This window comes from Nycticebus coucang, chromosome X (assembly GCF_027406575.1).
Source record: "Nycticebus coucang isolate mNycCou1 chromosome X, mNycCou1.pri, whole genome shotgun sequence".
In the NCBI taxonomy this organism is placed as follows: domain Eukaryota; kingdom Metazoa; phylum Chordata; class Mammalia; order Primates; family Lorisidae; genus Nycticebus; species Nycticebus coucang.
This window is the reverse complement of record NC_069804.1, coordinates 106446599-106518687: the sequence shown is the minus strand read 5'-3', so window position 1 is coordinate 106518687 and position 72089 is coordinate 106446599. Positions and strand designations below refer to the sequence as shown.

General features: G+C 38.0%; 1 pseudogene; it reads right to left on the bottom strand.

The window, feature by feature from the left end:
• Positions 1–24299: 24299 nt before the first annotated feature.
• Positions 24300–68143, bottom strand: LOC128576927 (signal peptide peptidase-like 2A; annotated as a pseudogene).
• Between the last annotated feature and the right edge of the window lie 3946 nt (positions 68144–72089).

Below are 72089 nucleotides of genomic sequence, written 5' to 3'. Positions count from 1 at the left end.
CAAAAAAAAGCCGGGCATTGTGGCGGGCGCTTGTAGTTCCAGCTACTCTGGAGGCTCAGGCAAGAGAATGGCCTAAGCCCAGGAGCTGGAATTTGCTGTGAGCTGTGACGCTAAGCACTCTACCGAGGGCAACAAAGTGAAACTCTGTCTCTTAAAAAAAAAACAAAAACAAAAGCATGTATATTTAAAGCTGATCACTTGATAGGTGATTAAAATATTAAAAATAAAGTTATCGACACAAATACAGTATATCTTTTTTGCTTTGACCATTTGACTATAATCTAGTGACAAGTTAGACAATGAAACAACATAATATCTGATCTCTTCCTCCATTTTCAACAGCAAGCTACTGAACTGTTCATCTGTCCCCACCACATATATTAGGTTCTGTTGCTTTTTAGCAAATTGTTCATTCTCAACCCTATGAAACTTCAACCCAGGCATTAATCTCTGCCCTTGCTCCTCTACTATCCTCAGTGAAATTGTCTTCCCTACATAACTCAAATAAACTTGCATGGCCTTCTTCCATTTCTGTTCTAGGTAGTGGAATTTACATAAAAGAAGCCTACAGGTCTTTGCCCCTAGGTGGGAAAAACACAGGCAAAGAATATAAAAGCTTTTGTGTTCTACATGGCAGACATGATATTAACGGATAGATATTAATTCCATCCTTAAAAACAAATAGCATTGTTAGCACCATTTTACAAATAAGGAAAATGAAGTCCGTTTTACTATACTGCAAATCCCATACAATATGCTGCTTGAAAATACTCACTTGACTGATAGAATTGAAAACATACTGAGTAGGTTGTGAAAAGTAAAAAGTTGGATAGGATTCTAAAGAAAAACAAAGTACAAAATGAGAACTAGTTAATACTGAAAATAGAATAAAATTTAACAGGATTTCTTTTTTCTTTTTACATGAAACATTATAGAAGCTGTCTCTTACAGGTACCTTGTGGCTTGATCACTTGGAAGACCTTGACTAGTCAATGTAATCAGTTTGCAAGATTTCTACTTTATTTAAAAATCCAACCAGTGGTTTTGTAATCATGCAAATTTACTCTGAGAGGCCAAATGAAAAATACAAGACAATAAATGAAGGGTGAATCAACTAGGCTCCAACCAGCAAAGCTAAATCTAATTGTCCTAGTGATTCATAAGTTGAATATAAGTGAATAAGTTAATGATGTGGTAAAGACCAGAACTTGAAATTCTGTAACAAGGAATAGTATAAGGGATGACAAAAAAAATGCTCATATTCTCATTTCGTGACGTTCTTATATAATTATTGCATTTAGTCTTGAGTTTCACATGTTGAAAAATTGGCGACATTGCAGAGAAGAATAACAGGAAGCCTGGTGTTATGAATACAGGCTAAAGAAATTGAGTTTGAGATTTATTCTTATTAAATATCATGCCATATTTTTTTACAAGGTTCAAAGTACTTAATTAGGAACATCTCATATTATAACATTGGGAATAAGGGAAATATAAATATTAAGAAAATAAAATTGCAAGAAAAGGTCAAAAACACTAGATATTATTCTAGGTCATTTACTTATGTTATTTTTTTTAATCTGTGAGTTTCCCTGTACTAAAAATGAGAAAATTAAGTCCTCGAGAAGTTAAATGATTTGCCCCAAGTCACACATCTGAAAAACTGGCTGAATAGAGGCTCAAGCCCTGAAATTTATAAATACTTCAATAACACTGGAATATGAAGAAGGCATAGGTGCAGATGTAAAAGAGTAAGTGACTGGTAGGAAATAAGCCTGGAGAAATAGGATGGAATGAATTAAAAGAGTTTTATACATAGAAATTTGATTGCACCCAAATCACCAGTCACTGAAGAGTTTTATGTTGGGAGGAGAATGTTTAGATTCATGTGAGAAAGATAACCTTGGTAGTATTATAAAAGCCATAAAAGTGTAAAGAGTCATGACTGGAGAAGAAGTGCTTTAGTATAGTAAAAACTTATGAGGACCTGAACTAAGGCAGTAGCTGTAAAAAAGTAGAACAAATCAGGACTCTACTGCAAATGTATTTAACTAAGTAGAATTAATAGAGCTAACTGACTGCTTAGATGTAGGCAGTAAGAGAGTGGGAGAAGTCTATGAAAACTTGGAGCTCCTAACTTCAATTATATTAGGGGACTTTAGATACATAGGTATTAATAAAAGAAGAGTTTGCAAAGGTCCATACTGAGCATACAATCAGACATGTTTTGTCTTAAGTTAGTACTAGAAAATTCAGGTGACGGTTTCTAGCAAGTTGGATATACAGGTTCACAGGTCAAGAAAGAGATAAAAACTTGCTGTATAAATTTGAAGTCAAGGACTTTGAGATAGTCGTTAAAATTGTAAGAGAGGGTGATATTGCTCATGGAAAGCACACAAGGGGAAAAGAGGACTGACAACAACATCCTGCAACATTAAAGTTTAGGACAGGCATTGAGGCTCACTATTGTAATCCCAGCACTGAGGTAGAGATAGGTGGATTGTTTGAGTTAAAGAGTTTGAGACCAGCCTAAGCAAGAGCAGGACCAGGTGTTGGGTGCCTGTAGTCCCAGCTACTTGCCTGTAGTCCCAGCTACTTGTGTAACTGAGGGAGGACGATAGCTTGAGCCCAGGAGTTTGAAGTTGCTGTGAGCTATAATGATGCCATAGCACTCAACCCCATGGCAAATGGGGAATGAGTAAGACTGTCTCTCTCCCCCCCACCAAAAAAAAAAGACACTGAAGTTTAAATGGCAGGTGGAGTGAGGACAAAGGACACTGATCTGGCATCTTTTATGTGATAATCACTTTGCCACGCGTTTTATACCTAGGCATCAGTAAGGTGGGAAAAAAGGTTGAATACAAACTCTGGAAAACAGAGCTTCAAGACAAAGGCAATTGTCAACAAAGGCAAACCTCAAAGATCGATTAAGATAAATGTTCACTACATTTGGCAGTTAGGAGACTATTGGTGGCCATCCAAAGCAATAGTGTCAAAGAAGTCAGAAATATGAGTCAGGAATTGAAGATGTGTAGGAACATTTTTTATTTCCAAGAAGCTTGGCAATAAGGGAGTGTCTGGAGGAAGAGACAGCAGGATACATTATATTAGCCTTTAGATAAAAAAAATACAAATGTTGAATGTCAACATATAAATTCCTCTCTTTTGTTACTGTACTACTGGCCACACAAAGATGTATTGATATCCTTTTAGGTCCCCTCTAAGCTATAAATTGACTTTAATAATTTGATCAGCTCTGTGACAATGACCATGAGTCAACCTATTATCTTCAAATCAATCTTTCCTGAATGTCCCTATTTATTCATATTTACTTTCTTGCTGGAGTTAATTGGCTTCTGGTTCCTATAATTTGTATAGGTTCTATTTTGTGTCATTATACACAAGACTGCAAATGCAGGGATTCTCTGCACTATTTGGCATTTTCTGTCTTACTCCATGAGGTTTCACAATGACCTGTCACTGCTAAATAGCACCATTTGATTCAGTTTATACTAAATCCATATTATAAAACAATGAAAAAAGATATTGGTTCACTCAATTATTTCTTTAGTTGGGTTTAGAAATTTGATTTATGATAAAACATCATTTAAAATAAAAGCATCCCTTTTTCTCCCATCTTCATTTCTTTCTGTCTTCTCTCCCTTAATTTCCCCGTTCTTCACAACTACTGGCAATATGACAAAATTTGTGCATTTCACAAACTGCCATTTTGCTCTCTGCTTGTTCTTCCCTGTTCTACTGAATTTAGAATAACCAAAGAAGATGGAAAACAAATGTTCTGCACTTTTTCTTTTGTCATTATAAAAAATACTAACTATTGTGTGAAAGTCACTTTTCTCCTCAAAATCCTAATATGCTGACTCTAGATGTACTGATCTCCCTAAAGCTTATATTTTTTTACCCCATCCATCATCTCATAATGCTATTGTTTTAGTATCTGGAGTCACACATAGGAATCTAAGAATAGGGTTTTGTGAAATAGTAATCAATGTGTGTTTTTTACACTTGACAAACAAAGAAATTTGGTAGTCAGCATGCCAATTGGTAATGAAAATATGAAAGTACTAAATATACAAATAGATGTAATGGTTATCACCAACTTTTCCATAGTCTAATTCATTATTTTTGGCTTCCTAGAACAAACCAGTTAAAACTGGAATGCTAAAAGTAGGGGAGGTAGAAAAAGAGTCCTCTTGCTCATATTGTCCATTATAAAGAACAGTTATTTTCAACCATTGTCTGTAACATGTCAGCATGAATTTTGAACTTATAATTATCTCAATAGTTACCAACATACTTAAGTTTTTCCAAAACAAATATATGGCTAATTTACTTTACTTTACACTGTATGTTGTTTATACCACTTAGAATGGCACACAAGTTTCACAAAAATCAAATTACTGGCAGGATGTTGCCATTACAAAAATGGAAACCACTGGGCAAAGGCTTGGCGTACACAAATTTCTGCTTTGAAACCTTACATAATTCTCTCAGTGGTGGTCCAAATCCGAATCTGATCACATTATACAAGAGTAATTTTGTATTCTCTGTGCTGGTTTCAAACTACCCACCATTATTTCATCAGCCAATAAGTGAATGAAAGTAACACAATATACATGTTTATAAAATGAACAAGATTAGCAAGGTAATGTGATTGGTGAATGGTATTTGAAAACCATATATATAAATCTTTAAGACCACATAACCAGAAATTGCTTAGCCACATTACCATTTCTCATTTTACCACAGCTATGAAATCTCTACCAGCTGCCCCCTCACTATTTGCCTTAACCCTTTAGGGCTAGCAGATAGCTGGAGGAGTTTTATTTCAAGAAAAACAGGAAAGCCATACTTTCAGGGCATAAAAAAAGAAACATTTTCTACTGTTCAGAGCAAAGTTGTAAGTCTTTTGCCCTTGGCTCAAATCTGGAAGAAAATACACACATACACATTCCCAAGCAAGCTTTTAACTGGAAGGTTAGCTTTTCTGCAATGTCTGAATTCTACCTGAATCACAGAAACATCAAACAGTCTACAGGCAGTCTTTAGAGATGTGGATAAAGTTGCAAGGCTATTAAAAAATGCCATGGGCTTTAGATTTTGACAAGGTTCAAAAGCTGATACTTTTATTTGAAAGTATAATTTTCAAAGGAGAAAAAGAGATGGCTATAAGCATATAAACAATTTTATTTCTATTGAGGGATTTTACTGAAAGATATTGGCTATATTTAAGAACAAGAATATCCATGAGATGATAAAAACATTCTTTTAAATAGTGCATAATTACATGGCTACAAAAAAAATGAAGGGTGACTAAAACAGTGTATACACCAGCCAATATCTTACATTAACATATTTGAACATCAGTTGTGAGATGATGGCCCAACAGTTTCCTTTCTTATGAGCTTCCTCTTCAACATAGCCATTGGGGACCAATTAAAAACTGGAGAAAAGGAACTGAGTTATTCTGCTTTTGTTCTTTATCTGAAGAGACAGAGTGCAAAACGTGTTGACTAAGGTATAGACCTAAAAAAGAATTCCCATCAACTTCTTCCCAGGTTGTGCAGTAAGATCCAGTTTTGTGCTTCATTATTCTGATTACTGTTGTTTCCTTAAGAAAAAGAGCAAGACTTTTTTACGCCTTTATGAAACCCTAATAAATGATTGCACCCTACGTGGCACACACTATGAATGCAATTGCACTTAAAAGAATGATAAATTCTGGGCGGCGCCTGTGGCTCAGTGAGTAGGGCACCGGCCCCACATGCCAAGGGTGGCGGGTTCAAACCCAGCCCCGGCCAAACTGCAACAAAAAAATAGCCGGGCATTGTGGCAGGTGCCTGTAGTCCCAGCTGCTCAGGAGGCTGAGGCAAGAGAATCGCGTAAGCCCAAGAGTTAGAGGTTGCTGTGAGCCGTGTGACGCCATGGCACTCTACCCGAGGGCGGTACAGTGAGACTCTGTCTCTACAAAAAAAAAAAAGAATGATAAATTCTTAAAGGCCCAGGCTGGCCCAGAAGGCTTAACAGAAACGTACTGTATACATATTCCTCTGTCCTCAAAGTTCATTAGCATAAAAACTTCCCAGCCACTTCTCACCTTCTAAGTTCTTTTACTGCCACAATGCTCTCTCTGTTCCCTCCTTCCTTCCTTGTCCCCTGGCACACACCCCAGCCCTCTGAGGAGAAGTTGTCTCTAGTAAATTGCTTCCCATCTACAGGCCACTTGGGAAAGACTAGCAATATAGAATGTCCATTCTCTCCTTTTCCCCACTTTGGAAAAGTCTCTAAATTCCAGAGCTCTTCAGTGCCATGGTTCTTCTTATTCTAACTACTCACTTGCAAAGACTTACCAGGAAGCATCTCTCATTGTATTTTTAATCCCCAGTGGTACCTAGCACATTACTAGCATTTAAAACCCATGTGCTAGGGGCCGGGAGAGGCGGCTCACGACTATAATCCTAGCATGTGACTATAATCCTAGCATGTGGGGAAGCCAAGGGGAGTGGACTGCCTGACTTCCAGACCAGCCTGAACAAAAGTGAGACCCCATCTCTAAAAATAGCCAGGCTTTGTGGGGGATACCTATAGCCCCAGCTACTGGGGAGGCTGAAGCAAGAGAATCACTTGAGCCCAAGAACTTGAGGTTGCCATGAGCTATGACACCACGGCATTATATCAAGAGTGACTAAGTGAGACTCTGTCTCAAAATAAATAAATAATAAAACCATTTGCTGGTGGGAAGAATGTGCAATTTTTACTGGTTTTCTTATTCAAGAAATACTTTCTCCAGGTCTTCATTTTCCCCATCCATATTAGCAAAAAAAGCTTCACAATGCACTCCCTTCTGCATGTGAAATGTTAGAACAAGTTCAAATCCTAAGGTACCAAAAATGTAATCCATGAGCTCAACACTGCAGGGATTTAAAAACACCATGGAGGCTTACATAAATATTGTTCTGCATATCAAACTGACAATGGTGTCATCCACACTAACCTGTGTAGCACCCTCTGACACAGAATCCTGTCCCACTCTCTGATATCCCTGAGGCAAGACAACATTCACAAATGAATGAATAATTTTCCCATCCACCCCAAAACACACACACCACGCCTAACAAAAAGTTAACCGAACATTAAGACAAAGAAAGTACTATAAGGTCAACTCTTAAACTTGCACATGGATAGAGAAGAACAATGGCCTTAAAAAAACAAACATCAAGGTATTATGATGTATTTGTTGTTATTGTACATGTTCCTTTAATAATGCAAGGGTTTGTGCTAGTCAAACATGATGCAAGCAAGAGTGAGGAAAAGTAGACTAGTAACAGTTGTAATGCGTGCTTAGAAAAGAATTCTGAAACCAAGTTGAGTGGGCCCAGTTCAAACCCCTATAGTCTAAGCTTAGCTGGTCCTCCTCTGCTAGTCAGCAGTCCTTTCATTCCTTTTGATTTACTGATTTATTTCCTATTGTCTTTTTTGTTTTGTTTTGTTTTGTTTTAAGATACAGCCTCAAGCCGTCTCCCTGGGTAGAGTGCCATGGCATCACAGCTCACAGAAACCTCCAACTCCTGGGCTCAAGCGATTCTTCTGCCTCTGCCTCCCAAAGAGCTGGGACTATAGGCGCCTGCCACAATGCCCAGCTATCCTTTGATTGCAGCCATCATTGCTGTTTGGCGAACCCGGGCTAGATTCGAACCCATCAGCTCAGGTGTATGTGACTGGCGCCTTCGCGGCTGGAGCTACAGGCGCCAAGCCCACTGTGTTTCTTACAGTGATTTTTCTGGAGAGGCCTTCTCCAAATTCCCAAGCACAAAGGTCCTATTCTGTCTTCAAAAACGCCCCTAAGAGATATCTGACTTTTTAATCTTATGAGAAGATTGAGGGGCATGAACTTCTGCATTCTTTCTCATCTCCATAGGAAAATATTTACTATTATATTTTCCCCAACTTTTGTGTAACCTCAAGGAAGATATACCCTTCTCCCTTTGTTAATCACCTCACCTTTGCTCTTGATCCTATCTTGTCCCATTTCCCTTAAAACCTGGCCCCATCATTTATTCCAGGCATCATTAGCTAATGGTTTGAGATTAGCCTACACACTTGTATTTGTTCTGCAGGGTTTCTCTTTTTCCCCTCTGTGATACTTTTAGATGGGACACACTCTTGACTTTGACTCATCCCTGGCTCTTTTCCACTGTACTTCATTCACTGGCTTTAGTCAGTTACTTAACCTGTGCAGACTCTGAAGACCTTTGAGCTTCTGACCCCTGTCTTACATCTTCAGGCCTTTTCACTAGCTCCTTTGCTTCTGAATACCATTCTCAGATTCTAATATTCTACAAATATAAGCTACCTCTTCTCTGGGCCTCTTGGCTTTTATTTACATTCTCAGATTCTGCACATTCTAGAAATATAAGTTATCTCTTCTCAGGACCTGGCCATCCCCTAGAACTACTATCTGATTCCAACACTTCTTTGCACCACTTTATGTCCTCACTTTGTGGCATACTCTTCTGATTCTGTGCCAAGGAAACTCACACATGCACACAAGAATACATAAATGTATTTTATTCACATTCTAGACTTTATATATCAAAAATTAAATTCTAAAAGTAACAATAACAAATATTCATCACCGGAAGCTTCCACTATACCAACTTTAAACAAATAATTTAACACCTGAGACTCCGTTTCTCCATTTATGACACAAGTAATATCTTCTCTATCTACTCTACAAGGTTTTTTGAACAAAATAGAGAAATAGTAAGAGATTCTACTATTTAATGTCAGCTATGAGCCAGGCTTTGTGTCGAGTGATTTACATACATTATCTCCTTTATTTCTCACAGTAATCTAATGCAGAATATGTCATTATCATCAATAGTTCCTAAGAATAAAACTGAACCTTACTGAGTTTGGGTAGCTGGCCTGAGGTTGCAAAGTTACAAAGTATAACTCACATAAAAATATTTGTGTTAAAAAAAAAAAAAGGTCAACCGCGGTGACTCATGCCTGTAATCCCAGCACTCTGGGAAGCACAGCCGGGTGGATCCATTGAGTTGAGAATTTAGAGACGAGCCTGAGACGGCCATCTCTAAAAAATAGCCAGGCGTTGTGGTGGGCCCCTGTAGTCCCAGCTACTTGGGAGGCTGAAGTAAGATAATAGCTAGAGCCCGTGAGTTTGAGGTTGCTATGAGCTGTGACACCACAGTCCTCTACCAAGTGCAACAAAATGAGAGTCTGTCTCAAAAAATATATATATTTGTGTTATTTCATTTAAGCCTTGGTTTTAAGATCAGTCCTGTGTAGAAACAAATTAAAACAGCTACTAGCATATTCTGTCTCCTAAAGCAATTTAATTTTATCTTGGTGCAAACCTTTAAATACATAACTCAGTATTCTAAAACACATAAAACTTTTTATCTAGTCATGTGTCATCTTCTTACTCATTCACATTGGCCTCATTCCCAAGGGCAGACAGATCAAAGAGGACATCTCTTTTACCCATAAGAACAGCCTCTTGCAAGTACAGTAGATGAATTACCAACTGAGATCAGTGTTCTTGCGATTTAACCACAGAGATATAAGCTTCAATTTTTCTTTGTTCCTCTTTCAGTAAGGTCTAAGAATTACAACTGATAAGAAAATTGCAGTTATCTGACAATTCTGAATCACCTTAATTATGAACACTAGCCAGGGCAGGAAACTTACCAATGAAACTGCTGTGCTCATATATAGCTGCATTAACTGCAAAAGTCAACGTTGTTTTGCTATCTTCTAATTTTTCAAATATCCGCACTGACAATTACAAAGAGAAGCACGAAAGATTTCCAACTAGAAATGAAATAAGTCACCAAAATATGTAAGACCTTCAGGTATTCTCAATGGCTATATGATTGAGATTGGCAAGGCAGACCTAAAGCATGAGCGAAGTGGCTCAGTATCAGGACCGCTAAGACCTTCTGCTACAGTCTCTAAATCTGCTTCCATATTTTGTCCTGAGCTAGAAATCCCTCTAAATCAAGATCAAGATTTTCATTCTACATTGAAAGCCAAAGCTGAAAATGTAAACTCTTCCTGGAGAAGCAACACATAACTTACCTTATTCACGCTTAGATAAAAATGACTGATAATAGATCTTTCCCTGAAAGTGAATTTTTCGAGGAAATGGTAAGTTTCAAGAACTGCCTTTGTATCAGGTTTCTTATTTTCCAGTCTTGCCAAAAAATGATGGATATCTTCACTTGCATCCCAAGACTACCCAAACTTAGTGCTTGGCTGCTTTAATAGGAAACCTCTGAAAGCTCCAAACATTAGGAAAAAGGTTGGTTTCATATAAAGATGCTTCTTGCTCCTCGTAACTCATATATACTGCTACCATTCTCTACTTTAATCCTGATCTTCTGTGATACAGTGTGTTGCCTGCGGTTCTGACTCTCTAATTAATGTGTAAATTCGTTTCCTAGGTTCTAATCTTATTGTTCATTTTGCTCTTCAATATTTGTAGGATATTAAATATCTAACCACCTGGTTGCCTAGTTTTCACCCCGGGTCCTCTCTCCTGGAATTAATCTCTCCCCTGGATTTATTTCCCAATCCTTCTCCAAACACACTTCAACCCTAAATTAGAGCATCACTACCATCCAAGCCTATTCCCAGTCTATTTCTCTAAGTTGCCTCAGGTATCCAACAAAAACGTGGCTCTTGCACTCTATAAGAAATAGAGACTCACGATAGAGCAAAGAGGTGGATGTGTATCTGAATGTGTTCTGTCTTGCTTAAAAAAGAGTTTAATCATGATAGTGAAAAGGAGCAGGGAAGCATGACTAGGCAGCAGTTCAGTGTGTGGAACCTGGAATCAATCCTGCTTTCAACTTCAAACTGTTCCCCTCACTAGTTTTCTGACATTAGCCAAGTTCTTTAGCTACTTGGTGTTAGTTTTTTGTTGTATAAAATGATAACAATACAATCTGTCTCATAAAGCTATTTTCAACATTACCTATTGATTAAAAGTATAATTAATCATATAAATACAATTATGACTATAATTATAGGCAAAGCATGTAAAAAGCACATCAGGGTGCTAAATAAATGTCAGGTGTTAATATTATGTGGCAAATCTCTTTGATTTCGGTTGAGAAGAAAAATAAATCACAGTTCTAAGGAATGGTCAAAAAGGTCTGATGTTGCTTCCCCAACACCAGTGTTTCAATTGCAATTGAGGGCACCAAATATAAAAGAGTATCAACTACTGAGGACAATGCCTCTATGGTTGATATCGGCACAATCATTTAAATTTCTTTATGTTTATTGAGATGTCTTTGCCTAGTTGTTAGAGATTATTTTATTTCCTTTCCATTCCTATCTTCATTCTATCACTCTAATGGTATTTTACAAAGGGGCAGCTTTGCTTTAAAGGCCTAGTAATGTTATCATAAAATTTTCCCAGAATAAAGAATGCTTGGAGGTAAGCTCACATTATCTTTAATAATATTTGGTATGCAAGGGAATTCAATAGGATGTATATTTTGCTTTTCCGGGAACAGAGAAGTCAGATTTCAAAGGCCTCCATGAACCCACATATTTTGGCTGTTGAAATAAGCTTGAAACAGTGAGACTAGCAGGGGGTCAGTGAAGAAGAACACTCTTCTCATGCAGTCTGACCTTAGAAAAACAAACACAAATCAGTAGGCTTTCTGGGCCAATGACAATCTCTTTCATCTGGGCAACCTGACACACATGTATCTCTATAAACAGATTGTCCTCCTGGGGAATATGAGTGCAAACTCAGCTAATAAATAAAAAGAAAACATTCTGACCAAAGGGCAACATGAGGGCAAGAAGAATCATGTGACCCTGATACTGTATTTGGGAAAGAAAAACCAAACAAAGCAACAACAACAATGAAAAATAAGCTCAGTCTGGTAAAGGGCAAACCATAGACTGATTCAGAGTATTTAAACTTTCCTCATACCCTGATACAGCCTGGAAGAATCAAGAAAGCACATATTCAACAAATATTATATTAGGAGTTTTCAACTTGTAACAAAGCAGCTAGCCTAGACAGAAAACACAGGGATACACAATTAGAGACGAAGTGTCTCCAATTGACCTAGAAGGTTAAACTTCTATAAAATATAACTCTAGCTCCTATCAGTGACAAGTCCTTCAAGCAACTGTGGGTATTCAGCGAAGGACACATGGAGAGATCAAGAGAGGAAGGAACACAGACATTGTAATTTTCTTACCAATAACATACATTGCAGGAAGAAACCATGTCAGCAGTATTATATTTTAACATGAAGGACAATGAGTTACTTAACAGCTGTTTCACATTTTTAAAGCCATTCCAAACTAGATGAAACATGCTTGATAAGAATTTGGAAAACAAACCTTCCCCACACCCTGTTATAATGAGGCAAATACCATTAGAAACAAATTGGCTATTTGTTGCTTGCTCCCACCTCTTGGAGGTAGGAAAAGGCCCTGGAATCACAAACATTGATATCAATGAACTTTTGATCTCAAAACATGATGTGAATTTATATCAGAGGCCCAAAAAAAAAAAAAAGAAAGAAAGAAAAGAAAAAAGGAAGGCTGAAATTAATATGGACTTTTTAAATTTTTGGTAAAAAACACAGAACATGAGAGCTGCCCACTTAACAAATTTTTAAAAATACATTAGAGTTCTGCTAACTTCAAGCACAATGTTGTACGGAAGATTTTTAGAACTTTCTCACCTTGCATGACTGAAAGTCTATACCCATTGAACAGCAACTCCCCATTTCTTCCTCCCCTCAGTCCCTGGCAACCACCATTCTGTGTCCGAGTTTGAGTATTTTAGGTACCTTATGTAAGTAGAATCAAGTAAGATTAATCGTTTTGTGACTGACATGTTTCACTTTACATAATACCCTCAAGATTCATTCATGTTGGAAGCCAAAGGTAGGGAGCTAAGCCAAGAAAGAAGTTCCGCAAGCTGTGACCCCAAGGAAGAGAATTCAAGAAAACAAATTACAGGTACAAAGCCTATCTACTAGAGGACAGGAGACAGCTCCCCCAAGCAGGAGGCCCACCCCCCATCTGCCAGCAAGCAGGGAAGAAAAGACCTCTCAGGTCTCTTTCTCCAGGGAGGTCTAACTTATGAACCTAGACACCACCCCAGCAGGCATAAAATTGAACAGATGTTTTCCCCCACAGGTTCAAACTCCCAGTCCACCCTTCCCCCCCTTGCATGGTGGTCTGAACTTCTGCCCCCTACAAAGCGCAGTGTTTGGGCTTTTCCTGAGAGATCTGGGCAAAGTGTGAACCACCAATCATCTGTGACTAAAGGGGAAAAAAAGAGGGTATGGGAAGAAAGGGACACTAGGTGAGAGGAGGAGCAGTACCCTGGTTATGACTATGCCGGGCCAGTGGTGGTGGTGACCCTCGGTTCAGGCTGTATCTGACTGTACGGGGTGCACCCCTGCTCTGACAGCACCCACAGGGGGAAAGTGGTTACCACGTGTGGACTGAGTTCTGCAGGCAGGGCTCGTCCCCAGCCCCTGCTGGGTCTGCCAGCAGAAGCTTGGCAAGGGCGTGGTCCCCTGTCTCCAGCAGGGTGGTGAGCAGAGGCTTACCAGGTGAGGACTGAGACCTGTGGGTGGGGGCGAGGCCCCTGGCTCCAACTGGGCCTGTGAGCAGAGAAGCTGACAACAGTGTGGACTGAGTCTGCCAGGCGGGGGTGTGGATCCCTGACTCCAACTGTGCTGTTGGAGACCCTTGAATCCCTCTCTGCTCAGCAGGGTTTGCACTCCCTAAGACAATTTAATTGGAACTTGGTCTGGGGCTGTCCACTCTGGGACATTCTGAGGTTCACCCTTGAAGTTTGGTAGCAGAAAAGAACTAAAGGGTGGGGGCTGGGTGCCCCAGCTGTTTGTATCTCTTCACAATCGAGATTTAAACCTAATATTGTGGCTTCTTAGAAAAGGGTAGAGGTTGGCTGATATCAAAACAGCTAGCTTGCACTATCTCACCAAGTAGGTCCTCAGAGTCTCGGGCCAAAACTCTGAAAGAAGCCTTTGTAAGGTTGTACAAGATAAACCACAATCACAAAGCCTAGTGCTTTGGTAAGGGGCTACCTCTATTACCTGGGAACCCCAATTCAATCTCACCCTACCAGATCTAATAACCAAACAGTGGAAAATATACATGGTACAGACCCAAAAGAAGAACTCTGGCAACATGAATCACCAGAGTAGATCAACCTCCACAAGAAATGACAAAGGAGATAAAACTGAAGATGCCATGCATAGACAAATGGCTGCAATGTCAGTAAAGCAAGAGGAATCTTCATACTCAAACAAACTCATGGAAACTAAATAATCTTAGGCTGAATGATAGCTGGGTCAAAGATGAGATTGAGAAGGAAATCACCAAATTTTTGGAACAAAATGATAATGAGGACACAAATTATCAAAACCTGTGGGATACTGCAAAGGGAATCCTAAGAGGGAAATGTATAGCATTGGAAGCCTTCATGAAGAAAACAGAAAGAGAGGAAGCCAACAACTTAATGGATCATCTCAAGCAACTGGAAAAGGAAGAACATTCCAACCCCTAACCCAGCAGAAAAAAAGAAATAACCAAAATTAGGGCAGAATTAAATGAAATTGAAAACAAAAGAATCATTCAGAAGATCAATGAAACAAAAAGTTGTTTTTTTTTTAAAAAAAGATTAATAAAACTGATAATTCTTTGGCCAATCTAACCAAAAACAGAAAAGTAAAATTTCTAATATCGTCTATCAGAAACCTCAGAAATTAAAAAAAAATCATCAATGATTACCACAAAAATCTCTATTCCCAGAAATATGAAAATTTGAAGGAAATGGACCAACACCTGGAAGCATGACACATTCCTACACTCAACCAGAAAGAATTAAAAATCTTGAACAGACCTATATCAATCACTGAAATAACATCAACAATATGAAATCTCCAAAAAAATAAAAGTCCAGGACCAAATGGCTTCACATCCGAATTCTATCAAACCTTTCAAGAGGAACTACTACCTATATTATACAACCTTTTCCAAAGCATAGAAAAAGAAGGAATACTTCCCAACACATTCTATGAAGCAGATATCACCCTGATCCCCAAACCAGGAAAGGATCCAACAAAGAAAGAAAATGATAAACCAATATCATTAATGAATATTGACGAAAAAATATTAAGTAAAATCCTAGCAAACAGAATTCAACAACACATCAAAAAAATTATACACCATGATGAAGTTGGTTTTATTCCAGGGTTACAGGGTTTGTTCAATATATGCAAATCTATAAATATGATAATCACATCAATAACATAAAAAACAAAGACCATATGATTCTTTCAATCGATGCAGAAAAAACCCTTGATAATATCAAGCATCCTTTCATGATCAGAACACTTAAGCAAATAGGCAGAGAAGGGACATTTCTTTCTTTCTTTTTTTTTTTTTGAGACAGAGTCTTACAATGTCACCCTCTATAGGGTACTGTAGTGTCACAGCTCACAGCAACCTCACACTCTTGGGCTTAAGTGATTCTCTTGCCTCAGCCTCCCAGGTAGCTGGGACTACAGACGCCTACCACAATGCCAGGCTAATTTTTTGTTCTACTTGTTTAGCTGGCCTGGCCACCTTCAGTGTTATATGGCTGGTGCTGTAACCACTGTGTAACAGTTGCTGAGCCAGAAGGCACCTTTCCTAAACTGATAGAGGCCATCACACCCACAGCCAATATCATACTGAATGCTATAAAATTGAAAACATTTCCACTCAAATCAGGAACAAGGCAAGGATGCCCCTATCTCCACTGCTATTCAACATAGCAAAGGAAGTCTTAGCCATTGCAATCAAGCAAAAGAAGGCTATCAAGAGTATTCAAATAGGGTCAGAGGGGATCAAACTCTCACTCTTCCATTGATGATATGATACTATACCTGGAAAATCCCAGGGACTCAACTTCAAAACTCTTAGAAGTAATGAAGGAATACAGCAGCATCTCGGGATACAAAATCAATATTTACAAATCAGTAGTTTTTATATATGCCACAAAAGTTGAGGTGAAAATATAGTCAAGGACTCTATTTCACAGTAGTGCCAAAGAAGATGAAGTATCTGGGAATTTACCTAACAAAGGATGTGAAAGATCTCTATAAAGAGAACTATGAAACTCTGAGAAAAGAAATAGCTAAAGATAGTTCATATTTGGGCAAACATTTTATTAAAATTATAAATGAAAATATAGTTGGAATTTTAAAATGGCATTTAATCCCTTCTGCCTAATAGAGTCTGACAAATAAATTAGATTCCTTGGAGAAAATTCAAACTTGATATAATGGGGCAAACTTCAGATTAACCTTTACTTGTCAGTTAAGTCATTTGCTATAAATAAATGTACCCATTACCAAAAATGGAAATGTCCCCTAAAAAAACCCCCAAAGACAAAAAACAAACAAACCAAAAACCTCAAATGGACCTTTAACTGTATTAAGCAGAAAGGGTGGCTGTCAATGGACCCTCTGTATTTGCAATTTACTCAGCAAAAGTTAAGAATTTCAAAAAGCATTTAGTTCTAAATTTCACTCAAACATCAAAAGTCTGATGCATGTTAAACAGCATTAAAATTATGTTTTTAATAAGTTGACCTGGTCTTAGAATGAAAGATAATAGATCTGTTCACATATTTTGTACATTTTTTGCAGAGAAATACAACATCTTGCTGTCTTTGCAATCACCTGTTATTTGAGAATTTTTAGAGAAAACTAAGGAAAATGGCAGGGCATGTCTGCACATGCCTATGATCTCAAGTACTTGGGAGGCTGAGGCAAGAGGATTGCTTGAGCCTAGAGTTTGGGATCACCCTGGGCAACAGAGTATGACCTCGGCATCTTGAAAGGGAAGAATGGAAAAAAGGAAGAAAGAAAGTAGAGAAGAAAAGACATAGAAGAAGGAAAAACAAATAATAGAAAGATAATTTGACCTGATCATTGACTCCAAGGAGAATATTTAAGGCCCTATCTGAGATTTACCAAAGAATGAGAGGAATGTTATTGTGTTAAGACATTTATATTCCACATTTACTAAGTTACACACGTACCCTCATAAGATGCACCCTAAGTATAATCCCACCAATCAACCTCCCTCCTTCCCCTCCCTCTTCCCCCTATTCTTAGGTTATAACTAGGTTATAGCTTTCATATGAAAGCCATAAATGAGTTTCATGGTAGGGCTGAGTACATTGGATACTTTTTCTTCCATTCTTGAGATACTTTACTACGAAGAATATGTTCCAGCTCCATCCATGTAAACATGAAAGAAGCAAACTCTCCATCTTTGAAGGCTCTGTTAACCAGTGTGATGAAAATACGTCAAATGGTCTATAAAACCAGTATATGGTGCCCCATGATCACATTAATGTACACAGCTATGATTTAATAATAATTAAAAAAAAGAATGAGAGGAATGCTTTTCAAGTTGGAAAGTACCAGTGATTAACAGATCTAACCTATTCATTCTGCAGATGAGAAAATTGAGATACAAGTGTCTTGGGCTGAGACAAATTACTCAGACTCTTATAATTAAACACAGACTAAGATCCAGTCTCTTGCTTTTTGTCTCCAATTCTTTCCTCTGAACCATACTTTGTACATTAATGCTATCCTCCACCAAGGTTAATAGTGATTACCCATGGGGACAGAAGTAGGAGTCAGGCCCCCAAAAAAGGTGGTGATAGGAATAGTTATGTATGTTGTACTCAAACCATAAGTCATTTGTACTGGGAAATAATTTTCTTTTTTTGAGACAGTCTCAAGCTGTTGCCCTGGGTAGAATGCCATGGCGTCATAGCGATTCTCTTGCCTCAGCTTTTCTATTTTTAGTAGAGACGTGGTCTCGTTTTTTTGACTCAGGCTGGTCTCGAACCCGTGAGCTCAACCTATGCACCCACCTTGGCCTCCCAGGATTACAGACCTGAGCCACTGTGCCTGGCCGGGAAATAATTTCATAAGAAAAAACTTTCTAAAAGATCAAACTTTACCATCAACACAACTGAATTTCAAAGATGAGAAATACTAAAGTGAAACTGAATATTAGTACAGAAATCTAAGCTACATCCTCAGGGAAACAGCAGACCACTGAAAACTGGATTTCAGTTTTAGTGGCTAGTTCTATATATCATGTTTGTCTATACCTAGAAAAATATTCTAATATAATACATATGCAGTCTGAAGTGACTAAAGTTCTCAAGTTTAAAAAAGATATTTTTTAAAACTTATACTGTAAAAATATGCATTTATATTTATTCTAAAATTATATATGCCTAACCTCTGCAGTGATTAAAGTCCAAATTTTCGCTGTTGACCTGCCATCTTGCATGGTCTTAAAATGTAATTTCTACAAAGCAGATAAAATCTGCATGATTCTTTAACAGTAAAATTTGTTCAGAAACTCTCTTTGACAGTAATACGTTTATCTGTCAGAGTTGGAAAAAACTCAGATTTCAGTAAGAAAAAGTACAAGGGTGGGTCAAAGCATTTTTTCCAAAAAATATACTGTACATATCTCAGTAACTACACAGACAATATGCTTTTATTTAATGTGAAAGCACAACTTTAACAATATTAAAAGGGAAAGTATTTTAGTTATATATGATGCAATTTTCAGTACCAGATCATAAAAATATATGCTTGCAAGCATGTCATTGATGATTCACTCAGATTATAGATTCAAAAGTTGATTTTAAAAAGTCAAATTCTGGAGGCGGAGCAAGATGGCAGCCGAGTAACAGCTTCCTTGCATCTGGGCACCGTGAGTCGGGGGAGATAGGACTCCAGGCATCTCTGGCTGGTGGGAACTGCCTATCATCACTCCTATGAGGCTGCAGGGAGTCAGCGAGAGACTTCTGGACCACAAGAGGAGGACTAAAACAGTGGAAAACCGGCAAGTGGTCGCGTGTGTTCAATCCGTCTAAACCCGCCTACAACTTCCTGTAACCCTTAGTCCACAGGCACAAGATCTTAAAGAGCAAGAGGAAGTGAAAGGAAAATTAGGGCAAGGAAACAGATAAAAGAAATCACCCATGAGGAAGAATCAGCAGAAAACTCCAGGCAACATGAAGAACCAGTCCAGAACGACCCCGCCAAGGGTCCATGAGGTAGCTACTGCAGAGGATTCCACCTATACAGAAATGTTAGGAATGACAGAAAGGGAATTTAGAATACACATCTTGAAAACAATGAAAGAAATGATGGAAACAATGAAGGAAACTGCTAATAAAGTGGAAAATAACCAAAAGGAAATCCAAAAACAGAATCAAATCAGAGATGAACGATATGAAGAATATAAAAAGGATATAGCAGAGCTGAAGGAAATGAAACAGTCAATCAGGGAACTTAAAGATGCAATGGAAAGTATCAGCAACAGGTTAGACCATGCAGAAGAAAGAATTTCAGAGGTAGAAGACAAAGTTTTTGAGATAACTCAGATAGTAAAAGAGGCAGAAAAGAAGAGAGAGAAAGCAGAACGTTCACTGTCAGAATTATCGGACTTTATGAAGCGTTCCAACATACGAGTTATAGGAATTCCAGAAGGGGAAGAAGAATGCCCCAGAGGAATGGAAGCCATACTAGAGAATATTATAAAAGAAAATTTCCCAAACATCACCAAAGATTCTGACACACTGCTTTCAGAGGGATATCGGACCCCAGGTCGCCTCAACTCTAACGGAGCTTCTCCAAGACACATTGTGATGAACCTGTCCAAAGTCAAGACAAAAGAAAAGATTCTGCAAGCTGCCAGGAGTAAGCGCCAGTTGACCTACAGGGGCAAATCCATCAGAGTGACCGCAGACTTCTCTAATGAAACTTTCCAAGCAAGAAGACAATGGTCATCTACCTTTAATCTACTTAAACAGAACAATTTTCAGCCCAGAATTCTGTACCCTGCTAAGCTAAGCTTCAAAATTGATGGAGAAATCAAATCATTTACGGATATACAAACATTGAGGAAATTCGCCACAACAAGACCAGCTCTACAGGGAATACTTCAACCTGTTCTGCACACTGACCACCACAATGGATCAGCAGCAAAGTAAGAACTCAGAAATCAAAGGACAGAGCCTAACCTCCACACTGATGCAAAAGATAAAACTAAGCAATGGACTCTCACCAAATAAGACGAATAAAATACTACCACACTTATCAATTATCTCAATAAATGTTAATGGCTTGAATTCCCCACTGAAGAGACATAGATTGGCTGACTGGATTAAAAAACACAAGCCATCCATTTGCTGTCTGCAAGAAACACACCTGGCTTCAAAAGACAAATTAAAGCTCCGAGTCAAGGGATGGAAGACAATTTTTCAGGCAAATGGAATTCAGAAGAAAAGAGGAGTTGCAATCTTATTTTCAGATACATGTGGATTTAAAGCAACTAAAGTCAAAAAAGACAAAGATGGTCACTTTATATTGGTCAAGGGAAAACTACAACAAGAAGACATTTCAATTCTAAATATTTATGCACCCAATTTAAATGCTCCCAGATTCTCGAAGCAGACCTTACTCAGTCTGAGCAATATGATATCTGATAATACCATCATAACAGGGGACTTTAACACACCTCTTAAGAGTTGGACAGATCCTCTAAACAGAAATTAAACAAAGATATAAGAGATTTAAATGAGACCCTAGAACAACTATGCTTGATAGACGCATATAGAACACTCCATCCCAAAGATAAAGAATATACATTCTTCTCATCACCCCATGGAACATTCTCCAAAATTGATCATATCCTGGGACACAAAACAAATATCAACAGAATCAAAAGAATTGAAATTTTACCTTGTATCTTTTCAGACCATAAGGCACTAAAGGTGGAACTCAACTCTAACAAAAATGCTCGACCCCACCCAAAGACATGGAAATTAAACAATCTTCTGTTGAATAACAGATGGGTGCAGGAAGAAATAAAACAGGAAATCATTAACTTCCTTGAGCATAACAACAATGAAGACACAAGCTACCAAAACCTGTGGGATACTGCAAAAGCAGTTTTGAGAGGAAAATTCATCGCTTTAGATGCCTACATTCGAAAAACAGAAAGACAGCGCATCAACAGTCTCACAAGAGATCTTATGGAATTGGAAAAAGAAGAACAATCTAAGCCTAAACTCAGTAGAAGAAAAGAAATCTCCAAAATCAAATCAGAGATCAATGAAATTGAAAACAAAAGAATCATTCAGAAAATTAATGAAACAAGGAGTTGGTTTTTTGAAAAAATAAATAAAATAGATAAACCATTGGCCAGACTTACTAGAAATAGAAAAGTAAAATCTCTAGTAACCTCAATCAGAAATGATAAAGGGGAAATAACAACTGATCCCACAGAGATACAAGAGATCATCTCTGAACACTACCAGAAACTCTATGCCCAGAAATTTGACAATGTGAAGGAAATGGATCAATATTTGGAATCACACCCTCTCCCTAGACTTAGCCAGGAAGAAATAGACCTCCTGAACAGACCAATTTCAAGCACTGAGATCAAAGAAACAATAAAAAAGCTTCCAACTAAAAAATGCCCTGGTCCAGATGGCTTCACTCCAGAATTCTATCAAACCTTCAAGGAAGAGCTTATTCCTGTACTGCAGAAATTATTCCAAAAAATTGAGGAAGAAGGAATCTTCCCCAACACATTCTATGAAGCAAACATCACCCTGATACCAAAACCAGGAAAAGACCCAAACAAAAAGGAGAATTTCAGACCAATCTCACTCATGAACATAGACGCAAAAATTCTCAACAAAATCCTAGCCAATAGATTACAGCTTATCATCAAAAAAGTCATTCATCATGATCAAGTAGGCTTCATCCCAGGGATGCAAGGCTGGTTTAACATACGCAAGTCCATAAACGTTATCCACCATATTAACAGAGGCAAAAATAAAGATCACATGATCCTCTCAATAGATGCAGAAAAAGCATTTGATAAAATCCAGCATCCTTTTCTAATTAGAACACTGAAGAGTATAGGCATAGGTGGCACATTTCTAAAACTGATTGAAGCTATCTATGACAAACCCACAGCCAATATTTTACTGAATGGAGTTAAACTGAAAGCTTTTCCTCTTAGAACTGGAACCAGACAAGGTTGTCCTCTGTCACCTTTACTATTCAACATAGTGCTGGAAGTTCTAGCCAATACAATTAGGCAAGACAAGGAAATAAAGGGAATCCAAATGGGAGCAGAGGAGGTCAAACTCTCCCTCTTTGCTGACGACATGATCTTATACTTAGAGAACCCCAAAGACTCAACCACAAGACTCCTAGAAGTCATCAAAAAATACAGTAATGTTTCTGGATATAAAATCAATGTCCACAAGTCAGTAGCCTTTGTGTACACCAATAACAGTCAAGATGAGAAGCTAATTAAGGACACAACTCCCTTCACCATAGTTTCAAAGAAAATGAAATACCTAGGAATATACCTAACAAAGGAGGTGAAGGACCTCTATAAAGAAAACTATGAACTCCTCAGAAAGGAAATAGCAGAGGATATTAACAAATGGAAGAACATACCATGCTCATGGATGGGAAAAATCAACATTGTTAAAATGTCTATACTTCCCAAAGCAATCTACCTATTCAATGCCATTCCTATCAAAGTACCTACATCGTACTTTCAAGATTTGGAAAAAATGATTCTGCGTTTTGTATGGAACCAGAAAAAACCCCGTATAGCTAAGGCAGTTCTTAGTAACAAAAATAAAGCTGGGGGCATCAGCATACCAGATTTTAGTCTGTACTACAAAGCCATAGTGCTCAAGACAGCATGGTACTGGCACAAAAACAGAGACATAGACACTTGGAATCGAATTGAACACCAAGAAATGAAACTAACATCTTACAACCACCTAATCTTCGATAAACCAAACAAGAACTTACCTTGGGGGAAAAACTCCCTATTCAATAAATGGTGTTGGGAGAACTCGATGTCTACATGTAAAAGACTGAAACTGGACCCACACCTTTCCCCACTCACAAAAATTGATTCAAGATGGATAAAGGACTTAAATTTAAGGCATGAAACAGTAAAAATCCTCAAAGAAAGCATAGGCAAAACACTGGAAGATATTGGTCTGGGGGAAGACTTCATGAAGAGGACTGCCATGGCAATTGCAACAACAACAAAAATAAACAAATGGGACTTCATTAAACTGAAAAGCTTCTGTACAGCTAAGGAGACAATAACCAAAGCAAAGAAACAACCCACACAATGGGAAAGGATATTTGCATATTTTCAATCAGACAAAAGCTTGATAACTAGGATCTATAGAGAACTCAAATTAATCCACATGAAAAAAGCCAACAATCCCTTATATCAATGGGCAAGAGACATGAATAGAACTTTCTCTAAAGACGACAGACGAATGGCTAACAAACACATGAAAAAATGTTCATCATCTCTATATATTAGAGAAATGCAAATCAAAACATCCCTGAGATATCATCTAACCCCAGTGAGAATGGCCCATATCACAAAATCTCAAAACTGCAGATGCTGGCGTGGATGTGGAGAGAAGGGAACACTTTTACATTGCTGGTGGGACTGCAAACTAGTACAACCTTTCTGGAAGGAAGTATGGAGAAACCTCAAAACACTCAAGCTAGACCTCCCATTCGATCCTGCAATCCCATTACTGGGCATCTACCCAGAAGGAAAGAAATCCTTTTATCATAAGGACACTTGTACTAGACTGTTTATTGCAGCTCAATTTACAATCGCCAAAATGTGGAAACAGCCTAAATGCCCACCAACCCAGGAATGGATTAACAAGCTGTGGTATATGTATACCATGGAATACTATTCAGCCATTAAAAAAAATGGAGACTTTACATCCTTTGTATTAACCTGGATGGAAGTGGAAGACATTATTCTTAGTAAAGCATCGCAAGAATGGAGAAGCATGAATCCTATGTACTCAATCTTGATATGAGGACAATTAATGACAATTAAGGTCATGGGGGGGAAGCAGAAAGAGGGATGGAGGGAGTGGGGTGGGGCCTTAGTGTGTGTCACACTTTATGGGGGCAAGACATGATTGCAAGAGGGACTTTACCTAACAATTGTAATCAGTGTAACTGGCTTATTGTACCCTCAATGAATCCCCAACAATAAAAAAAAAAAAAAAAAAAAGAATAATAAAATGTTCAAAAAAAAAAAAAAAGTCAAATTCTGTTTGTAGAAAATCAATGACACATGATTGCAGGTCCACAATATTGATGCTGGCCACTCTGTTCATTAGCAGTCACAGGATTTTCTTCACTTGTTGCATAGTCCAGATGATTCATCATATGATAGTTGTTACCTTTCCAGAACTTTCTAATTCCCTTATGTCTCCAAACAACAACTGAGGCAGTAATAAGTGTGCAAGGTACTAAATAAAGGAGTGCAGGCTGCCCCAGCTTCATCAGCACCAGAACAACAAATGTAAGTATCCAGCCAAAAGAATAGGCAATTGTGGAGAAAACATAGTACACAGAAGAAGAGCCAGTCAAAACATCAAATCCTCTACAGTATACAATCAATAGGCCTGGTACAATAATGTCTCCAAAACCCAATATTGAAACAGGCATGAGGCACACACTCATTACTGAGAAACAGATCAGCTTTGGCACTCTGATGACAACTGGCAATTTCTCATGGGAAGCTGAAGGTTGAGCAGTGGCTTCCACCAAGTTTCCACCATTCTTTTCATTATTTCCAAAAGGTCCGGCTGCAAGTTCAACCATGACACTCTCACCATTCTTTGTGATGAATGGTGTTATGAAAACAAAAAATACATTATAGAGGAGGAGAAGGCCTAGAAGTATCACACATGACTTCAAGTTGGGTAGCTTCAGTGTTTTAATTAAATTCAGACAGAAAGCAATCCCCAAGATATCCTGTAAAATCCAAGCCCACTGTCTTCATGTAGAAATACGGCCCAAACAACAGCTATTGCTATGCACACTCGAGAGAGAAAAGTAAGTCTCACTTCAATGCTTTTTCCACGACAAACAATCATGCATTGTTGGCTGGATACTTACATTTGTTTGTCCCCATGGTATCTTATGAATTAGTGCAGCAAGACAGTTGTACAGACTCATTGCTGATGCTATGCAACAAAGTGAGACTCTGTCTCAAAACAAAAAGAAAGAAAAAGAATGAGTATTGGCAAAGTCCAGGTGATTACAGAATGATCAGATTCTGGGTACTCCCAATACAAACTATTTATTACAGGAAAAAGAAGCTATATAAAGTGAAAGTGAAAAAGGAAGCTTCACAAAATGATACATAGTAAAAATATGATCCAGACAGAGAAGAACAGGTCAGTCTCCATGAGTGGACAAAGACTAGAGTCTCAGCATACACTACTTTTTTTTTTTTTGAGACAGAGTCTCACTTTGTTGCCCTGGGTAGAGTGTCATAGGATCACAGCTCACAGCAACCTCCAGTTCTTGGGCTTAGGTGATTCTCTTGCCTCAGCCTCCAGAGCAGCTGGAATTACAGGTGCCTGCCACAACACCCGGCTATTTTTTGTCGTTGTTGTTGCAGTTTGCCCGGGGCCAGGTTTGAAACTGCCACTATCGGTATATGGGGCCGGTGCCCTACTCACTGAGCCACAGGCGCCGCCCACACCCTACATTTTATATGTTCACTAATTTGACCCACCTTGCTCCTGGCAGAATTGGTTGTCACTTCACACCTTTGGGGTGATTGACAGGCTGGGGTTATGAAGGAGATTACATAACAGGTTGGTTACATAACAGTTTTCTTTTCTATACATATGTCTTCCCCAGAATTCCTTACAAAAGCTCCACCCATCCTATGATATTGAGATGGTAATGAGTTGTAGGTCAGGCAAAAGACAGGAACTCCTTTCCTTTTTTTGGGGGGGGGGTGTTGCTTTTTTTTCTTTTTTTTTTATTGTTAAATCATAGCTGTGTACATTAGTGCAATTGCCTGTACCCATTCTAAGATGCACCATATGGGACTGCAAACTAGTACAACCTTTCTGGAAGAAAGTATGGAGAATCCTTAAAGCACTCAAGCTATACCTCCCATTTGATCCTGCAATCCCATTACTGGGCATCTACCCAGAAGGAAAAAAATCCTTTTACCATAAGGACACTTGTACTAGACTGTTTATTGCAGCTCAATTTACAATCGCCAAAATGTGGAAACAGCCTAAATGCCCACCAACCCAGGAATGGATTAACAACTTGTGGTATATGTATACCATGGAATACTATTCAGCTATTAAAAAAAATGGAGACTTTACATCCTTTGTATTAACCTGGATGGAAGTGGAAGACATTATTCTTAGTAAAGCATCACAAGAATGGAGAAGCATGAATCCTATGTACTCAATAGTTTTGATTTGCATTTCTCTGATGATTAAGGATGATGAGCTTTTTTTCATGTGTTTGTAGATCTTGCTTCGGTCTTCTTTAGAGAAGTTTCTCTTCAAGTCCCTTGCCCACCCTGAGATGGGGTCACGTGTTCTTTTCTTGTTAATACATTTGAGTTCTCTGTGGATTCTGGTTATTAGACCTTTATCGGAGGTATAACCTGCAAATATTTTCTCCCATTCTGAGGGCTGTCTGCTTGCTTTACTCACTATGTTCTTGGCTGTGCAGAAGCTTTTTAGTTTGATCAGGTCCCAGTAGTGTATTTTTGATACTGCTTCAATTACCTGGGGAGTCCTCCTTATAAAATATTCACCCAGGTCGATTCCTTCAAGAGTTTTCCCTGCCCTTTCTTCAAGTATTTTTATAGTTTCATGTCTTAAGTTTAAATCTTTTATCCAGTGAGAGTCTATCTTACTTAATGGTGAAAGGTGTGGGTCTAGTTTCAATCTTCTACAAGTTGCCAGCCAGTTTACCCAGAACCATTTGTTAAACAGGGAATCTTTTCCCCACTGAATGTTTTGAATTGGCTTGTCAAAGATCAAATAACAGTAAGTAGCTGGATCCATCTCTTGGTTCTCTATTCTGTTCCAGACATCTACTTCTCTGCTTCTGTGCCAGTACAATGCTGTTTGATCACTATGGATTTATAGTACAGTCTCAGGTCTGGTAGCATGATTCCTCCTGCTTTGTTTTTATTGCTAAGTAATGTTTTGGCTATTCGAGGTTTTTTCTGATTCCATATAAAATGAAGTATTATCTTTTCAAGATCTTTAAAGTATGACAATGGAGCTTTAATAGGAATTGCATTGAAGTTATATATTGCTTTGGGCAGTATGGACATTTTAACAATGTTGATTCTTCCTAGCCATGAGCATGGTATGTTTTTCCATCTGTTAACATCTTCGGCTATTTCTTTGCTTAGAGTTTCATAGTTCTCTTTGTAGAGATCTTTCACGTCCTTTGTCAGGTATACTCCCAAATATTTCATCTTCTTTGGCACTACTGTGAAAGGAATAGAGTCCAGGCGGCGCCAGTGGCTCAAGGAGTAGGGCGCTGGTCCCATATACCAGAGGTGGTGGGTTCAAACCCAGCCCCGGCCAAAAACCACAAAAAAAAAAAAAAGAAAAAAGAAAGGAACAGAGTTCTTGACTGTTTGTTCGGCTTGGTTATTGTTGGTATATATAAAGGCTACAGATTTATGGGTGTTGATTTTGTAGCCTGAGACATTGCTATATTCCTTGATCACTTCTAAAGTTTTGTAGTAGAATCCCTAGTGTTTTCCAGATATACGATCATATCATCTGCGAAGAGTGAAAGTTTGATCTCTTCTGACCCTATGTGGATACCCTTGATCGCCTTTTCTTCCCTAATTGCAATGGCTAAAACTTCCATTACAATGTTAAAGAGCAATGGAGACAATGGGCAACCACGCCTGGCTCCTGATCTAAGTGGAAATGATTTCAATTTAACTCCATTCAATACGATATTGGCTGTGGGTTTGCTGTAGATGGCCTCTATTAGTTTAAGAAATGTCCCTTCTATACCAATTTTCTTAAGTGCTCTGATCTTGAAGAGATGCTGGATATTATCAAAAGCTTTTTCTGCATCAATTGAAAGAATCATATGGTCTTTATTTTTATGTTTGTTTATGTATTGAATTACATTTATAGATTTACGTATATTGAACCAGCCTTGAGACCCTGGGATACATCCGACTTGGTCATGGTGTCTCATTTTTCTGATGTGTTGTTGGATTCTGTTTGTTAGGATCTTATTGAGTATTTTAGCATCTATGTTCATTAGTGATATTGGTCTATAATTTTCTTTTCTTGTTGGGTCTTTCCCTGGTTTGGGGATCAAGGTGATGCTTGCTTCATAGAATGTGCTAGATAATAGTCCTTCTTTTTCTATATTTTGGAAGAGGTTTAGTAGTATAGGTACTAGTTCTTCTTTAAATGTTTGGTAGAATTCTGACGTAAAGATGCAAGGAATAATTTCTATTTTTTTAAATTTGCTAAGGTTAGATTTGTGGCCTAGGATGTGGTTGATTTTGGAGTATGCTCCGTGGGCTGATGAGAAGAATGTGTATTCAGTTTTTTTGGTATGAAATGTTCTGTAGATGTCTGTTAAGTCCAGATGTTGAATGGTTGAGTTTAAATCTAAAATTTCTTTGTTTAGCTTCTTTTTGGAGGATCTATCCAGAACTGCTAAAGGGGTGTTAAAATCTCCAACTACGATGGAAGTGGAGGAAATCGAGTTGCTCATGTCTGTTAGAGTCTCTTATAAATTGAGGTGCGTTGTGGTTGGATGCATAAACATTAATAATTGAGATCTCATCATATTGAGTATTACCTTTAACAAATATGAAGTGTCCATCCTTATCCTTAATTATTTTGGTTGGTTTAAAGCCTATTGCATCTGCGGACAGGATTGCAACGCCTGCTTTTTTCTGCTTTCCATTTGCCTGGAATATAGATGACCATCCCTTCACCTTGAGTCTATATCTGTCTTTTAATGTAAGATGCGATTCTTGGATGCAGCAGATATCTGGCTTGAGTTTTTGTATCCAGTCCGCCAAAATGTGCCTCTTTAGAGGACAATTTAAACCATTCACATTAATTGAGAATATTGATAAGCCTTTCGAGAGACCGGTGGACATTTTTAATCCTTTTGCCACTGTGGAAGTTGGAATTTGATCAAAAATTTTTTGGGTGGGTTTACTTTTGCGGTTGAGAATTATGCTGGTCTTTATGGAGGATAGGTCTAAGAATGTCCTGGAGAGCTGGTTTAGTTGTGGCAAATTTCTTCAACATGTGAATGTCGTTGAAGTATTTAATTTCTCTGTCATAAATGAAGCTCAGTTTAGCTGGGTACAGGATCCTGGGTTGAAAGTTATTTTGTTTTAGGAGATTGAAAGCTTGAAAGGTTTCAGCAGAGAGATTTGCAGTTATTCTGATATTCTTCCCCTTGTAGGTAATGGTTTGCTTTCATCTGGCTGCTTTCAGAATTTTCTCCTTCATATTAACTTTAGTGAAATTGATTATGATGTGTCTGGGGGATGTCTTATTTGGGTTGAGTCGTGCTGGAGTTCTGAAACTGTCTGCTATCTGAATTTCGGAATCTCTTGGCATGTCTGGAAAGTTCTCCTTCATAATCTCATGGAGAAGAGACTCTGTGCCTTGTGAAGCCGCTTCATCACTTTCGGGGATCCCTATAAGACGAATATTGGTTTTCTTCAAATTATCCGAGAGCTCTCTGAGAGAGTGGTCTGTTTTTGCTCTCCATTTCTCTTCTTCTTTGAGAGTTTGGGAGCATTCTAAAGCTTTGTCTTCAATGTCAGAAATCCTTTCTTCTGCTTGCTCCATTCTGTTACTGAGGGATTCTACCGTGTTTCTCAGATCTTTGAGGGATGCAACTTCTTGTCTCAATGTGTCGAAATCTTTGGTCATTTGGTCTTTGAATCCATTGAATTCTTGAGATAACTTTTGGAATTCTAATTCAATCTTATTTGCTATCCAGATCCTGAATTCAATTTCTGACATCTCAGCTATTTGTTTGTGCATGAGGTCTTGTGCTGTTTCTGCCCCATTGATCCTTGGGGGAGTTGAACTACTCTGATTATTCATATTGCCAGAGTTTTTCTATTGATTTCGCCTCATGATTGTTTTTCACCGTTGCCTCTGGCTGTCCTCAGAGTTGGGGAGGTGTCTCTCCAAGATTAGGCCCCAGCGGGATCACTCTGTTGTTGCTGGATCTTTGTAGGGAGTGACCCTGTGTAGTTCCTCTAGGGCTGTTCTAGCTAGGGAGTTCTGGTTGTGGAAGCAGCTCCGGTTTGTGCCACAACCGGATCCAGCAACAGGGCTGGGGGTGGTGCGTATGGTTCTGGGAGTGCCAGGCACCCAGTAACTTTGGCACAGAGAGCCCAAGGCTCCAGCAGTCTCTGGCCAGGAGAAGAGCTCTGCACAGAGGCAGGGAGGGTTCCAAAGGGCACACAGCTACCAGAGTCCCTGTCCAGATGAACGGGCTAGTGTGGAAGCTGGGAGGACACAGGAGGGAGGACACAGGGTTATATGGCTCCCGTAGTTCCTAGTCAGGGAACGTGGAGGCCCGGTGGGTGCGGGTCACCGGTCAGGGGTCGCTGCACAGCTCTTATGGAGGTCTGGGCGGCGCCAATCCCAGGAGTTTGAGTTTGCTATGACCTGTGATGTCACGGCACTCTACCCAGGGCAATAGCCCAAGGCTCCAGTGGGCCAAAACCGTCTCACTCTGCCCCTAAGGATTAAGGCTGTAAGGCAGTTCAGTCCCCGCCTTTAGGCTGCTCAGTCAGTAGGTTACTTTGACCCACCCAATCCTTGCTCTGAGTCCCTGAGGGTGGAGCTTGCCGGGGCAGTTCTTTCACAATGGCTTCCTGCGCCCAGCTCAGTGGCTCAGTCTGGGGCCCCAGACAATGCCCAAAGTTCTCCACACTCCTGCTCAAGCTCTCCCCAAGGCAGTTCAACTGAGTGCCAAGTCCAAGAACACCAAAACAGTTCACAGGTAAGGCCTTTCCGGTTTGCAGTCTCACTGCTGCTTGTACTTATGGTTGCCGGTGTGATTAGGTCAATCGAACACACACAACCACTTGCCAGTTTTCAACTGTTTTTGTCCTCCTCTTGAGGTCCAGAAGTCCCTTGCTGGCTCCCTGTATCCTCAAAGGGATGATTATAGGCAGATCCCACCGGCCAGAGATGCCTGGAGTCTTGTCTCACCAGACTCGCTGTTCCCAGTTGTAGGGAAGCTGTTACTCGGCCACCATCTATAATCTCTCTCCAGGAACTCCTTTCTGAGTATGTTCCCACCAGAGAACAGTTCCCATCTGCAGTTGGGTTTGGTTCCTACCCACATTTCAATTCTGCTCTCCACCCTTAGCCACTTCCTTGCTAGCTGTTTACCCTCTGCCAGACCTAACAAGAATTATGAGAAATGTATGTTTTAGCTGACATTTCCACATGTCACCAATTTTTTGTTCATACTTTTTCTTTACCTCGAATACCCAACTCTTTTTTTTTTTGTAGAGACAGAGTTTCACTGTACCGCCCTCGGGTAGAGTGCCGTGGCGTCACACAGCTCACAGCAACCTCCAACTCTTGGGCCTACGCGATTCTCCTGCCTCAGCCTCCCGAGCAGCTGGGACTACAGGCGCGCGCCACAATGCCCAGCTATTTTTCTGTTGCAGTTTGGCCAGGGCTGGGTCCGAACCCGCCACCCTCGGCATATGGGGCCGGTGCCCTACTCACGGAGCCACAGGCGCCACCCATCAATACCCAACTCTTAATCAGGCCAGGGATTTTGACAAAAGAGTGAAACTATGTGACCAATGTGCTACAGTGATGATTCACTTGATAATATGTTTAATATGTTTTGCATTTGTAACATAACTACTATCCAAATAATTAGTACAATTTGAATTTAACCACCATCCAGTTAATTAAGCATTTATGGAAAATGTTTAGCATACAAAACACAATATTAGGCACTGTAGAAATGATACAAAGGAATGAAAAGACAGTTTCTACTGTTAATCTTTCATGAACTACATACACAACATAATTCCATTCTGTGGCTTAAGAATAATTAGTAAATGCATTAACAGGTGCAAAGTTATACTGAAATGCCTGACTTTCACCAGATGATGTGTTCCTGAAAATGTATGCCCAAATTAAATTTTCTCAAATTAAATTGCTTTTAGAGAAAAAAAGAAAAGCTTAATTGAAACAATACTGTTTTATGAAGTTTAATAAAGCAGAGTTACTCCCTAATTTATCTTTAGCATTAATGCATATTTTCACAAATTTGCCTTGCTTAAGGTGAGTTAGAAGTATACATTAAAAATGGAGCACCTAAGTGTTCAGTAAAAAAAAAACACTAATCAAAGCACAGTAAGATTATTTCAAGAAGATCCTGAAAATCTAGGATTCATTGGATCATTAATGTGGTTTAAAGGGTGGAATAGTTTTTAAAAGAGTTCTACTGAAGAATAGCATTAGAAATCAGAGGATGAGACAACAGTGGACCCTAGGCACAGCTTGGGAAACAGATCTGTGGGCCTTCCAGTTGGAATAGGGGAAAAGAGGGAAAAAGTTGACACCTAAGTACAGCTGATCCTTATGGTTTTCAAGAGGCCAGGAGGAAGAAGAAATAGCAGGTGAGTCTCCCTGACTCTGAGGCCAGGAATGTACAAGACTGCCAATCTATCTTCTTTCAAACTATTAGCCCTGTGGCATAAACACCATGTCACCTTTGAACACTGGTGGGACTCCCACAATCCAGAGTACTCCAAAAAATATGCCTGAGCGCTAAAGAGCTGACAATGGATGACAAAGGAAAACAATAAATTGAAAAGACTCAGTCACTAGGGTAAGTAGGATCACTTGGACAAGCATAGCACATGACCATCAAAAGAAAACGGTTGGGTAATTTGCTAACTAAACAGTTGAGTGGACACATTTTTGTAGAATAAAGTCTATTAAGACCCAAAGTAGGAAACTAGAAAATGCAAAGAACAAATATGTAAAACTCAAAACAGAAATATGAAGTGAAAGATCATAGGGAAAAAAGGCAAAAGCCGTACAAGGTAAGATCCAAGAGATTTAATATGCAAATAATGAGCTCCAGAAGGATATCAGGAACAGATGGAAGAGAGACAACAATCAAACAAATAGTAGAGGAAATGTCCCCTGAGCTGAAGAAATAGCTAAGCTCACAGACTGAAAAGAATCACCAAATTCTGGCCAGAATTGGTGAGACAAAACACACCTGTAAGATTTCTGAGCTTTTAAGATAAAGAGAAAAATCTAAAAGTTTCCATTTATTCAGCAAATATTTTTTAAGTATTTACTGTGTCAGGCAACTGTTCTATGTATTGGGGAAAAGTTCTTTTTTTTTTTCTTTAAAGACAGAGTGCCATGGCATCATCATAGCTCACAGCAACCAGTGTCTCTTGGGTTCAAGAAGTGATGCTCCTGCCTCAGAATCCGAATAGCTGGGACTACAGGCACCCACCAGAACACTCGGCCAGTTTTTCTATTTTTAATAGAGATGGGAGAGGAGGGTCTGACTCTTGGTCAGGCTGGTCTCCAACTCCTGAGCTCAAGCAATCCACCCATCTGGGCCTCCCAGATTACAGGTATGAGACACAGTGCCCAGCTCAGGGGAATAGTTCTTCCTTCATGGTGCCTGTATAGGCAAATCCATTGCCACCCTCCTTTTTGTTGTCATACTCTCAAGGAAACCTCAATCCTGGATAAACACAAATCAACCGGTTTCCTTCTTGTATCCACACAGTTGAATGTGGTTAGCGAAAAACAGAAGACCACATGACAGGTTATACATAAATTCATGAGAGAGAACTAATCTCAAGTGGGAGGCTACTGCTTCCCAACAATTCCACTACATTTTCCCAATCCATTTAGTTTACATCACTTAGACAACTTTTTCACATTTCCAACTCCCTCCCTCCCTTTCTTCACTCACAGCTGATCACCTTCTTACTAATAAACTAGGAAAATTGAACCAATCAGTAAATATGCAAGAAATTACCTTGAAGCAATGGTGTCTACCAAGCACACTACAGGCAAATTCTCCACGAGATCACAGAATAGAAAGGTACAAAGGAAAAAAGAAAAATCAAAACATTTCCTATCATATGATTTAGTAAATCAATTTTAAACACACAAAATAAGCAACAGAAAAGGAAATTTGTCATGTCAACAAAATTAGGATAGGATGGCTGGGTGCCTGTAGCTCAGTGGTTAGGGCGCCAGCCACATACACCTGAGCTGCTGGGTTCGAATCCAGCCTGGGCCTGCCAAACGACGACAACTACATTCAAAAAAAAAATAGCCAGCTGTTGTGGTGGGCACCTGCAGTCACAGCTACTTGGGAGGCTGAGGCAAGAGAATCACTTAAGCCCAAGAGTTTGAGGTTGCTGTGAGCTGTGACATTACCGCACTCTAGCCAGGGCAATAGCTTGAGACTTTGTCTCAAAAAAATCAGGATAGGATGCAAGTGATTGGACAGTCCACACTACCAAAATCCCGGCTTATACAATGTCCACGAGTTCTGTCTCTATGATATCAACTTTCCCTACCAATGCTGTGGTAATGAGGACCAGAGAAAAAGAGAGGAGGAGGCACAAACAGAAGACATCGGTAGCTTGCTTTCAATAAGATGCAGAAGTAAGTGTGCTTGATCAATAGTTGTAGCTCACCAATTATTTGACTTTCTTAACAATGGCTTTATCTTTATTTCTTGGGCAAAATATATGTGGAACCAGAAAGGAACTATACTGTGTATTGCCAATGAATGGCCACTTTAGGGTCGACGCTGTTGTTAATCCAGATGGAGCATGATAGCATCTTATGATGTGATCATTCCATCCCTTTCTACCTAAAAGTAACACCCTTGTTTAATCCATTGTACATTCCATTTAGCCTGTCTTTAACAGGCCTATTTATCTATAACACATCTTATAAACTCATTGCCTATATTTTATACACCATATGAATTCTGCCTATGTCTCACAAGCTACATGCTTACACATTACTTCCCATAATTTATAGGCTTTGTTTACATCGTTTAAGTTAATTGCTTTCGTATTATCTGACTAGCACTGTCAAAAACTGTGAAGAGTATGAGATTCCGTGATACATGGGACACTTAACAAGTTAGTTTCCCACAGTTTTTGGTAACTGCTGGTCACATATAAGGAGAGTTTATTTCCACAGCAATGGCAATAGCCAAAGTATCATCATTTCCTTGCACCAGTTGCCTGAACCATATTCCCACAGGGCAAGGCAACAAGAGATGGATGGATCCTGCACACTTAGTAGGTTTCAGTATAGGAAAGGAAATCCATGCTTAGAGAACTAGAACCTTTTACTAGTTCTTTTACTAATATCCTTTACCCCAGAAAAAGAGATTATCTTTATTATACTGCAGGATAAACAAATTTGCCCTTTGAAAGGAGAGCACTAGCTCTCTTTCAAAGCTGTACACTAAAAGATGCCTCTATTAATTTATTAATTATTAATGCTGTTTATTCTTATCCCCTGTAGAATTGAATATTCTGAAAGAATACATCAACATACATTACACTACCTACATCTATATCTTATCCCTTTGTCCATAGTCTCACTTTAATTCCACAAGTAGATAAGAACTATCAGCCAGCAGCATACCCTTTTCACTGCAGAAATTCTTTCTTGCATCATCATTTCCTGCTAATCTGAATGACTTGGATCAGCATAACAAAACTTCTATTACTTGATTAAAAAAAAAATCCTGTTACTTTCACATTCTAACTCATGCCATTCCTACCTCAAAAGTCCTGAAAAGTTTTTTGTAAGCTTGTTTTCAATTTGTTTCCTCCCATTCTTTTGTTTTGTGTTACATCTTTCTGATGTAGTGACGCCTTTAAAAATATGAAATATCCTTCTTTGTCACTAGTAACTTTTTTTAACATTTAATATTATAGGCCCTCTAAGCTCACTTATGTTGACCATTTTCATGGTCTCTTTTTTATTTATTTCTTTGAATCTAAAGTATACTCTGGAAAATAGCATATAACTAGATATTGCTTTTTACATGTAGCCAGATTAATCTCTGTCTTTTGAATAGAGTGCTTAATCCATATTTAGAATTCACATTGGCCATTTTGGTATTTGTTTTCCAAGTGTCTCGTATCTTTTGTACTTTTATTCCTTCCTTACTGCCTGGTTAGACAAAATGTTCTGTTAAGAGGCAAATAGTAAATGTTTTTTTTTTTTTTTTGTAGAGACAGAGTCTCACTTTATGGCCCTCTGTAGAGTGCCGTGGCCTCACACAGCTCACAGCAACCTCCAACTCCTGGGCTTAAGCGATTCTCTTGCCTCGGCCTCCGGAGCAGCTGGGACTACAGGCACCCGCCACAACGCCCGGCTATTTTTTGGTTGCAGTTTGGCCGGAGCCGGGTTTGAACCCGCCACCCTCGGTATATGGGGCCGGCGCCTTACCGACTGAGCCACAGGCGCCTCCCAGCAAATAGTAAATGTTTTAGCTTTGAGGCCTTATGGTGTCTATAGAAAATATTCAACACTGCCAGCATAATATGAAAGCAGTTACAGATAATATATACAAATGTACAGTCATGGCTATGTTCCAATAAAACTTCATTTATGAAAATAAGGAGCAGACCAGACCTGGTTCATACTAGTTTGCCAACCCCTATGTTAAATTTCAAATCATCTGTATGTATGTATTACATACATATATTTAATATTTTGCTGTTCCTTTGCATATTTACTAATACTTTTCCATACATTGGATATTTGAATAATATAGCAAATTTATAATTTTTCATTTTTCTCGGGTGCTTTGTTTTGTTTTAGCAACTTGTCTGGACTTAAAACTGTAAACTCTGTCTACACTACTATAAGAAGTCACATCTCTGATTATCTTTTTGTAACTTTTTTTAATACTCAGTCTAGATTCCAGGGGTCACCCCTTCATCTGCATAGCTTAGTGGTCAGCCAGTAATTTGGGCAGATGTTTTATTTAACCATCTTGAGCCTGAAAGGCATCTACCCAGTGTTAGTCAGTCTATGTGTAGGTTCAGCAGTATATTCAAATTTGCAGACAATTACCAAGTCTCCTTTGGTTATCATTTTTTGCTGGTTTCTTGAGAGTTCTGAACATTTGTAATTTTCCTTTCAACCAGAAAGGTGTAGAGAGCTATATCTGCTATTACTCTCTCATTTCTAGCAACTTTCTCCTAAATTTCCAACTGGCCTGTTGCTCACCTCAGTTAGCAAAACTTTGAGTTTCTTTCATGTTTCCTAACCTAGTAGTTAAAACCCAGTGGTCTTTCTTTTTTAGTCAGAAAGATCATTGGGTTTTAACCACTCAAAATTCAGTCCCTCTTTCTGACAGAATATTTTCTGAGTTTGATGAAGAGCTACCACATGGTAATTATATAACACTCTTGCTGACCACATAAAGTGATGGAGAAATGAGAATAAGAGCTTCCCCAGGCAAGGAGACACATTGTTCTTACTCAAGCCTCTTACACAGTTTTTTAAGAATAAACACTTTTCACTTTGTTGTTAGCCTTTGGTACATTTCCAGTGGTCTGAAATGTTAATCATTTCAGTTTTTCAGACCACTGAAAAACTATTTTTTTCAGTTTTAGAATTCCATGTTACCACCAACCTCTTCACATCTCCATAAATGAAAGTCCCTATAACATTCCCTTCCACAATTTTAATTAGGATTTTGTCCCCACTAGTCCACAAAAATGTGTCAGAAAATGTGTCAAAGTCATCAATGGTCATCACATTGTTAAATCCAATTTTTAGTACTAATCTTTTTTGACCCATTAGCATAATCTGATATGATTAATCACTCCTTTCCTTCATGAAACACTTTATTTGGTCTCCTGAGCAACAGTCTCTGTTTTTGAAAATTTTCTAAAAACATTCGTTATTCCTTATAGGTCTTCTTAGTTGGTTTCTTCTAATCTTTATGACCTTTAAATATTGAAGAACCTGAGGACTCAGTCCTTAGATCTCTCAGATTATCGATCGACCCTCACTGCCTAGGTGGTCTCACCCTGTCTCATGGCTTTAAATAACAACCAAGACATCTAAGATACAACATTTATTTCAAATTCTCAAACCAAGAAAAATGAGAAAAATAAAAAAGAGGAAATAGTATAAAATGAATTTAAAAATAAAGGTAATTGCAATGAAATCAAGCACATATGTTCTAATTGTGAATAGAGTGACTTCTGGCATTAAAAGACTCAGATTGGTGGACTAAATTTTTTTTTTAAATTTGGTTAATGTACCTTCTATAGTCAACATTCAAAGTAATAATGAAAGGAAGAATATATAAGCATGGCTAAGAAAATACCAGGAAAAAGCCAAAATAATCAGGAGAAACATTATTAAAACAACAGAAAGTAATTTAAAAGCATCAAGCAGAACAAAGAGTGTGATTATTTAATATAAAAGTGAAATTTACAGGCTCGGCACCCGTAGCACAGTGGTTAGGACGCCAGCCACATACACTGAGGCTGACAGGTTCAAAACTGGCCCCGGCCAGCTAAACAATGACAATAGCAACAAAACTAACAAACAAAAAAATAGCTCTGTGTTGTGGCAGGCGCCTGTAATCCCAGCTACTTGGGAGGCTGAGGGCAAGAGAGTCGCTTAAGCCCAAGAGTTTGAGGTTGCTGTCAGCTGTGACACTATAGCACTCTACAGTGGGCGACATAGTGAGATTCTGTCACAAAAAAAAGTCGAGGGCGTCGCCTGTGGCTCAAAGGAGTAGGGCACTGGCCCCATATGCTGGAGGTGGCGGGTTCAAAACCAGCCCAGGCCAAAAACTGCAAAAACAGCACACCCCAAAAAAAAGTGGAATTTACAAAGATATTATCAATTATATAGTCCTTTTCACTAGAAGGGATAAATTTATTAATCAGAAGCTTGCTTTAAGTTCAATAAGAAATTTATGAAAATGATTATGGTAAGAAACACAAACGTATCTCTTTCAGAGATGGACATACTGAACAGGCCAATTGTGTGTTAACAATGTATCCTAGGCTTGGCGCCCATAGCAATGGTTACAGTGCCAGCCACATACACCGAGGCTGGTGGGTTCAAATCTGGCCCAGGCCAGCTAAAACAACTATGACAACTGCAACAAAAAATAGCTGGGCATTGTAGTGGGCACCTGTAGTCACAGCTACCTGGGAGGCTGAGGCAAGAGATTGCTTAAGCCCAAGGGTTCGAGATTGCTGTGAGCTGTGATGCCACGGCACAGTACCGAGGGCAACATAGTGAGATTCTATCTCAAAAAAAAAAATATATATATATATATATGTATATATCCTAATACAGTAGTCCTCCCTTTTCTGTGGTTATGACTTGTGTGGTTTTAGTTACACATTGTCAACCATGGTACTAAAATAATAAATGGAAAATTTCAGAAATAAACAAGTCATATTTTAAATTGCCTGCTGTTCTGAGTAATGGGATAAAATCTCACACTGCCCTGGTTCCATGTTGCCTGGGACATGAATCATCCCTTTGTCAAGTGTATCACACTGTATATATTACCCACCCATTAGTCACATAGTGGCTATCTAGGTTACAAATGGACGATCACAATATCACAATGCTGTGTTCAAGTAACTTACCTTACTTAATAATGGCCCCAAAGGACCAGAGTAGTGATGCTGGGAGTTTGAATATATCTAACAGAAACCATGAAGTGTTTCCTTTAAGTCATGGAAGAAGCCCAAGTGCCCATCGACCCATGAATGGACTAGCAAATTGTGATACATGTATACCATGGAATATTATGCAGCCTTAAAGAAAGATGGAGACTTTTCCTCTTTCATGCTTACATGGATGGAGCTGGAACATATTCTTCTTAGCAACGTATCTCAGGAATGGAAGAAAAAGTATCCAATGTACTCAGCCCTACTATGAAGCTAAATTATAGCTTTCACATGAAGGCTATAACCCAACCATAGCACAAGACTATAAGGAAAGGGCCAAGGAAGGGGAAGGGAGGGGGGAGGTTAGGGTGGAGGGAGGGTAATGGGTGGGGGCACACCTATGGTGCATCTTAGAATGGGTACAGGCGAAATTTACTAAAGGCAGAGTACAAATGTCTACATACGATAACTAAGAAAAAGCCATGAAGGCTACATTGAACAGTTTGATGAGAATATTTCAGATTGTATATGAAACCAGCACATTGTACCCCTTGATTGCACTAATGTACACAGCTATGATTTAACAAAAAAATTAATTAATTAATTAATTAATTAAATACAAAAGTTTAACATAGGTATGTATACATGGTGGCTGGGTGGGGGAGTGGGGGGCGCGAGGACAGCACATACAGATTTCAGTACTAGCTGTCTTTTATGGTATCCACTAGGGGTCCTGGAATGGATACCCGGTAGATAATAGGGGGCTGCCTCATTATAATGCATCTCACCATGTGTAACATACATGGAACCTTGTCTTTCTCAAAGGCAGATTTTTTGTTCACATGCCCATTGAACATTTTCAAAAATCATGTATGGCTCATGCCTGTAATTGTAACACTTTGGGAGGCCCAGGCAGGTGGATTGTCTGCGCTCAGGAGGTTTAGAACAGCCTGAGCAAAAGTGAGACCCTGTCTTTACTAAAAATAGAAAAACTGAGGCAAGAGGATCACCTGAGGCCATGAGTTGGAGGTTGCTGTGAGCTATGATAATGCCATGGCACGCTACCCAGGGCGACAATTTGAGACTCTGTCTCAAAAAATAAAATAAAATTAAATTAAATTAAATTAAATTAAATTAAATTAAACAAAATATAATAAAATAACAATGAAGGAAAACTACTTAAATGATAATAACCCCCCAATATCAAGCCCCCCAAACAAATATTATCTCAAATAGATCCTACAACCAACACTATTATAATCAGCAACTAAAGGATCAAGTTTTTATCATTATTTTTCAAAATTGTGGTAGATATTCTAGTAATGGTAATAAGACAAGACAACTAAATACCTGGCATCAACATTAGAAATAAGGAGATAAGGCTCGGCGCCTGTGGCTCAAGCGGCTAAGGCACCAGCCACATACACCTGAGCTGGTGGTTCGAATCCAACCAGGGCCCGCCAAACAACAATTTCTGCTGCAACCAAAAAAAAAAAAAATAGCCGGGCGTTGTGGTGGGCGCCTGTAATCCCAGCTACTTGGGAGGCGGAGGCAGGAGAATCGCTTGAGCCCAAGAGTTGGAGGTTGCTGTGAGCTGTGAAGCCATAGCATTCTACCCAGGGCCATAGCTTGAGAATCTGTCTCAAAAAAAAAAAGAAAGAAGGAGATAAAATGATTAAATGACTGTTCCTTGAAAAAGCTAAATGTATTCTAGAGAAACAAAATAAGAGAATTTGATGAACTACCTGAATAATACGCACACAAATATTAAGTGGTGCTCCTTATCCTAACCATAAAAACTAAGAAAAGAAAATGGAGGGAAAAATGTTCCATTCACAATAATAAAAATCTACAAAAATTAAAATAAAAAAAATCAAAGAACCCATATGAAGAAAATTTACAGAAGGATTCAAAACAAGTTCTGAGGAAATAATATAAAGCTATCACTTAGCCTAAAAATGATCTCTAAAACCAATGCAAGTCCAATTAGAATCCCAACAATGTTGATTTTTCACAATTGGATGAAATATCTTGAAGATTAAGTGACAAAGTATAGCCAAAAACTTAGGGGGGAAAGATGATTGAACGTCGTTTCATCAAAAAATCATACTATAGGCAGCACCCACAGCTCAGTGAGTAGGGCTCCAGCCACATACACCAAGGCTGGTGGGTTCAAACCGGGCTGGGGCCAGCTAAAACAACAACAACAAAAAATTTCCAGGAACTGTGGCTGGTGCCTGTAGTCCCAGCTACTCAGGAGAGTTTGAGGTTGTTGTGAGCTGTGATGTCACGGCACGCTATCCAGGGCGACAGCTTAAAACTCTGTCTCAAAAAAAAAAAAATCATACTTTAAACCCACTTTAATCAAATCAGTATGGTATTGGTAGGTAGATGAAGAGAACACAACGCAGAAAACCAAAATGGATTCCAGTATATCTAATCATTTAAAACATGGTAAAGATGACAATTTATAATTTAAATAATCAGATTATTAAATCAGATTATTTAAATTATAAAAGCATTGGGAAGGGATAGATTACTTCATAAATGTCACTGACATAACTAGTTATCCATCTTAAAGAAAATAAACTTAAACCTCTCATGTAAAATTAAAAAACCGTTAATAAGCTTTAAATGGATTAAACGACTTAAATGTCAACAACAAAATGCATGTAAGAATATGTAGGAGTTTACATATAAAATCAGGGGCCAGGAGATAATTAGCTTCTTAACCCAAACTAGAAAATCTCAAGCTTTAAAAGTAAAAAAAAAAGTAGACATATTGGACCATATAAAAATTTAATACTATGAAAAAACAATGATAACATATATCTACAATTTAGGTATGGAGGTAAAGTTGTTCTTTTTAGTTTCTAGTGAAAATATGAATACATTAATTAAGCTTTTCTGGAAAGCCTTGCTGACATACTCAATCTAGAAATCTCAATCTTAGGAAATAAAAACACAGACATAAAAATATTAATAGATAAGAGTATACATATATACACTATGTATGTATTACAACATTGTTCACAGTGGCAAAAAGGTGAATGCCTTTCTTCCTTTTTCTAATTTTATTTGTTTTTAAATTTTTTTAATTAAATCGAATTAATATGAGGGTACAATCTTTAGGTTATATTGTTCTCCCTTCCAGGGTACAGTTCCATTTGTAGAAGAGCCCCTCACCCAGGTGGCGTGTTATACACCCTCACAATGTGCACATTAGGTGAGATCCCACCTCATGTCCTCCCTCTTACTATCTCCAACTTCCCTCTACCCCTGAACTAGACTACATTAGTGTTTTTATTGTTCTTATAAGCATGTAATTTTTTATACATTGATTGCATATTAGTATGGAGTACATTGGATATTTATTTTTCCATTCTTACATTACTTTACTAGCGAATGCCTTTCAAAAGAGACATTGTTGAATCAATTCTGTTATGACTTCAAAATAAGAATCTTCTATAGCCATTTTAAAAACATCAATCAGTTCTATACTACCAGCTTTCTTTGAGATATTTCCATAAGGTAAATTTGAATAAGAAAATAAAATGTTGAAGGCCAGGCGTGGTGGCTCACACCTACAACCCTAGCACTCTGGAAGGTTGAGGTGGGTGGATTGCCTGAGCTGACGCATTTGAGACCAGCCTGAGCCAGAGCGTGACCCTGTCTCTAAAAATATCCAGGCATTGTGGTGGGTAACTGTAGTCCCAGCTACTTGGGAGACTGAGGCGAGAGGATCGCTTGAGCCCAAGAGTTTGAGGTTGCTGTGGGCTGTGATTCCACAGTACTCTACTGAGGGCAACAAATTGAGATTCTGTCTCAAAAAACAAATAAAATAAAATAAAATGTTGTAAATATCTGGGGGTGGGGCCCAGGTGTATTTGCATTTTATAATTATTCTACAAAGTTTGAGAGTTATCCAAAAGTTTTGTGGCTGAAAAACTCCACCTAGCTAAATCCAAATTGACCAAGTCTTATGTATCAATAGTTATTCCCAATTTTGCTTGAGTTTGTTAACCCAAGCAAAATTTATTTGATGGGCATTCAACCTTACCTTAAGGCCTCTGCTAGAATAATCAAATGCCAAAGGTCAGGTAGCACTTTTGTGGGTGTGTTCAAATGCAATGTTGAGTAGAATATTCTGTGTGCAGCCCCATTTTGTGTGTGTGTGTGTGTGTGTGTGTGTGTTTGTGTGAGAGAGAGAGAGTGTCTTGTTGTCACCCAGACTGGAGGACAGTGGCAGGTAATCACAGCTCCCTGCAGCCACAAATTCCCAGGCTCAGCTTCCCCACTAGGTAGTACTACAGATACACACCACCTAATTTTTTTGTTTTACAGAGATGGGGTCTCTAACTCCTCTCCTCAAGTGATCCTCCTGCCTTGACCTCCCAAAGTGCAGGAAACACGGACATGAGCCACCATGCTCAGCTGGGATCTTCTTAAGTATCAAGATTTAGACTTTAAGACAACAGGCCTTTCAGTGCTCTGTTCCTTGATGGTTCTTAGATTTTTCTGCAAGTAATGTATGTATTTGAAGGGCAGCGCCTGTGGCTCAAGGAGTAGGGCGCTAGCCCCATGTACAAGGGGGGGTGGGTTCAAGCCCAGCCCTGGCCCAAACTGCAAAATATCTATATCTATATAGATATGATAGATAGATATATGTATGTATTTTAAGTATGTACCATCAACAATCTGCCATACACAGTGGCATTGAGAAAATATTTTAGGAGTCTACCTGTATCATTAATTGCTTTCACAAATTTTTATTTAGCCCTGATTTCATACCAAGTGTTATACTAGTTTCTCTGAACTCTGATGATGAGAAAACAGACATGTTTTCTATCCTTCTGCATCTTAGATTCTAGTAGAGAAAACAGACTATATGTACCCCATTTCCCTGAAAATAAGACAGTGTCTTATTTTAAGGTGTGCCCCCAAAGATGCACTAGGTCTTATTTTTGGGAGACGTCTTATCTTTCCTGTAAGTAGGTCTTATTTTCGGAGGATGTCTTATTTTCAGGGAAACAGGGTATATACATACACACACGAGTATTTATGAAAATAAATTTCATAATTGTTTCATAGATGTACTTTATTTACATTTAATCATCTCTTGAGATCTAGATATAACTTATGATTAATGGTATATAATACTTGATTGGCAACATTTCTTGGTTTGCTTTTAGGGATCCATAAAATAATGGTGCACATTACAAAGATGGAATGTAAAATTCACAGAACCAACTGTTAACAAACTTGGATATACACGTGTAGAATTTACTATGTTAAGATATATATATTGCACACAAACTTTATGTCCACCCTGTATATTATGACGTGAAAGGAGGGGGAACAGCAAAATGAGAGAAGACAATCGACCCACCAAGAAAGAATCAAAGAATGTTTCCACTTATACCTTTCCTTTGCTATAATTGATCCTCACCATCTCCTACTACATTCACATTTTCTTATTGTTGGAACTTTCAATATAACCCAAGAAAAAACACCAAGATGTTTGTTTGCACAAACATTATATGCTACAGTATGGCCTGAACTATGGCAGAAAAGGTGGAGATGGAAATAAATAGAACAGTTTATTAGATGGTTAGGACATAAGAGTCAACAGGACAGACTGGATGTGAGAGATGAGAGGTTCTGAGTTGACTGGTATGAATCCACAGTGAAATATGAAAAACAATTGCTAAAGATTTACAAGATCAATGAATTTGGAGCTGGGCACGGTGGCTCATGCCAGTAATCCTAGCACTCTGGGAGGCAGGTGGATTGCCTGAGCTCACTGGTTCAAGACCAGCCTCAGCCAGAGCAAGACTTCGTCTCTAAAAATAGCAGGGTGATGAGCAGGTGCCTGTATGTCAGCTACTCAAGAAGCTGAGGCAAGAGAATCACTTGAGTCCAAGAGTTTGAGGTTGCTGTGTGAGCTATGATGCTAGAGCACTCTACTGGGGGTGACAAAGTAAGAAGCTGTCTTTCAAAAAGAAAAAAAAAAATCAATGAATCCCCAACAATAAAAAAAAATTGTAAAAGATTGTCCAAAATAGACCTTCCATTTGATCCCATAATCCCATTACTAGTTATCTATCCAGGAGAAAAAAACATAATTTTATCATAAGGACATTTGTGCTAGATTACTTAATGCAGCTCTATCTAAAATCGCTAAGATATGGAATCAACCCCAGTGCCCATCAACCCATGAATAGATTAATAAACTGTGGTATATGCATACCATAAAATACTATTCAGCCATAAAAAAGATGGAAATTTTATATCTTTTGTATTAACCTGGATGGAGTTAGAAAATATTCTCCTTAGTAAAGTATCACAAAAATGTAATACAATTCCCATCAACCCATGAATAGATTAATAAACTGTGGTATATGCATACTATAGAATACTATTCAGCCATAAAAAAGGATGGAAACTTTATATCTTTTGTATTAACCTGGATGGAGTTAGAAAATATTCTCCTTAGTAAAGTATCACAAGAATGCAATAGCAAGTATCCCAATGCACTCAATACTAATATAAAGCCAGTAGACAAATACATGCCCACACAAGAGAAAAACTCAATTAATTGACAATGAGGGAAGGGGGGAGGATGGATGGGGAAGGAGGAGAATAAGAGATGGAAGATGGGAAATGGGAGGAGGGGGGAAGGAAGAAGGAGGAGGACGGAGGAGGATTGGTGTACTCTCACGTAACAGGCACAATATAAGGTACTTGGCACACCTCCTGAGTGAGGAGCACAAATACAAGAGGGTCTTTACCTAACAAATGCAAACAATGTAACCTAACCATTTGCAACCTCATATTAGTCTGAAGTAAAAATAAAAATTTTAAAGATTAGAAAAAATATATTTACTAGAATAACAGAAAGTAATTTTTCAAGATAATTTCAAATGATACACTTGTCAAATTGTATGTTCTCTAAGGACAGAAATGAAGAATTTTAATGCAATAAATTCACACATTACACAGAATAATGTAATGTACAGTGTGGGTGTGTTTTAGATACCACATCACATGAATCCACAGGGGCCTATATACCTGAACAATCCGTAATTTGGATCTTCTATTTAATCCACATGATCAGCTAGAATTGACAGTAACTGAAAAGTAACCTTTATTTAATATAGCTTTTAACTGGGGAATCTTAAATCCAATGAGAATTGTTTATTTAGCCTCAGACAATAACAAAATAGCATTTTAAAATACTTAAAGAGAACAGTGTGTTTTATAACTAAAGAAATAAAATTTCTAGTATTTATTTGTTATAAGACCAGAGGAACATTCTTGAAAAGACAAGCATCTACCAGGAAAGGTATTATTGCTATGATGATATTATATCTAAAGTTTTAGAACCAATAATAAGCAATCCTTTCTAGTTACACAATGGATACTTTAAGGTTTCTTAACTCATGTGTTATTCCCAGGATGTCAGGAAATGGCCACTGTTTTATTCCTAATTTTATAAATACCAAAGGCACCTGATACATAAAGAAGAAACTCATGAGATAACATTGATACGAGTAATTGAAAATGTTTAGTTTATACATTAATGAGGTAGGATAGGGTCATGTTGGCGTCGGATAGAAATAAATTTGAATTCTCTAATTGAGCCTCAATTCCTATATATGTAAAATGTAAAAAAACTAATTTGGTCCCAAGTGGGGTTTTCGTTGGTATGGTTTGAATGAAGCATGTTATGATGAAGCAGGTATTATTACTAATTTTGTTTTATATAAAAATCAAACATCAGCTATTCGGATACATTTCAAATTCTTTTTTTTGAGACTGAGTCTCACTTTGTCCCCCTCAGTAGAGTGCTGTAGCGTCACAGCTCACAGCAACCTCAAACTCTGGGTCTTAAGTTATTCTCTTGCCTCAGCCGCCCAAGTACCTAGGACTACAGGTGCTTGCCACAACGCCCAGCTATTTTTGTTGAGATGAGGTCTCACTCTGGCTCAGGCTGGTCTTGAACTCATGAGCTCAGGCAATCCACCAGCCTTGGCCTCCCAGAGTGCCCCTCATTTAAAAAAAGAACACAATGTTTGTCACTGATTAACATAGCCTTAGCCTTAAGACCTGGTGGAACTATCATCTTTGTATTGTTAGCCTTAAAAATAAAAACTCTTGAAAATATACTGGTTAAGCTTATAACAGACTAGCTCCAAACAGTATTTGCTTTTCACTGCAAGCAAAACAAATTTGAAATCATGAATTCCATAGTAGATTTCTACCCTGAGCTTCTTTGTAGTGTTTCCTGTACAGGTAAACACTCACCGGTAAAACCTTGACCACATAAATGATATATTCTAAATTATGAGAACAGTATTCTTATCCATCTATTCAACAGACTGTTTATTTAACTATAGTGAAAAGCAGGGTTTACTGTGCAGCAGTATTCATAACTACAAAACTGATTCACTCTACCATAGTGACACTTGGGCAGAATGATAAACAAAAACATTATCATTTTGCAGGGCAAGACACGGCCCAATTTAAAAATAGCTCTAAATTATTAAAAAGCACTTGAATCATGTATGTCATTGTCCAAAATATGCACCACATAACCGTGAAAAAAATCTTAAATGCTTCTATTTTAACTGATAAATCAGTTAGTTTAAGTGTATATATATTCCTTTCCTATGTAGTGTAATCACTGAATGCAGTTAGCATAACAATTTTGAGTTTTACTCAAGCTGCAGGTAACACTAATTACTGAGCAGGCAGTTTGACATCTGCACTGAATGCATCTGTATGTGCAAAATATAATTATCCTTGAAAGTGGAACAATATGTTCTTATTAATGACTGCCAATATAAATGTTTTATATTTTTTAGGTGTCTTTTAGATGTAGATGCATTTTAGTCTATATCCAACCAAATGTATTCATACTTTCCCCTATAATTTTCTACAGTAAACCTTGCCTACATTATACAACAGCATACCAACATATTTCCTAGGACAAATAATTAAAGGAACCTTGAAATATTTAGGCACTAAATTAGAAGACAAATTTCATAGCAAGCACAGAAAATACATGTAAGTCAAGTTTTAAACAAAGAGACGTATGTGTTCTCCTTCTTGAATGAGGAAAAACGTTCATAGTCTTCCTGTAAAATACATTTGAATTGTTTTCCTTCCCTGCTGACAAAATAGATTAGTCTAGATGATTTCTGTCCATAAAAGGTTTTGCACTTTTGACTCAGCAATTTAACTGCTACCAAATTACCCTTTTTGCCAACATTCTCCTTGTCAAATTTAGAGGAAAATTTGCATTTGTCATTTTGGTTTTTTCTCACTCCACAGTTCCCATATCATTTGCCCTTTTCCTAATTCTTTTCTTAAGAAATGGAATACGGTGGTGGAGAGATTTCCCCCTCCTGTACCTAAACCAGCAGCAATTTCTACCTGCAGATAATGTGAAATATGCTTTAAAATAATGCTGATAGATTCAAATCAGAGAAAGTAGGCAAGTTAGATTCAATGTAATCCAACATCATTGCTGTTGTTTGCATTTTCAAAGCCAGTATTCTGAGCCCATACCTACTTTCAGACATGTCAGGATACTGCAGTAAAATTTAAACAAAATGCGTGGATCCCTTAACTCTGTGGCCTGTGTTACATTTAAACTATTCATGAGCTATGTCCTTTGGTTTGAAATCACAACTATAGGCTAATGAGAAGCATAGTTATCTACCCTTCAATGCTTTTCCCTTCCACCTGCACATTGTTTCCTTACAGTCATGAAATAAATTGAACATGCAGTAGGTACAAACTGAAGCATGACATCAAAGTCATGAAGACCTTAGTATACTGGGGGAAGGTCTTAATACCCCATACTCTGCATCTACCTTATTGGATATTTATTAAAAGCACAGAGGCAGAGCACCTCTGAGGAAGACACACAGTCATTACTCATCCTAGCATCTCCCCATGCCTATTACAGGGTGTATCACACAGCAGATGCTAAATAAACGATTAATGAAGGAATGAATAAACAAGTAAATAGTTTATTATGCCCTAAGAGAGTTCTTTGTGTCTAAATGAGAACAGGTTAGGGATTTTTTTAAATCATTTACTGGGAGGGTACTCAGATGAATGGTTTCTCTGGGGTCTCAGAGGGCACAATTACATCCTTATACAAATTTCAAGAAGCCGAAAGGAAACTAGTACCCACCAACTGTCCTCTCATACGTGCTGGGGCATTTAGATATGATGTTGTTCTATAGAGCTATTTGTCAAGTATGACCAAGCCATTCAAAGAAGCACAAACCCAAGAAAAACAATTAAGTAGATGCTTGTCAGAGTGAAGGAGAATCAAATGGTAATGTAATGCACCAGATTGTGTGATCTAGCATCATATTGTCCAGAGGCTAAAATCAAACAACCTAACTAATGAAGATGTCTCTTCTCTCTCGTACCCACCCAATGGCTAATCAATTTGGCAGATATTCAGTGGCTCTGACTCTTTAGTTTATATTACATAGACATAGCCACAGACTAAACTGGCCTAGGCAGATTTGAAATGCTCACTCAGCACGAGCTTTGCCCTGGCGACCACAGATCTGCTTTAAGCTACATTTTTATGAAAAGAAAATATATATCAAGATGTTCGGTTTTCACATTTGTCTGTTAAAAATCCAGCTTAATGCACACTATCAAATAGATAATATGTATCTAACTTTTCAGTATTAGCCTTTGGAAAATGGCACATACTAAATGATAATTTATTTCTTTTTTTTTTCAAATGCGTAATGATCTACAATAAATTCACAACTTTTGTATTTTGACTGATTCATTACATTTGCCATGTTCTGGTAGCTTGATGGCCAGGGTAAAAAGCCTCAAATTAAGCAGTCCTAAAATAATTCTATAATGTAAAGGATATATTTTAACAAAAGTGATGATGATTAAAAATGCTAAGATGCTGAAAATGGACTATAAAAAGACCAAATCCTGAATGGAAAATGAGACATACCTATTGTTTATAGAATTTTCTCAAGGGACTGAACATTTTGGTGCTCAGAAAAGAAAAACAAAGCATCCTTCAAATGCAAACAAGCACATAAGAGTTTTCCCTCTTATTTTCAGGAGAGGTTATATTCTTATTTTCCTGGCTGTTATAGATATGGTTTCTAGGAATCCAAGGACACATATTATTAAATTCATGAATTATAGAAAAGGAATAGAATTGTGTTTCTTTTCAAAGCTCTTGTCTTTGAATTCCTAATTGTCTGAATAATGAAAAGTTAGGTACATACATAGTTGAAATAGATGACATTTAAGGTCCCCTTGAAGCCCAGTACTAAATAGATATATCTATGATTCTAACAACATCCAAGTTTTACTTCCTAAGGCTGGAGAAAGGAGAAGTATAGACATGAATTTCACCTCTCAGAATTCAAGTTCGTCCATAGAGATTAAAGAGAAACTCTACCACTTAGGAGGAATAATTTGGGAAGACCAAATGACAGATGTATATAAAAGCTTTACTTTTGTTTCAAGCAACTTCTCCAGTGAGAAAATGTTGCCATGGAGTACTAAGGGTATGTGACCTCTAAGAGGAGAGCAGAGTTCATTGCCATTAAGAGATTTTTGAAGGTGAAAATCAGAATACTGAATTAAAGAAGATATTGATTAAGCAACCAAAGGAAAAGAATGGGATCTTAGAAGATGTTAGGAAACACTCAAGAGCTTTAAAAATACTTTTGGGGGACTTGATGGAAATGAGTAAGGATAATCTATGGAAATGAGAACAATGCATCTTAATGAAAAAGACTTTGAACCAACACAACCTTCACCTTACAAGAATTTGGCTAAAAGTAGTTCAAAAGGCAGGAAATTGGTATTTTAATATTCTGTTTGAAAGGAAAAAAATAAATTATAAAAGTAAAATTAATCTTTTGCTGTGATATGATAAAAACTCCAAGAGTCATCAGTGTTCATATTTTAGCATATATTGACACAAAATTATGTGTGCCAAATTCTATCCAGAAACAAGTCTGCCCTATTCTGAAAGGCAAATCTGCAATGTGACAACACATACATAGTATTTTCCTAAGAATTAAAAAATAAACAATAATTGAGCTATACTTCTATGCATGTCTCAGAACTCCAGAAATAAAAGAATGGCAAATGTTATCTAATTTGTTTTCTTCACCATTTTCATTCTTCTCATATTAACTCGGGACTTGAACGAGAGGTATCATGATTCCACTCAGTAATATAGACAGGCAGGACAAAAAAGATCAATTTAAACCCCAACCAATGACAGATGACAAGTGCTAGGGGAACTTTCACAACAATGGAATCTTTATTTGGAGATTCAGCCAGCTGAATAGAGGTACAGACAGGAATCTTGGAAGTCTCAATTCCAATTGAGGTAATACCTGACAACTAGAATGAAAAAAAGCAGGATCCCATTAGGTAGGCAGAGAACTAAAACAGATATTTTGTGGAAGATAGTCCTTAGAATTCTGGGTAGAGGCTTGGCACCTGTAGCTCAGCGGCTAGGGTGCCAGCCACATACACCGGAGCTGGCAGGTTGGAATCCAGCCCGGGCCTGCCAAACAACAATGACAACTACAACCAAAAAATAGATGGGCATTGTGGTGGGTGCCTGTAGTCCCAGCTACTCAGGAGGCCGAGGCAAAAGAAATGCTTAAGCCCAGGAGTTAGAGGTTGCTGTGAGCTGTGACACCATGGCACTCTACTAAGGGCTACATAGTGAGACTCGGTGTCAAAAAAAAAAAAAAAAATTCTGGGAAGAAAGGGAAATACAAGAAATCTGTCTAAAAGTAACTGAGATAATAGACAAATTCAGGAGCAGGCAACAAAGATTCATGGGACTATTCTAATGCTGAGAGACAGGGTGAGCTGAAACTCAGAGCCAACAAAAATCATCCCTAGGCACCTCAAGCTCTAGGTCTGATTAGTATCAAAGGAGATAAGGAGAGCAATCAAGAATTCAATAAAATATGAAGTAGGCACTCACTAGCAGGACCTGATTCTATTTAAACATTTTTAACTGAAAACTATATAATGTGTGATTCATAGAAGAATATATCTAATAGATAATGCCACTTATAATACATTATAAAATAAACACTTGAGAGACCGATCCCCAACCTAATCACTGCAGGTTACCAAAGCCATTTGACTTTACTTATGAACTTCTTTCCTATTTCATCTTCCTCCAGAGATAATAACTCCATTCACAATTTCATGCTTATTATTCTCGTTTGTTAAAATAATTTTCTTGTATTTACATATTTACAAATAGTATATTGTTTTGCTCGTTTTTTGCCTTTATAAAAAATGAAATCTCAGTCTATAGTCTCTTATGGTTTACATTTCTACTATTTTCTACTATTTGTCCTTTTTGTGTGTGTGAGCCACAACTTTTTCATTTTTCAATGCTATATGATATTCAATTTTTAAATATACCAAAATGTATTCATCCATTTATTTATCTGTCCTCCTAGCATTATTGTGAACAATCCTGCTATGAATATTTCATATATAGTTTGCCTAGGGGACAGGTTTAAGAATTTCTCTAAGCTATTGTTAAGGTGGAATTGCTGGGGCATAGGGTAGGCAAATGTTTGACTTTACAAAATAACACCTCATTGTTTTCCCAGGTATGTGTCAAATTTGCTTTCTCATCAGCAGATTCTAACTGTTCCCACTGATACTCATGCTTGCCAACAGTTCGTATTGACAAATCCCACTTGAATAAAATGCTATTTCCTGGTTCTCTTAATTTGTATGTATCTGATTAGTAATGAGATAAACATCTTTTCATGTTTTTATCCTCTGTATTTGTGTCACCTATTATAAAATTCCTATAGCAATTCATCAATTTTAGCTGTTGAGTTGTGGTTTTCACTTATTGATTTGCAGCAGTTTTTAAAAAACGTATTCTAGATACCAATCCCTTTGCCGTTATTTGTATTGTAAACACATTTTCTCAGTCTCAGGCTTGCCATTTCACTCTTAGTAATGAACAGAAGTTCTCATTTTTAATGTAGTCGAATATATCAACCTTTTACGGTTAGTATTTTTTGCATCTTATTTTAGAAAAATATCTCTACTCTGAGCTCATAAAAATATTCTCCCATATTTTTTCCTAAAGTTTTTATTTTACATTATTTCTCAAGTGAGCCAAGAGGAGGAAGTTGAGATAAAATGAAATAGGGAAACAACAAATTTCTTCTGAGCGCTTACTATATTTAAGGTATTATACAAAGGGCTGAGTCTTTAATTACCTCCTTTATATTGACTTCTTCACATACAACGTTTCTGTGTAACCCTCTGCTTTCCACATGTCAGAAGCCTGAACTAATGATTGTAACCTAAAAAATAATTAGAATAGATTTCTTAGAACCCATGTACCAAACGTTAATTGAAGTGTGCTGCTTCTATTTCAAGATCACTACCCCTATTACTCCACTACTAAGCTCTGACTGCCTTAAGAACATAGGTCTTACAGACAACCTAAACATGCAGGCTAGAGGCCACATGTGTAAAAAAAACAGGTGCCTCCCATGTTTTATAAATTTCGCTTCACTAATTCGTACGTGTAAGGACAGAAAAAAGATCACATGGTAACCCAGAATAACAACTGCAGCAAAGCGCTAGCGTTTCCTAGGAGCTTTATTCACACATTGGCCTCGGTGCCTGTTTTTCTTTCCAAGGCCGGTACAGAAGCACTGCATCAAATAAGCAAGCTCCTCATACTCTCTGAGCTCCAGATGTTTGGTTAGACAAGACAATGTTTAGAAGGCAGAAAAATGAAAATAATCGCTTTCTGTCTATGTAATAGAGTAAGGGAGTACTGCAATGTTCTTTACAGACATTTTCTACTAAAATAAGGAGCACTACAACAAATATGCTGTGATAGTTATCCCCTAGATAAAGGTGATAGCAAATCTCAGAAGGGTCTGGTGTCTAAAGAGGTGACTTCAGGTTCTGAGAATTGGTGAACATTTCTTATGGAATATTTATGATGTGAACTTAAATTATATTTGCTATGAATGTGCCCTGAATATAAACTTAGAAGATGAAATAACTGCTTTCTTTCCAGAGCAACTAACTATATCCTATTTGGTCTAGGAGCAGAACACCTTGAAAGCTAAGTATGTGACTTTGTGCTTGCTGATTAGTATCAATCAAATCATCTTAATAAACTTACCCTTCTGTTGATTCCAAAATAACTTCAAGATTCAAAAACAGACTATAAAGAGCCATCAGTCCCATCATGCTGAGAGGCCAAGGCAGAAGATAGTGCCTGAGCTCTGGAGTTCAAGACCAGCCTGAGCAAGAACAAGAAAGACCCCGTCTCTAAAAATAGCTGGGCATTGTGGTGGGTGCCTATAGTTCCAGATACTTGGGAGGCTGAGGCAAGAGAATTGCTTGAGCCCAAGAGTTGGAGGTTGCTATGAGATATGATACCATTATATTCTGAGGGCGACAAGGTGAAACAGTCTCAAAAATACATATACATACATATATATAGTGGTCTGAACTATATATACATATACATATATAGTATAGACTATACACATGTGTATATATGTATACATATACATATATATGCATATGTATATATAGTTCAGACCACTATATATATATGTATGTGTATATATATATATTTTTGTACATATATATGTATACATATGTGTGTATATATAGTTTAGACCATTATACCTATTTAATTCTGGCACTAAAAGGCCATCTGAAGGATTATTTATGCTTTAGTTTGGTAATTTGTTAAAACAAATGTCTATGGTTTGTTTATGATGCTGGCATTGCTGCTACCCATAGCAAGGGATACAATTATTTAGAATTCATGCCTACACGATGGACCTAGAAGTGGCAGTTTCTTCAGAGTGACTGAAAGGGAAGACCATTCTTCAATTACAAACTATGGTTGATGTTTTATAGGGTTTGAGCCTGTCGGAAACTGTGATTTGTGACCTACTGGCCATGTTTCAAAGTAATCCACCTTTTCTGCTGCTGTTCGCTGTCATTTACAATGCCACATTGTTTTGAGATCTGGCACACTGTTTATTTATAATAATAAATCTAATCCCCTGGTTTGTTGCTGATCTGAATCAGGTCTCACAGATATCATTTACCTTCCATAGATAATAAAACACATGATAAAATACCTAAGACTAAAAGTACAGATATGATGGCAGTTTAAGACATAAGCAGTTTGTTTTACTTTACAGGTTATATTTTTATCACAAAAATGTGCCTACAGTGGTGAAGCAACTTTTATAATAATGATTTTACTTTTCAAGAATTCTTTACAATTTCTAAAGCCCTTTCAAAAAGCATCATCTCATATGTTTCCTACAATAGCTCAATGCTATGTACAACAGGCATCGTGTCTCCCAAATAACTGATGAAAAACTAATATCAAGGGAAAGCTAAGTAACTTGCTCAGTTACTCAAAATTTTTGTAAACAGCTGGGCCCACATTATTACCCATACTTCTTCAAAATAGAGTAATTTGAATAGATGAGTTTTTCCCAACTTTTTCTCTTAGCTCTACAAAATGAAGAGGTCCTACAGGAATGCATAGGATGTATTCCCATTTCTACTTAAAACACAGCAAATCTCTTCAAGTCTAATTTTTTTAAATATTTCAGTTCTATATAATATTTCTAATGAAAAAAGTAGCATCAAGATAACAAAAAAAAAAAAAAGAAGAAGAAGTGTTATCTCCACCTCCGGATCTCTTTTCTCCCTGTAATTAATCAAGTGGTAATATGCAAAAGTCCATCTATTCCCCATTTATTACTTTGTTATTGCTGTAGCATATTATTAGTCAATATGACCAATTGCTCATACATAAAATAAAAATCATTCCATTTTCGCTAAGAAATGTGAGTATAAATTTCTAAACACACACATATATACATTTTCTCATCTGATTTAGTGTCCGTGGGTTTGAAGACCATGATCACATAATCTTCCAAGTGATACAGAATCTGGTTTGACCCATTCGGTGTTAGAGGATCAGTGGTTCATAAGGACAAATAGAATAGTTTTATTCACCACTAAGTGATACAGAATTATACGGATACTTACAATGACATCAGCTGCCATCAAGCTGTGGTCAGGGGACAAGTGATGATTTAGGGTGGAAAAAATGTTCAGACCAAGCAGATTTTCATGTGTTTAAAAGTCTCCCATTTGCAGCAGGGATGGGATGGGCGTAGTCTATTTTCCAGGAAGCAATGAGGTCATAGACATAAAGTAATAGCTAAAAAATACTGATATTATACAAGCAGAAAAAAATGGGAAATTAAAATTTTTGAATGCTTTTACTCTTGCTACAAAAATATTGAAAAGATAGGAATGAATTTAACAAAAGATTTCAAGACCTCTAACCTGAAAGCTAGAAAACATTGTGAAGACATTAGAAAAGACCCAACTAAGGGGAATTAGAAGACCCAAGTTGTTAAGATGACAGCTCTCCCTTTGGATCTACAAATTCATAGGAATACAAGCCATAATCCCAGCAGGATATTTTGTAGAAACTGACAAGCTAATTCTAAATTTATTCAAAAATGTTAAGAGGCCTAGAATAACCAAGGAAATCAGAAAAAATAAAAAAGCTTGAGATCTTATGCAATATGATTCCAAAATATGCTACAAGGCTACAGTAATCAAGAAAACATGACCCTGGCATAAGGATTGTCAAACAGACCAAAGAAACAGAATGGGGGAAGTCAGAAATAAACACAGACTTCCAGAGTTATTTGACTTTCGACAAAGGTGACAAAGCAATTCAACTATGGATAAAACATCTTTGCTAGAATAACGAAATAAATATCCATGTTTAGGGGAGGCAACGTTGATCTCAACTTTATAGTATACACAAAAATTAATGTGAGGTAGATCATGGACTAACAGAGAAACACTAAAACAATCAAGGATAGAATGAAAACAGAAACATATCTTGGCAACTTAGAACATGGAAAGTAAAAGCCATAAAAGAAAAAAAATCATAGCTGGGCAGGGTGGATCACACCTATAATCCTAGCATTCCAGGAGGCTGAGGCGGTTGCATTGCCTGAGCTCAGGAGTTTGAAACCACCCTGCACAAGAGTGAGATCCCATCTCTACTAAAAACAGAAAAACTGAGTCAAAAGGATCACTTGAACCCAAGAGTTGGAGGTTGCTGTGAGCTATATAAGGATGCCACAGCACTCTACCCAAGGTGACAGCTTGAGACTGTGTCAAACAACAACAACAACAAAATTATATACTATAACATCAAAATTTTAATTTCCCATCAAAATACTCATTTAAGAAAAAGAATGGGGAAGCCCAACACTGAAAGGACATAACTGCAATACAGAAAAGAATGCTATTCAGAATATATATATGTATTATATATACATTTTTTTAGAGACAGAGTCTCACCTTGTCGCCCTCAGTAGAGTGCTGTAGCGTCACAGCTCACAGCAACCTCCAGCTCTTGGGCTTAGGTGATTCTCTTGCCTCAGCCTCCGAGTAGCTGGGACTACAGGCACTCGCCACAATGCTCAGCTATTTTCTTGTTGCAATTTGGCCGGGGCCAGGTTTGAACCAACCACCCTAAGTACATGGAGCCAGCACCCTACTCACTAAGCCAGAGGAGCTGCCCTTCAGAATATATTTTTTAAAAATCCTAAAATTCAATAATAAGAAAGACCAACAACCAAATTAAAAATTGGTTAATGATTTGAAGAGACATTACAAAAGATATTTAAATGGCCAATAAGTGCATGAGTAAGTATTGGTCTGTGCTAGAATAACTAAGTTGTTTGAGAAAGGCAGTTTTGATCTCAACCTTTGCATCACTTAGAAAAAAATGAACTGAGAATTTATGCTCCTGATATGATATAAATGGAAAGTATACAACACTGTGGATTTTCCTTGCCAAATATGTTTAACTTTACTCGTGGAGACATTTTGACATACATGACCTGGACTCTTTAAAAACGTCAATTTTATAAAAGATAAAAAGGCAAAGAAGGCTATTTTAGAATGAAGGCAGGGAAAGAGATGTAACTTTCTAAAACAATAAGTTCATATTGAATAGATCCTGGATTTAAAGATAAAACTCTAAAGGACTTTGGGGAAACAGAACAATTTTAATATATACTATTGGATAATATTTCTTGAAATCATGTTAGATGTTGTAATGTCAGTATTCTGATTCAGACAGACTAAAGAATTCCATCCAGCAGGGAGGGCATGTACAACATGCTTTATTCAGGTCAGCCCCTATCCAGCTCCTGATGGCTGAGGAGACGAGTTACATGGATCATCCACAACCTGTGTTCTGCCATCTGCAACAAGGGGAAGGTCCTATACACCTTCACACCCAGGGGGAACAATAGAGACAGGTGCCAAGCAGCAGTTACATAAGCATAACATCACTGTGCACAACTATGGCTAAGAACACACGGCGACTTTCCATGTGTGAGAAAACCCAAAAACGTTCTCTGACGCTACAGATAGATGTGATACTGGTCTTGTGGTTATTTAAAAATAATTTCTTTGGGCGGCGCCTGTGGCTCAGTCGGTAAGGCGCCAGCCCCATATACGGAGGGTGGTGGGTTCAAACCCGGCCCCGGCCAAACTGCAACCAAAAAATAGCCGGGCGTTGTGGCGGGCGCCTGTAGTCCCAGCTACTCAGGAGGCTGAGACAAGAGAATCGCTTAAGCCCAGGAGTTGGAGGTTGCTGTGAGCTGTGTGAGGCCACGGCTCTCTACCGAGGGCCATAAAGTGAGACTTTGTCTCTACAAAAAAAATAATAATAATAATAATTTCTTTGTTCTCAGGATATACATACTAAAATATTTAGAGGTAAAGGTTCATACTATCTGAAACTTTCTTCAGATGGTTCAGCAAAATAATAGGTAATAATGATACACGCAAAATAGATGAAGCTCATTTGGCAAGATAATTGGTTAGTCTAAGTCAAGTGTACACAAGCTCCTCTTTCAAAGCCATAGGTTTTAAATTGTTCAAAATAAAAAAATTCTTGTGGCTATCATTTCACTTTTAGCCACTAGTAGCTAGCTATTGTGTTAGACTTGCACTTCCATTATAAATAACAACAAAACTTTACAAACAACAGTTTTCAGATATTATACAATAGTCAACACAAGTTACAATTGCTGACAAAAGAGAAATACAAGAAGTAAACTCAATTATTCCCCTGGCTTTCTGCCAGGAACTACTTTCCAAATTGCATCACAAGAAGGTGGAGCACAGAGCATGGCAACCTTGCTGAGCTGAAGAGAAAGACTTCAGAGTAAAGTGCTGTGTAAGTGGTTGAAATCTAGGGAGCAGAATACCAGACAAAAGGAAACTATGCAGCGAAGTGGCTCCAGAAATTTGTAGAAGGGTCCCAATGACTCTTTAGAAGAATACTAAGCTGCGTATGTACAAGGCAGAAAGAAAATAACAATTGAGGGCCCACAAGCTTAATGGAGAGCTTGCAAATTAGTAGTCATTCAAATTCTAAACAATCAGATTGGAGAAATATTGCTGAATACCAGTGATGTTCAGATAAGACTTGACAAAGGATACACTTAAGGTACTTCATTTCTAGAACAAGAAATACAGAAGGGAGCGGTGGCTCACACCTGTAATCCTACCACTCTGGAAGATCAAATACGTGGATTTGCCTGAGCTCATGGTTGGAGACCAGCCTCAGGAAGAGCGAAACCCCGTCTCTTAAAAAAAAAATAGCCAGGCATTGTGCCTGGTGCCTGTCGTCCCAGCTACTGGGGAGGCTGAGACAAGAGAATAGTTTGAGCCCAAGAGTGTGAAGTTATTGTGAGCTGTGTCACCAGAGCAATTGGGTGGCAAGCAAGACTGTGTCTCAAAGTGGCTCCTGTAGCTCAAGCCAGCTAAGGCACCAGCCACATACACCATAGCTGGTGGGTTCGAATCCAGCCCAGGCCTGCCAAACAACAACAACAACAACCAAAAAATAGCTGGGTGTTGTGGCAGGTGCCTATAGCCCCAGCTACTTGGGAGGCTGAGGCAAAAGAATTCCTTAAGCCCAGGAGTTGGAGGCTGCTGTGAGCTGTGACGCCTTGGAACTCTCCCCAGGGTGACAGCTTGTCACTCCATCTCAAAGGAAAAAAAAAAAACAGAAAAGAAAAGAACTACACTAGACCTATCCCAATGAAAAACAAACCTCAAAAAGAAAAAAAAACAAAAAAACTAATGAACAATAAACTAACGGCCTACTGAAACAAACTTCAATATATTATAAAATATGTATAACAAATAAAATCTAAAACTACAGCATTTATATACAATGTCCAAAACTTAATTAAAAACTACTAGATACATGAGGAAACATAAAAATGCGACACAAAATTAAGAGAAAAAAATCAAAAATAAATGATCCAGAAATGAGACAGATGTTAGAATTAGCAGAAAAACAGTTTACAAATTTTAAAAGAGCTGTTATAAATGAGTTTTAGTATTTGAAGAAAAAGATGGACATAATGAGTAAACAGGTGGAGAAGTTTCAGCAGACAAAAGGAACCTATAAAAATAAAACAAAATAGAAATTTGGTATATAAAAAGAACAAAACTGAAATAAAAAAAAATCAACAGATGTGCTTAACAGCAGACAACACAAAAAAAGAAAAGATCAATAAACTTGAATATAGGGCAACAACACTATAAGTTAAAACTCAGAAAGAAATAAAACCTGAAAAAAGAAAATTAAAAAGGGTGTCAATTACCTCAGTGACATCAAACTGCCAAATACACATGCAAACAGTTTCCCAGAATAAGAGGAAAAACACTGAAATAGAAAAAAAGTTGGAAAATTTTTTCCAACTTTATGAACAATATAAATCCACATATTCAAGAGTCCAAATAAACATCAAGCAGGATAAACACAAAGAAAATTATGCCTGAAGACATCATAATAAAATTACTTGAAATTAAATATATATAAAGATATATTACATAAAGAACAATAAGAATGTTGACCTCTCATCAGAAACAATAATAATACAGGCTGGCACCTGTAGCTCACTAATTAGGGTGCTGGGCACATGCAACAGGACTGGTAGGTTTGAACCTGGCCGGAGCCTGCTAAACGAACAACCAAACAAACAAACAAAAAAAAACAAAAAAACAGCTAGACATTGTGGCAGATGCCTGTAGTTCCAGCTACTTGGGAGGCTGAGGCAAGAGAATCACTTAAGCCCAAGAATTTGAGGTTGCTGTGAGCTGTAATGCTACAGCACCCTACGAAGGGCAACATAATGAGACTATCTAAAAAAAAAAAGAAAGAAAAAAGAAAAGCAATAATACAAACCAGAAGACAATGGACTGACATACTTAAACTTTTTAAAGAAAAAAATACATTCATCTAGAATTTGATGTCCTAAGAAAATATCCTTCACAAATGAATGTAAACTAAAGGACATTTTCAAATAAATAAGGTGACCTAAACTATAAGAAAGGAATGATACTAGCTGGAAACACAGAGCAACAAAAAGTAATACATATAATTATAGTAAAGGATGTGAAAAGACATACCATGCAACTACAATCATGACAAATTTGGAGTAGATATGAAACATCAAAAAAAGAGTAGCCCTTGGAACACAAATAAAGATACTTCATGTTGATAAAATAAAGATAATTCATGGCAACATATCAAGAAGACACAGGGTCAAGGCGCGGTGGCTCATGCCTATAATCCTAGCACTCAGGGAGGCCAAGGCAGGTGGATTGCCTGAGCTCATAGGCCCGAGACCAACCTGAGCAAGAGTAAGACCCTGTCTCTAAAAATAGCCCAGCATTGTGGCGGGTACCTGTGTTCCTAGCTACTTGAGAGGCTGAGGCAAGAGAAGGGAATCACTTGAGCCCAAGAGTTTGAGGTTTCTGTGGGCTGTGAGGCCACAGAACTCTACCGAGGGTGACAAAGTGAAACACTATCTCAAAAAAAAAAAAGATATACATGATTTGAATAACACTATCAACCAAGGTAACCAAATTCACATACATAGGACATTGTACCTTCTACAGTCTGAATGTTTGTGTCCCTGTAAATTTTATATGTTGATATCCTAAACCCCCAAGATCATGGTATTAGGGAACAGGACATTTGGGTGAGACTTCATGTTTGGAATTAGTGGCCTTATGAAAGAGGCTCTACAGAGCTAGGCAGCCCCTTTCACCATGTGATGACACAATGAGAATTGTGTCTATGAGGAAGCAGGGCCTTACTGGATACTTACAGTGTTTTGTTATAGCAGCCCAAAAGGACTAAGACAATATCCAGCAGTGTAGTATACACATTCTATTCAAAATGATATGTAACATTCACCACTCTAAACCATATTCTTGGCTCTAAAATAATTATCAATAAATATAAAATGATTAAAGTCATACAGAATATATTCTTGGACCTTGGTGGAATTTAAGTAACAACATAAATCGATCACCAAGGTACATGAAAACTCCTCAAATATTTAGAAATTAAACAATATGTCTTAAGATAAAACTCACTGGCTTAAAAGAAATAATGGGAACAATTTTTAAATATTTTCAAATGCGTGGTAATGAAAATAGAGAATATCAAAACTTGTCAAGTACCACTAAAGCAAGGTTAAGGGAGAAACTGATAGTTTTAAATTCTAATTTTAGAAAATAAAGTTCTAAAATCAATTATTTAACCTTACTTCTAAATGAGCTAAAATAGAGGAGTAAATTAAAACTCAAAACAAGTAGAAGAAAAAAGAAAGATGGCTGCACCCAAAAGAGTTGAACAAAGGTTGCAGTGGAGCATGGCTGAAAAATCTAAGGCAGCAGTAGCTACTCCATGAAGGAAAGCATAAGGCTAAATATAGAAAATCATAAAGAAGATGATACTATCAAGAAAACCCCAACAGTTTACAGTATCATAACCAGAAAAATTAACTGGCTTCTGGAATCAGAAAGGAATTTACTTGAGCCTGTATCAACATGTGGCCTAATAGCAATCGGTCTTCTTCGACACATCTTGAAGGTGACAGAAGTTAGCTTACCAAAAGCAGGATCCCATTTCTGGCAGCAAACATACCTTACAAATGTTTTTTAAAGTTTACCTTTGAATACAAGTGATCTGAACTATGAAGCCTATACTATAACACAGAGTGGACTGGTTGGTCTGGTGTTTGGTCATCTGTATCCTATTGTCTTGCCTATCCCTATGAATGTGGCCTAACAGCCAGATAAGAATCGATTCTCCTACCAGAAAAAGAAAACACCTTAACTTACAGGATTACAATTTCTAAGCCTATCTTTAGAAAAATATTATTTCCCATTTTGCTCTAGATTGTGTTTACAGCATACCTTGGATCTAAACAATATAAACTATTTATAAAAGCCCTTCAACTACCTGAACCTGACATAGAAAGTCACCGATTTTAAGCAAATATGTACACACAAAAAACTAAAATGGTAAAAATAATAATAATAATAATTAAAAATAAAAACTAGAAGATTTAGAAAGACAGAGCTGAAAAAAACAAAACAGGAAAGGGACAGACATCCAGCCTAAGCAAACGTAGGAAAAAAAGATCTCTACTAAACATAGGAAAAAAAAAAAAAAAAAAACTGAAGCAAGAGAATCGCTTGAACCCAAGAGCTGGAGGTTGCTGTGAGCTTTGACGCCACGGCAGGCACTCTATCCAGGGCCACAGCACAGATAATAAGATAATAGAGTGAATTAAAAAGCCAAAAAGTATTTTTCTGCAAAGATCCCAAATTAGATAAACTCTAGGTTTTTTCCCAGAAAGTGAGAAGGCAAAAAAATCAAATAAACAAAAAGACACAGAGCCCATAAATTACCAATATCAAGAAAGAAAGAGGGCAGCTGGGCATTGTGGCGGGTCCCTGTAGTCCCAGCTACTTGGGAGGCTGAGGCTTAAGCCTAAGAGTCTAAGGTTGCTGTGAGCTGTGACATCACTTCTCTCTACAGAGGGCGACATACTGAGATTCTGTCTCAAAAAAAAAGAAGAAAAGAAAGAAAGAGGGCCAGGGCACAGTGGCTCATGCCTGTATTCCTAGCACTCTGGGAGTTTGAGGCAGGCAATCCCCTGAGCTCAAGAGTTTGCGATCAGCCTGAGCAAGAGTGAGACCTTGTCTCTACTAAAAATGGAAAAAATTAGACAGGGGCTCGGCGCCTGTGGCTCAAGTAGCTAAGGCGCCAGCCACATACACCTGAGCTGGCAGGTTTGAATCCAGCCCAGGCCTGCCAGGGTATTGATGGCTGCAACCGAAAAATAGCCGGGTATTGTGGGGGGCACCAGTAGTACCAGCTACTTGGGAGGCGGGGGCAGGAGAATCGCTTGAACCCAGGAGTTGGAGGTTGCTGTGAGCTGTAATGCCAGAGCTCTCTACCCAGGGTGACAGCTTGAGGCTCTGTCTCAAAAAAAAAAAAAAATTAAATAAGAATATTAATATTGGGGCGGCGCCTGTGGCTCAGTCGGTAGGGCACTGGCCCCATATGCCGAGGGTGGTGGGTTCAGGCCCGGCCCCGGCCAAACTGCAACAAAAAAATAGCCGGGCGTTGTGGCGGGCGCCTGTAGTCCCAGCTACTCAGGAGGCTGAGGCAAGAGAATCGCTTGAGCCCAGGTGTTGGAGGTTGCTGTGAGCTGTGTGAGGCCACGGCACTCTGCCGAGGGCCATAAAGTGAAACTCTGTCTCTACAAAAAAAAAAAAAAAAAAAAGAATATTAATATTGCTGGGCAAGGTGGCTCACGACTTTAATCCTAGCACTTTGAGAGGCTGAGGCAAGTTTTTGCTTGAGCCTACGAGTTCAAGACCAACCTGAGCAAGAGGGAGATCCCGTCTCTACTAAAAATAGAAAAACTGAGGCAAGAGGATGGCTTGAGCCCAACAGTTGGAGGTTGCTGTGGTGGCGGCTTGAGACTCTATCTCAAAAAAATATATATATTCATATTATATATATGTTCTGTCGGAAAACAAAGGAGAAATGATACTTCTCAACTTATTTAATAAGGTCAGCATTACCCTGCTATCAATCAGGCAAAAACATTAGAGGACCACAAACTAATTTTTCTTATGAATATATCAATAGATACAAGCTATCCTTTATAAAAGATCCTTGAATTGATTATAGCAAGAGATGAAAAAAATATGACATTATGACCAAATAGGGTTTATTTTATCACCAATAGTTCAAAGTTGGATTAACAGGAGAAAATAGTTCAATATAACTCAACACGTTACCAGAATAAATTCAACATTCATTCCTAATAAAAACTCTTAGAAAACTAGGAACTAAAAAGAAAACACCTCAATATGATAAAAGGCATATACAAAACATGTAATTAATATCAAATTTAATTATAAAAGCTTGAACACGTCTTCCTGAAATTAGAAACAAGACCTAGATGTCTGCTTTTAACATTTCTCATCAACATTTTACTGGAAGCCTGGTTAGTGAAATAATTCAAGGGAAAAATAAAAACCAATAACACTGAAAATAGACAAACTAACTTTATTTGCAGATAACATAAATTGGCGTGCAGAATATTCCAAGAAATCTTCAAGGAAAACTGCATGCACTAATAGGTGAAATTTACCAAGGTCACATAACACAAGGTAATATCCAGAAAGCAATTATATTTAAATACCAGCAATAATTAAAAGTGTGATTTAAAGAAAAACACTTACAATAGGATCAATAAGATAAAATACTTAGATATGAACTCATTTAAATATGGGCAAAACCTCTAAACTGAAATCTACAAAACATTGCAGAGATAAACAAGACCTAACTAACTAGAAGATCTATGGTGTTTATGGCTCAAAATGCTCAATAGTGTTAAGATGTCAGTTCTCCCAAAATTGACCTATTGTTTCAATGTAACTTTAATTAAAATCCCAGAAGTCTTTTTAAAAAACTAAAACATAGAAGCTAATTCTAAAATATATGTAAAAAAAGTACCCAAAATATCCAAAGGAATCTTGACAAAAACTAAGACAAAATGGGAGGACTTATGCTATCTAATATCAAGGATTAGTTTTAAATCTACAGCTATTGAAACAGTGTGGTAGTAGGTTAAATACAGACAAATAAATCAATGGGAAAGAATAGAGGCCAGATTACATCCAAACTTGTACTGTCTGTTGATATTTTACAAAGGCACCAAAGGAATTCCACTGATAAAGCAAAGTATTTTCAACAAATGATGCTGGAATAACAGGACACTTACATGCAAACAATGACACACACAGTCCCTACTTCATACCATATACAAAAATTAACACTACTCTGTTTCCCCGAAAATAAGACAGTGTCTTATGTTAATTTTTGCTCCCAAAGCTGTGCTAGGTCTTATTTTCAGGGGATGTCTTATTTTTCCATGAAGAAGAATACGGTACACATTTATTGTTAAATGAAAATAAAGGAAATTTATTACCTGTATACGGTGCGGTAGTAACTTGAGTATCTTGCAGCCTAAATAATGTTGTGGATCTTCTTAAAGACAGTTCACTTCGCTGAAGGAAATTATCCAGCCAGTGTTGTGATGCTTTGAAGTCTTCTGGGGCTGTGTCAAACTGTGGTGCCATTGCAAGGGCAAATTCTTGAATCTGAGCCCTATTCACAACCAAAGCCTTTGCTCTCCTGTCAACAACCCATTCACAGATCAGGTCCTCCAGCTCAGAAAATAATGGTTGCCGACCTGATCCACACTTGCGCTTTTTAGCATTTCCCTTGTCCACTTGTTCAATGAGGTTACCATACTCTGCTCGCCATTTTCGGACCAATCGGACACTCAACATCTTCTCTTTACAGAAAGCAGTAAGATTTTGGCCCCAAGAGTCTTCCACGATTCCTTTCTTGTACTCCACGGAGTAGCTTTTTCTTTTTGCGCTCATTTCTAGGGGTAAAAAAAAAGGAACTGGGGTATCAGGGTGGGGGAAGGGGGATCACTTAAAATGACACAGGGGGAATCAGAGGGGGAATCAAAATGGCACAGGAGAATCAGAGGGGGGATTACCATTTTAGTAACCCCTTTTGATCCTCCTGTGTCATTTTGATTGCCCCCTCTGATCCACCTGTGTCATTTTGATTGCCCCCCCCCATCCACCTGTGTCATTTTAAGTGATCCCCCCCACCCCTTTATCAGACATTTCCCCCCTGGGGCCTGCCTGGGGACTGTCACTGGGCTGGCTAGGGCCTGGACCTGGGCTGGAGCAGGGTCTGCCACTGACTGAGAACCTTCAGTCATCATGAGGGCGGCCACGAGCATCAGGCAGTGTCACCAGAGACAGACCAGCACTCACCACCTTCGCCGCGTCCCATCGGCTCTGATCCTCCTGTTCTTCTGCTCTGATCCTCCTGTTCTTCTACAGGCATCTGCGAAAGTCTCCTCCTCTCTCCCACCGCTCACTCTGACCTCCGCTCCGCCTCCACACAGCAGTGAGGTCAAGACTCCACGTAATGTCACTGGTTGCTAGACGCCAGTCGGGGCAGTCCTAGCAACCAGTTTAGGGTAAATTAATTTTCATTCCGAGACAGTGCCTGGGGGGGGGGGGCCTTAATTATCAGGGGGATGCCTTATATTTCACCCAGAAGGAAACTTGTAAGTAGGTCTTATTTTCGGAGGATGTTTTATTTTCGGGGAAACACGGTAGATGGATCATAGAGCAAAACTTTAATTGTGAATCATCTAGGAGTAAACATAGGGGAATTCTTCACAATGGTAAGGTACAAAAAGGTTTCCTTGACAGGACCTATAAATTGCTGACTAAAAATGAGAAAAAAGGATAAACTGGACTTCATGAAAATTATTCTTACTTGTATCAAAGGATGTCTATAAAAAATGAACAGTCAAATCACAGACAGGGTAAATACACTTGTAATATATAACTCTAGTATGTATAAAAGATTCCTTTGACTTAACACAGTAAAGATAATTCAATGCAATAAATGATTAAAATTCTTTTTTTTTTTTTGGTAGAGACAGAGTCTCACTTTATGGCCCTCGGTAGAGTGCCATGGCATCACACAGCTCACAGCAACCTCCAACTCCTGGGCTTAAGCGATTCTCTTGCCTCAGCCTCCCGAGTAGCTGGGACTACAGGTGCCCGCCACAACGCCCAGCTAAATGATTAAAATTCTTGAACACTTCACAAATGGCCAATTAGCATATGAAAAGTGCTCAACATCATTAGGTAATAATCAATACAAATTCAAACCATGATGGAATACCACTATACACTTACCAAGACAGCTATTATTTGAAAGGCTGACAATACCAAATGTTAACAGGCTTGTGAAACAATTGACACTCTCACACTGCTGGTAGGTATATAAAATGTTAAACCACTATGAAAATAATTTAATAGTTTCTTATACAGTTGAATATAAACACATTGCTATAATCTGAAAATGTTCCCCCAAATCCCTATGTTGAAACTTACTTGCCAATGTGATAGTATTAAGGGGTGGAGCCTTTCAGAGGGGATTAAGTTATGAGGGCAACACCCTCTAGAACAATATTAACAACCTTATAAAAGGGCTGGAAGGTCCAGGCACTGTGGCTCACACCTGTAATCCTAGCACTCTGGGAGGCAGAAGCAGGAAGATTCCTTGAGCTCAGGAGTTTGAGACCAGCCTGAGCCAAAGCAAGAATCTGTCTCTACTTAAAAAATAGGAAAATTATCTGGTTGTTGTGGTAGGCACCTGTAGTCCCAGCTATGGAGGAGGCTGAGACAGGCTGAGGCTTAAGCCCAAGAATTTGAGTTTGTTGTGAGAGATGCCAACTCCAGGGCACTCTATAGCCTAGGTTGACAGAGTGAGACAGTCTCAAAAAAAATAATAATAACAATAATAAAAGGGCTAAAGGGAATTAGCATTTATCCTGTTTTGCCCACCCTTCCACTGCTTCTTCCAACAGTAGACATGGCATTCATCCGCACAGGAGGAAGAAGCAACAAGAAGCCACCTTGGAAGCAGAAAGCAGACTCAGACTTTGAACCTGCAGATGCCTTGATCTTGGACTTCCCAACCTCTAGAACTAAGAGAAAGACATTTCTATTGCTTATAAATTACCCAATCTGTGGTATTTTGTTTGACCAACCCATCTTCACTCCGAGAAATTTACTCTAGATAAATGAAAACATATAACTGCAAAAAGTCTCATAAGAAAATGTGTAGCATATTCAGTCAACATAGGCAAAAACTAGAAACCTAAAGGTCTATCAAAAGAAGAATAAATAATGATAGAGTAATACAATGAAATTTTACTAAACATTAAAAAGGAGTAAATTAGCAACACATGCAACATGGACAAATCTCAAAATCATTATGATTATCAAAAGAAATTAGTCACAAAAGAGTTCACGCTATATGATTCTATTTACATGCAGTTCTAGAACAGGTGAAGCTAATGTATTGTGAAAGAAATCAAAACACTGATTAATTCTGGAGGGAAGGTGAGGGATTGGCTGGAACCAGGTGCAAGAAAACTTTGGGGAGAGGGTGTTGGAAGTATTCTATGTGCTTGGGAATATGGGTTATAGCAGGCATTAGTTGCAAGTTATTGATCTATACATTCAATATCTGTGTTTTTCACTCTGTGTAAATTGGGGCTCAATAGAAAAAGAATCTGGAGCAATAATAGTAACAGAAAGGGCTGGTAAACCTAAGTGAATTAAATTAGTCATATTTGAAACCTCTTTACTGATTCCTAAAGTTAGACCACACATTTCTTACTCTATCAGAAGTACTTCCCTCTTCAGTGTTAGAATTGAGGTAAAGTTCAGAACTTAATTTTGTGCTAAAATCTTCCTTTCAAACAATGTATCTGGGAAAACAACACTTGCCAATAAGTAAAACATGGAAATGATAAAATATCCAGAAGGAAAGGCATTTCTTTTCTTTTTTAGATATTTATTTTCATAAGCAAAGATTCTGTTTCTAATGAGGGCCCTAAATTTTTTCAGCTTTGCATATTGTTTAATATAGCCCAGCTTGGCTGATGCATCTTTCTAATTTTAGTAATCCGCTAGTAAAAATAAACATGATGCCCTTACTAAACACATAATTTTTGTTAGTTAACAACACCTGAAAAGATGGCAGGTGAAAACGTAAGAATACACACTCCTTCAATAAGAATAAATGAAACCTGAAGTTGGGACTCACAAAATGTTTCTAAGAATATGTTCAGGCCGGACATAGTGGCTCATGCCTGTAATACTAGCACTATGGGAGGCTGAGGTTGGCAGGGAAGCGGGGGGAATTACTTGAGCTCAGGAGTTGGAGACCAGCCTGAGCAAGAGTGAAACACCGCCTCTACTTAAAATAGAAAAAATAGAAAAATTAGCCAGACTTGGTGGGGCATGCCTATTGTCCCAGCTACTCAAGAGGCTGAAGCAAGAAGATTGCTTGAGCCCAGGAGTTTGAGCTTGCTTTAAGCTATGACGCCATAGCACTCTACCCAGAGTACTGAGACTCTGCCTCAAACACACACACACACAAACACACACACACACACACACACACAATATATTCAAAGCACTCTGAGTCATGATAATATCCTGGATAATTTCTATTATAATCATTGCACCAAATATCTCCAAAACAACTTACAATTCTCATGGGTTGTCAGACCATTCTTCTTACTAGTCTTATGTTCCAAAAGTCCTGTTTAATTTCATGCAAAAATAATAAGGATAAAGCTGGGTGTGATGGCTCACACCTGTAATCCTAGCTCTCTGGGAGGCTGAGGCGAGTGGATTGCTTGAGCTCAGCCTGAGCAAAAAGTGAAACCCTGTCTCTGCTAAAAATAGAAAAACTGAGGCAAGAGGATCCCTTGAGCCCAAGAGTTGGAGGTTGCTGTGAACTATGACGCCACAGCAGCTTGAGACTCTGTATCAAAAAATAAAAATAATAAAAAATAAGCATATTATCTATGATATATACTATGTCATCTAAGATATATTGCAGGACACCTTCATAACAATCATAATTTCTTACTCAGCATTTTATAGGCTATGGAATAGCTGTCAATCGCCAGCATCTACAAATGTAATTGATCATTTGTAATGCTCAGTTAAAAACATGGAACTTTGATGCCACGCTTTCAAAGAGATGAAGTGTCTTAATGAGAAACACTCTTTATAGAACATGCTTCAAAAATTTGAAAAAGAAGGAAAAGAAAAGGCCTGAAGTGGTAGTTTCTGCTTTCTTCACAGGACCTACCTCATTTGTGATTTCCCTGTTTTCTTCAAGAGCTTAATTAAAC